This window comes from Monomorium pharaonis, chromosome 7 (genome assembly GCF_013373865.1).
Source record: "Monomorium pharaonis isolate MP-MQ-018 chromosome 7, ASM1337386v2, whole genome shotgun sequence".
NCBI classification, from domain to species: Eukaryota; Metazoa; Arthropoda; class Insecta; order Hymenoptera; family Formicidae; genus Monomorium; species Monomorium pharaonis.
Genome location: NC_050473.1, coordinates 21,432,079 through 21,504,167, shown reverse-complemented (window position 1 = coordinate 21,504,167; position 72,089 = coordinate 21,432,079). Strand labels below are relative to the sequence as shown.

Genomic DNA, 72,089 nt, shown 5'->3' with positions numbered 1-72,089 from the left:
CTTATTACTTACTGATGCAATGCAATTTTCTTACTTCTGTCCACTTCGTTTCCACACAAATAACACTTTTGACAGTTTCGACCCATTTTAATGGTTTATTAAAAGTAATTGTAAACTGAAAACTTTATGAATACAAATAACCCGACGCAATTATGACTTAATCAAAAAGCATATATTTGAAAAAACAAAACAAAACTTCCTCCGCCTAGGCGGCTGCGTTTGCGCAAAACGCACCATCTTCACGTCTATAGAGCGAGAGAGTCAGAGCTCTTCGCGCACGGTCGGCGCTTGTCCCACTCACATTGCTAGCAATATAATAGTATTACATATATGGATGAAAGCGTCTTTGTTTCATCGTAAATGTCCATTATGTTTGACTCTACCAATGTACTGAGTTTAATTAAAATTAGCAGTTTATTCAAAAATTATTTGTAAAAATACTTCTCATACTCACATACTCGGCTTTATTAGAATTTTATTCGAGATTATTGAATTATTCAAAATAAAAAATAAATTCGGATTGAATCAAATGTGATTCGATACAAATTTAAAAAAATCACGTACTTTTAATTTTTTACCTCTTTGCACTCTTTTTCCTTCCTTTAAACTTTCAAATTTCGTTACTTTCTGTTGTCTTAATATTTAAAAAATGTAGTTTAAAAAATTTTAAGTTAATAAGAAAATCTAGTTTTTTAATCTATTTTTATTATCTTAATTGAAGTTTGAAGTAATATATTATAAAACGTTTCAGGTAATAAGGAGCTAAAGACTGATCTACTTCTGTCTGGTTTATCTCTGCGGCAAAAGTGCGTTCAGTTCGAACGATGAATTGACTTTAACGTCGCAGTTTTTATCGCAAGATAGTGACAGTTATCAATGAGTCGATATGCATGGTCATAACGATAAAAGAAGCAGTCTAAATGTTTTATCGTGTTGAAGTAAAAATTTTAAAAATTAATTTATATATTTAAAAATATGTGTGTATATGTGTGTATATGTGTATGTATGTGTGTATTTAAATATATGTGTATTTATGTTACACAAATACTGTGATTTAAACATATCAAGGAAGAAAATGATAATGAATGAAAAGGATCATCGAGAAGAATATCACAGCGATTGATTAATGAGATCGAAAAAAATTGACATATATAATTTTAAAAAGTTTCATAAAAACGAACACACACGCACGCACACATATATGCGTACATTAGCACTCACATACACATACAACGTTGGATTCAAAACGTACTGTCTAAGTAATGAGAATTAATATTCTGCTGTAACAACGAAATGAACTTTTAATCAAATAAGAACATAATAATAAATCACTTAATTAAATAATAAAAACGACTCAGATTCTAATCATCGAAGATGTTTCTGCTGACCTTCACGAACAAGACATATTTGGCATTTCTGCTACTATTACTACTGTACTTTATCGGGATGGATCTGCTACTTTATTTTAGAGTGCAAAATTACGATGTGTATGTTCGCCCACGAACAAACGCTACGCAGACATCGCCGTATCGCTCACTCATCCCCTGCGATTTAAATCCGATTTGCACAGTAACGGTGAAGGCTATGATGCTGGACCATCCAAATCATTACGTTCTCAGTCCTTTAGCATCCTTGATGGATTATCTACTAGACATTAGTCATTCCTGGACTTGGCTGACACCGAACGTCATCAGCGTTTCTCATGTAGTGATAGCCGTTATCGGTGCCCGATACATCACGCAGAATTCTATCTTTCACAGACAAGTGGGTGTCGTTTTGTTTCAAGTCAGAGCTTGGTTGGACAATTTAGACGGACACGTAGCAAGAACAAGGCTTAATATCAAGGGCGAGAGATCCGATGTCGGTTCGATCGGCTTCTTCGTGGATGGCATTTGCGACGGTCTTGGTTGCATCGCTCTCATAGTCGCGGTATTTATCTTTCTGAGGCGTAACACGAACGATTGCATCAACTATGAGCGACAACTTGGTCGAACATTGTTGCCGTCGCCTTATAATGCCATCTCCTCCAATACGTCCTGGAAATTGCCGCTGTATAACATGTTAATAATAGGCCTTCATTTTTCCTTAATAAGTTTTGCTTGGAATCGGTACATATCCTTATATCAAGATCTCCTGGAAATCGACGACAAAGATGTTCCTCTAGTCAACTCACAAAATCTCTACAACAGACAAACCATCATCTTCAGAAGTTTCTCATTTTGGACCATCACCTTCGTCTGGAAGATTCTGAACTTTCATGCAATGATGGATTATCTGCTCTTGGCAATATTTTTGCCTGGAAATCTGCGACATCGCATCTCGGAATATATCAGACTCACGTGGTGGCAATTGCCTGCAGTTCTATTATTGCTTGTATTCATCAGCGAGCTTCACTATGTTAATGCGTACACCTACGTAAAAATGTAAATATCGATGAATTAATACAAAAAATTAATACAAAAGTTGACACCCACAAGTATAGATTTGACGCAAGTTGATAGTAAAGACGTGCAAGGTATACGAATTAAATTAAATCGAATCTTGCTTAGTTTAAGTTGATCCATAGAGACATTTTTATGATTCGAATCTATTAAAAAATAACTATTTTAAATCTAAGAGATTCAGCTCAAATATATTAAATATATTGTACTAGATATAGATAAAATATTAAGATAAACATTAACTATTTTTATAAAATTATATTAAAAATAATTTTAAATAATTATTAAATTAATGAATTTAATATGATATTTTATATCATATTAATTTTCTACATAAAATTTTTTTATCTATATCATTTATATTGAAAAATCTAACGATAATTATGTTATTAATTTAAAGCTGTTTCAATGATTCGATTTAATTTAATATGATTCGATTCAATTTGAATAAAATTAAATCAATTCCATTTGATTCGAACAAAAAGAAAGAATTCAATTCAATCCGGTGTCAAAAAAAATATTCAACCAAGATTTACATATCTTCAGTAATGGTTTTTATGTATAGAGTCTTTGTCTACGATAATTTTGTTTTTGTTACCGTAAATATCTCGCGCTCTTGTATTTTAAGGTAGTTCTATCATATAAGCCTTATATTATAAGGGCATCCATAGAATTTTGTCAAAGGAAGGGGAGGCAGACAAGCATCTCTTCTTGCTCTCTCTGCAGACTTTTTATCGATTGTGTACACCGTCACTTTTCAAAAGCGGAAAGGGAGGAAAACCAAATGCTTTTTCTTGCCTTGTGCTGCGGACATCTGTGCGTCCTATGCTATCATGTATCGGATACGCTTAAAGAAAACGAAAGCCATACTTTAAAATTCTATACAAGTAAAAATTTCCAGATCTAACAATTTGGATTAACTTTTTGAGTAGAAATAATTGACAATTTTACTTTTTAAAATGTTAAAAGAATGTATGATCAGACTTTTTCGAAATCTCAGATATAGAAATTAAATAAATATGTACTTTTTTAGTTCGAAAACCTACGTCTCCTGTCTAATGGTCTATATTTAATTAATTTTCTATTGAAATAGTCTGTAACCGATAGATTTTGAAAACAAATAAATACTAGCTTTTTTAATATATTATTTAAATATATATACAATTTATAAAAAATAAAAATTTTTTTCTGAAATAAAATTTTTTTTAATTTGATGATAGAACTACCTTAATTACAATTTTAATGGTAATTATTCAAAATGCTATTTATAAAAATTTTTTAATTTTTGTTTTTTAGATAATTATTTGTTTAATTATTACACAAAATTATATAAAATTGTACTTATTGTTGAACCCATGTTGAAACGACCTTTAAAATTTTATTTGCAAAAAAGTTATGAAGTGTTAGACAACATTATTGTAAATAAGTTTTTTAATGACAAAATAATTCACTATATCGAACATAAAGAAATAAGAGACTTCGAGTTGAACGTTTTTAAGAAAGTTTTTTCTCCCTGTATCAACTCAATGAGAAATGACTCATCAAAATAATGTCGAATTAATATCGCATCTAATATCAATCAATATTTTTTGCATCAAAAAAATATAAATATGACGTCATTTTACTGTCTGAGAACTAATGAATAAATTATTTCACTTTATTAAGAGAGTATTTCTCGAAAATCTAGTTTTGTTATTTCACAAGTGCGATAGTACGCAAGTGCGAATGAGTGTCATGTGAACGCGTCAATTCGTCATAATGCGTCGTGGTACGCAAATCCAAGTCACGGGCGTAACAATATATACATCATTATATAATCCTCCTTTTCTACAGATTCAATTTCTAAAAAATTTTAATTTTAAGACTAAATTTAAATATTAACGCTTTGGACCCATTAGCTGACAACTTACTATACTATTGCACTTTATACAGTTATTATTTATTATTTATTAGATTAGAATTATTATGCAATGTGTTTGTAGATCATTTAAAATTTAAAATATACCGAAAACTAAATTTAGCAAGAACGCAATACATAAAAGAGGCATTTTCTACATTTTTTGATAACTGTCAAACCTACTTTCCGGAATTAGGTTCATATTATCACGTTTATTTTATGAACCTTTACTACTGTTAAAGAAATAATATAGTTGGCGTATTTTACAAATGTCGTAAAAAATCTATAATATTTTTTTGGTCAAATATACTTTCATTGCTAATGAAATGGAACATTTTCAGCATGTCAATTTTTTGTCATATTCTAATTTTCAATAAAACATTTAACTTTATTACACTTTTTAATTTTACCTAATGTTAACAAAAACGCTTAAAAATACTTCACTATATATGGAATCATATTATCAAGAGGCATGGTAGTGCCTCGCGCCAAGTGTACGTACGCGAGGCACTGCCGTGCCTCTATTTACGCAAGATTTCGTAATTGCCATTTGCACCGTTTGCGAGATTTCGTAGATTATCGGATCTCAATAACGGCTGAATCGATTGATTTCTAAATAAGCTTAATGGATATTATATCAGATGCAATAGCTTGCTTCCGATTTATATAACAAAAGTATTTTTATTTTTCCGCAACGTGACTTATGGGCGAAGATATCGCGATTTAAGGTTTCGCATCAAGAGTAAAATTTTTAAGAAACGTCGTCGTTATCGTCATTATTATCGTCGTCGCCCAGGACAGATAGTGGGGATTTGTACTTTTGCTGTTTGCGCGATAGATGGTTTTGAACGTGACAGGGGCACGAGAATTGACAAAAAGTGCATGTTCGTCCGCGGAAGAACAGAACGAGAAATTACGTGTTTTGATTGGCGATCGAATCCGCCTGTCTTGTATACAACCTATCTTGTATACAACAAATCTACCGCAAGTAGAAAGTACCAACCTTATAAAGCTTAAATGTACAGTAATTTTCTACAGTAATTTTTTTAAAACAACAACTGCCATTTATACGTCAAGTCGGATACTTCTGAGATTATCCTCGTATATATGGGACATTCCACGTCAACTGAGACAGAACTGTGCCCAAAATTTAACAGAAAGAAACGTTTGAGGACTCAAATTAAAAGTATTTTCATGTACTTTCAAATACAATATGACGTTGTTAAAAAAATCAATATGGCGGTCAATACAGCGCTTATATCCCATGAAATGTCAAGCCTCATCCGAAAAATGGCTACGTTCAAAATTTAACGCAACAAAAAGAAACATTTGGAGGCTCAAATTAATAGTATTCTTTTGAATGCAAAATAGCGTTGTTGAAAAATTCAATATGACGGTCAATACGGCATCCATAGACCCCATAAAGTATCAAGCCTCATCCGAAAAATGGCTACGCCCAAAATTTAACATCTCTTAAGAGGATGCTGGATTGCCTCTCAAACTTGATCGGGGTCGATAATGTAGAGTCATTCGTGCATATCATTAATGAGATTTCGTATATATTTCTTTTACAGATTTGGAAATTCTTTTTCTGAATTAAAGTATACGTATCAATCTGTGAATTAGATTTTATATCGAGAACGAAAAAAATTTTTTTCATATTACTTCTCACACAGCACACTTTCCACACAACACACTTTATCCTGAGGATATCCTAAATTGTCCCAGACAGACGAAGGCGATTCCACGGATATCCCAATGAGTAGCACCCGGGATATCTTACAAGAATATCTTAGGATATCGCAAAATATCTTAAGACATCATATTGTTGCGTGCGCCTGAGTCGGGAGGCTTCCCGATGCATCGAAGTTTCGCCGGAGAGCGCGAAGTCGGCTCCTTGATAACGGCTGTTGACGCGTTGTCAAGGAAGAGTTCGAGTCGGGATTTTAAGCTGAACGGACGTATTTGTTTACGCTCCCTTTAATTGTATCTCTCTGAGAATAAAGCACCGTGTTAACGAAATCCCTGGTTCGTTCCTTAATTTACCGCGCGACGCGAGTTTGTGTGTGCGAGTGAGAGTGCGAAGCTACATCGCGAGTGCAACAATTTGGGGGCTCGTCCGGGATCGCGGACGAGCGGAGTCAACGAGCTATAGTTACAAGAAACACGCTTGGGCCTGCTTCTTCTCCTTCGGAGGAAATGTCCCTAACGGGCACGCGTGCAGGAATCGGCGGCTTCGGAGGATCCTTCGCAGACTCAGATTCTCCTGGAACTGCTAATGGAGATGCGCTTGCTGCGGTAGGAGCAAACTCGGAGAGAGGAGGAATTTTCCGCGCAGCAGAGGCAGCGGGATGAGGAGCTGCGAATTCTCCGCTTACAACTACAGCTAAGTCTTTCTAATAATCGAGAAAGCGCTGACGCGGGGGACGCGGGGATAGGCCGCGCGGATTCGACTCGCGTTGTAATTAATAACAGAGACGAGCGTTTCGAGCTTGGCTTTAAATTAAAACCCGACACGTTTGACGGAACGGTTTCGCTTCGTGAATTCCTTTTACAATTCGATTTGGTTGCTCGCGCGAACCGTTGGGATGATTCTTTTAAGGCTATCGCTCTAGTCTCTTGTCTGCGTGGAAAAGCGCGTTCCGTTCTTGAGTCCGTGCAAAATTTTGAAAATTTAGAGTTCGTAGAATTAAAATCTAGATTGGAATTGCGTTTCGGGGAAACACGCTCTTCTCAAAGCTGTTACACGCAGTTCGCAAACCGAAAACAAAGAATTGGAGAAGATTTTGCTTCTCTTGGTGCGGAATTAGAGAGGCTTTCCCAATTCGCTTATCCCGAATGTTCTTACGCGGTGCGTGAGAAGATAGCTTGCGCGCAATTTATTTCGGCATTAACCGATACGAGTATTAAAAGAACATTGCAATTGGAGGGGATTTTTTTTCTTAATGCTGCGATAGAGAGGGCGAAGACTTTAAAAATCATTTTTGGAGAGGGACGGAAAAATTCGAGTTATTTTAAAAGACAAACTTTGAATCTTGAAAAGAAACCTCTACCGGGAGAGGATGCGGGAAAAATTTCACAGAAAAGTGGAGTAGATAAAGGGGAGGGGAAGAAGCATTCTGAATTCAGAAGTTCCAGGGAATGTTAGACCTGTGGAAAGGTCGGTCACTTTCGATCCGAATGCCCGGCGAAAGGGGAAAACCGGGTTTAGTTGAACTTACCGGAGCGAGTTCAACTTTCGTAAAAAGAGCTCCGATTATTAGGCGTATGGAAAATTGTTTTTCTAATTGTGTTAAACAAGAAAAGTTTTCTTACTACGGTAAATTAGAAGGAAAAATATGTTCTTTCAAGATAGATACGGGTTCTGATATTTCTATTGTTAATTATAAATTTGTTAAGAAGAGTAGTAAAAAAATTAAGGAAAAATGTTGTTTTAATGTAAAATATCCTACGGGAGAGAAAGTCCCTATCAGTTTTAAAGTTTTCGTTAAAATTGAGCTAGGGAGTTTTTCTAAAAAAGTTCCGATGTTTGCTGCTAATATAAAAGACAATTGTCTATTGAGAGCAGATTTTCTTGAAATGATTAACTTACAAGGGATTTTTGATTTTGCCTTTGGTCCAAAAAAATTGAATAAAGAAAATTCTCTTTGTTGTTCTCGAATTATTGAATCTGAAGAAAAGAGTCCTCTTTTCTTGAAGGAACTGGTCGAGAAAAATTCACGCAATTTGGATCAGATGGAAAAAGCTGAATTTGCCAATTTTCTGAATGAATTTCAAGACGTATTTTCTGAGAATATTGTAGCGGGGAATTGTATTGTAGGTATGCATGTTATTACTGTGAAAGATTCTCTTCCCATTAAGCAGGTTCCTCGGCGGATTCCTGTTCAAATGCGGGGAGAGGTTAATAAGATTATTGAGGAAATGAGAGCTCAAGGAGTAATTGAGGAATCTCAGAGCCCTTGGATGTCTCCCGCAGTTTTGATTCGGAAAACGGAAGTTTAAGATTTTGCGTGGACTATAGGAAGTTAAATGAGGTTACTGTGAAAGATTCTTATCCTCTCCCCAGAATTGACGACATTCTCGATCAACTTTCAGGTAACATTTGGTTTTCCACTTTAGATTTAAAAAGTGGTTATTGGCAAATAAAAATTCGCTCTGAAGAGAAAACAGCTTTTTAGATCGGAAATGGTCTTGGCAATTTACTGATGCCTTTTGGCTTGTGTAACGCTCCGGCTACTTTTGAACGGGTAATAGAAAAAATTTTACATAGTTTACTTTATAAAATTTGTTTAGTCTATCTCGATGACGTTATTATTTATGGAAAAAGTTTTTCGGAAATGCTTGAAAATTTGGGGAAGGTTTTTACTCGTTTACGCGAAGTTAATTTGAAAGTTAATCCAAAAAAATGTAATTTTCTTGAAAAGAACGTTAAATATTTAGGTCATATTATTTCTAAAACCGGTATTACTACTGATCCTGAGAAGATGATAGCTGCTGTGAAAGAGTGGCCGTTTCCACATAATAAGAAGCAATTAAGGAGTTTTCTCGGATTTTGTTCTTATTACAGGAAATTTGTTAAAGGATTTTCTTCTTTAGCCAAACCTTTATACGCTCTTACGGAAAATCGAGTTCCTTTTGTTTGGGAAAAAAATTGTCTTCTCGCGTTTGAAGAATTGAAACGTAAGTTATCTTCCTTCCCTGTACTTGCCTTTCCTAATGAAGAAGGAGAATTCATTTTAGATACGGATGCTTCTAATTTTGGAATAAGGGCGGTTTTGTCTCAGAAACAAGACGGAGAGGAAAGAGTCATTGCTTATTTCAGCCGTGTTCTCAGCAAAACCGAACGGAATTATTGTGTGACTCGATGCAAGTTGCTAGCTATTGTTGAATCAATAAAATCTTTTCGACATTATATCCTAGGAAAAAAGTTTATAATTCGAACGGACCATGTTTCTTTAAAATGGTTGTTGTCTTTCAGAGATTTAGAAGGACAGTTAGGACGTTGGCTGGAAAAACTTCAGCAATATGAATTTGAGGTTCATCACCGAAAAGGTTTGATTCATAAAAATGCTGACGGACTCTCTAGACGTCTGTGTAAAACGAACGGATATGGCTATTGTTCCAGAGTGGAGGAGAAGAATGCAAGGGAGAAGGAAATTACTATTGCCCGAATTTCTCTTTCTGAAGGCCTTTTAGAGAATTGGCGTAAAGAGCAGAGGGAAGATCCGACCATCTCTATCTTTTGCTCAGCCAAGGAGGCAGGAATGCGTCCAGTACGTTCCGAGTTGGCGGACGGAGACGTTTCTGCCCTTATTTATTGGAGTTACTGGGACGCTTTGAGCTTGAAGAATGGGATTTTGTATAGAAGGTGGACAGCTCCTGATCTTAGATCCAACATTCTTCAACTAATTCTTCCTCGGAAGTTCGTAACACAGGTTTTGAAGGAAGCTTATGACTCTTCGTCGGGGGGGCATTTTGGTGTTAACAAAACTTTAGAGAGAATTCAAAAACGATTTTTCTGGGCAACGTGCAAACAGGATGTAGAGGAATGATGTCAGACCTGTAAAGTCTGCATTTCCAGAAGGGGTCCCTCGGGAAAAGGGAAATCTCCCTTACAGGTGTATAATGTAAGAGCTCCGTTTGTTCGGGTACAAATGGATATCATGGGTCCTTTTTCTTCTTCCAGGAATGGAAATAAATATTTGCTCGTTATTGTTGACTGTTTCACTAAATGGATAGAGGCTTTCCCCCTTAAAAACATAAAGGCAAAGACTGTGGCGGAAATTTTTGTTAGTTAGGTGATCTCCAGGCATGAAGTTTTTTTAGAGGTTCATACAGATCAGGGTAGAAATTTTAAATCTAAACTTTTTACGGAACTTATGTTTCTTCTAGAAAGCAAAAAGACGAGTACTACTGCTCTTCATCCTTAGTCTGACGGTCAGGTAGAGCGTCAACATCAAACGATTATTAATTATCTTGCAAAATTTGTTTCAGAGAATCAAAAAGATTGGGATCGTTGGATTCCCATGTTTCTTCTGGCTTATAGGTCTGCGAAACATGAGACTACTGGTATTTTCTCCTGCGGAGATGTATTTTGCGCGAGATTTAAAATTACCTTTGGATCTTTTTCGAAGGAGTCCTCCGGAATTTAATGAGGATACGCAATTTTCTAAAGATTATGTGGGAGATTTAAGATTAAAATTAAGGGAATTACATGCCGTTGTTAAAAAACGAATGGACATCAAATCTTCTCGTGTGAAAGCTTGGTATGACAGGAAAGCCAGGCTTGTTCTTTTCCAGGAAGGGCAGAAAGTTTGGTTGTGTGATCCTCGAAGAAGTAGGGGAAAAACTCCCAAAGTACAAAACAGTTGGGAAAGTCCTTACTTGGTAATTAAGAAGCTCAGTGATGTCGTGTACTGTATTCAAAAGTCTTCTAGACATAGAAAAAAAGTGGTACATGCTGACAGACTTGCTCTTTTCTCTGAAAGATGTATCGAGGGGACTTGAATTTGTGAAGTCTTTAAATTAGAATTAAGTTTAAAATTACTTTATCAGTTTTTCTGTGTTGAGATATTTCTTGCAGGGAAAAAAGAAAAGGGAACTTGAATCTGGAAAGTCAAGAAAACTTAATTTTGGCGAAGTGTTCTGTTGCTGGGAACTCTACTAGGCGACGAGAATAAGACCTCTCATTTCTTTCTATCCTTACCGGTCTGGCTGGAATAAATTTTAAAAGAAGACTGCTTTGCTCACGGTTTTCTTCCAGTGGTTTTCTGTGGGACGGAGGGCAAATGCCGAAGCGGGGACTTGGGGAGCCTTTCGGGGCGAGAGGGCCACGATGTTACCCCCGCTTGTCTGTTCCTGCAGAATCCAGCAGCATCGCCGGAGGAGAAGAGAAGGGGAAGATGTTTGAGAGAAGAGGAGAAAGGACCTGAATGCTGAAAAGGCGGGGAAGGACCAAAGCTCTAGAGCCCTCAGCAGCAGCTTGGGCTGAGCGGGAGGTTGTCCAAGAAGGACCCGAGCCTGAGAAGAAGTTCCGGGGGAATTCCGTCTTCGGTCTGAAGCCCGACTTGAGGATTGACGGGGCGTCAATCCAGAAGAAGGAGGGTAGTGTTGCGTGCGCCTGAGTCGGGAGGCTTCCCGATGCATCGAAGTTTCGCCGGAGAGCGCGAAGTGTGCACACTAATATGCAATGTGTGACCGTATAGGCGATTCGGTCACACATTGCATATTAGTGATGAATATGATTTGTGGAATAATTTATTAAAAAATCTGTTTTTGCTCTGTTTGTATAAAACATAATAAAAAAAATTTTTAATATCATTTTTTATAATTTTTATAATTATTATTGTTAATATGGCACATTATTTTGATAAGTGTACTTTCTTTATGTTCTGACGTATCAATCTACGCTTCTTAGAGATTTAATTTACGTTTTTGTCACTCTTTCATTACATTATGCTTCACTTTTTTTTTACACTTGAGGTATTATTGTATATGGTATTTATTACTGCGTCCCCTCGGGGTTTGCAGTCTCCTCTTATAAATACAACTCATTGATATGTTTAACATATTACGGTTGGTTAGAAGTAATGTACTCATATCGTTATTATACGTCGCCTGAAAAAAACGTGTTTTAAGATATACTGGTTATTGCAAAGAATAATATCATATGCCTCAGTGGTCGAATGAGCTAGAACGCTCGCACGAAATGAGATCCGGGTTCGAACCCCGGCTGAAGTATTATTGTATATGGTATTTATTACTGCGTCCCCTCGGGGTTTGCAGTCTCTTCTTATAAATACATCTTATTTACATCTAATTATTCGTCAGTATTTATGTTTCATATATACACTTTACAATATAGACTTCATTCTTACAATCGTCAATCTCTTACTATACTATTTCCTCCACTTTCTTCTTGCTTTGTCCCTCCGGCTTCCTCTATGTCCATCCTCCCTTCTCTTCCTACTTCCATGTTTTCTCTAGGATTCCTTCTACTTTTTTTCCTGTATCCGTCTTCTCTCTCTATTCCCTACTACGCGGCCTGGTCATTTGCGACCTTACATTCTTATCTTCCCTTCCCTGCCCTCGTCTCTAACCTACCATTTTTTTATCCTTTCCTCCTTCCTTTCTTCTATTCTCCTCCGTTCTGCTACCTGTTACAAAATAAAATAAAATAAAACAGACTTTATAAACAATAATCAAGTAATACCTGTACCCTGCACCCTCCCTCCATTATTTCTGCCCTTTGCCTCCTCTTTCTACTGTCTGCTTTTCTTATTTCCCTCCCTTATTCCGCCTCCCACTCTTCTCCTTTTTCTTTCTTTTACCTCCCTCCTTCCTTCTTAATCCCAATTTTTCTCTCTTCATCTGCCTCCCTCCCTAACCCAACTCCATCTCCTCTCGTCTATCCATAACCCTCTGTTTGACACTTCCACCTTTTTGCCCTTTGCCCTTTCTCTTCACGGCGTCTCCATAATCCTCCACCTCATTCTTCTCTCCTCCATCGTCAGATCTTCATCAACCTCCACCCCCCCACGTCCCTTTCACTTCTCCCTTTGCCAGCATCTCCTCTCTATCCTCCATTTTTATCCCCGTTATCAATACCCATCTTCCCCCCTCCCCCTTCCTTTCCTCCACCTTACCCAATGCCACTCTCCTTCCCAACACCCGTTATATAATAATGTTGTGAGTGTACGGCATTCACACAAGTAATAGTCGCAATAATGATAAGGGTATCGAGTGACACCTCGCGAGACGACACCGTCCGGCCTTCATACCGGGCGTTGCACTGGCCTTCACGCCGGACATCGCACCGGACAATGTACCCGGGCACCACCCGATTCGCCACCTGAAATCTCCTGATTTGCGGTGGAATGCGCGTAGCTCGCAATTTCTGGCTAAGCTAGTGCACGGACCAAAGGCCCGTGACCACGAGTGATATCCCCTAGCAACAGGCCGAAAAAGGGAGTATATAAACGCCGCGGAAAGAGAACGAGTGGGTTCAGTATTAATTAAGATAGCAAGGAATCCATGTCGCTCTGTGTAACATCGAATTATACTTAAACAATTCAACGACACTCGACCATTTGAGTTAAATACTGGAGAACTGTACACGTTAGAGCAAATACATCTCTTTTATTTACAACTCTCGGCGTTATCTCTATGCAACCTGATCCCAAGGAGTCAACGATCCCATAACGTGCCCTGAGACCAGCGGCACAACAATACCTTCCACAAAGATCCTCCTCTCTTCCTCGTCCTCCCCTTCTACCCCTCCTCACACAACATTCTTCTCTCTTCTCTTCTAGTCCTCTGTCTTTTCCTTTGCGTAGCCCTCTCTCTCTCTTCTAGTCTATTCTTCATCTTCTTCTCCATCTCTTTCCTCCTGGCTGTCCTCTTCTTGCATTCTTCCTTCTTCTTACGCTCCTCCGGCTCTTCTTTCCCCTCCATCCTTCTCCACCCTTCCTCTGCCTCCTTCTGTTTATTCTTCTTCCTCAGAACCTCTCTCTATTCACCTTCCTCTCCTTCTTTTACTGCGTCCCTCTGCCACCTCCTTTCTGTCATCTTTCCATCTTTCTCCTCCTCTTCTCTCCTTCGCTCCTTTCTTTTTCTCTCTTCCTCCCACCTTCTCTCCTCTTCCGCCTCCACTTCTTTCCACCACTCTTCCATCACCTTTTTCGTTACCTTTTTTTCCTCCTCTTTCCTCTTCCTACTCTTCTCCCCTCTTTCTCCACGTCCCCTTTATCTGCCTCCTTTTCCTTACTCCTTCCTTCCTCCTTTCTCTTCTCTCCCTCCTTTGGCTTCTCCTCTTTTCCCTCTCTTCTTTCCTCCTTCATCCTTTCCTCTTCTGTCTCTCTCCATTCGCTTCCCTTGCGCCTGTCCTCGCTCTCCCTCCTGTCTCCTCCTTTCCTCTTCCTCTCCTCACCACCGTTCCTCTTGCTCCTCCGTTCCCTCCTCGCCGTTCTCCTTCCCCATTCTTTCCTCTTTGCCTTTTCTTGCTCCTTCTTTTTCCTCCAGCCATCGCCTCCCTAATCCCACCATCTCCGTCAAGCACTCTCTTATCCCTTTAACTCCTTCCTTATTTCTTTCAGCTCATTGTTTTCCATTCTCTTGTCTTCAGCCACTTTTCTTTTATTACTTTCTTCCCTCTTTTCCTCGCTCCTCTTTTCGTTTTTCTCGGTCTTCTTCATAATCATTATCTATCTCCTCTTGCCATGTATTATTATCCTTACTCTATCTCCCAACTCGATATACACACCGACTCTTATTTTTGCTCTCTCTACTAGTCCTCTTCTTTCTTTTCTCTTATCGATCTATCGATAACTCGATCCAATCGCTCTCTTTTGGTGGACCACGTGCCTTGAGAACTTTTGTGTTCCCAAAACCCGCTACCACCTTCCTTCTTCTCTTCCTACCTCCTTCTCTTTCTTTCACGCCATCTGCTGTCTTCTTGCGTCACCGTCATCCGCCTCTTCTACCAATCTCTGCGCCCGTTACTAGGTCTACCACTTCACCGTTGCCACTGCTGCCACCCGATTCCCTGTCCTTCTTTCTCTCCTCAGTCTCTTCTTCCCCTCCGTCGCGCCTGCGTACTGCCTTTCTGTCTAATCTGTCACATCATCCTATTTCCTGCCTACTCCGATTTTTCCATCCTGTTTCCTGTCTCTTTCATTTCCTCCGCTTAACTCCCTTTAATACCCGAACTTCCTTTTCACTTCTGCTTCTTCCTCATCACACTTTCTTCCTTTCTCTGCCCCTCCTCACTTCACTTTCACCTCGGCTGAGGTATTATTTTTTGCAATAATATAATTTACAGTTTTTCGGGGAAGATGGGAAGGCAAGAATTTAAAATGCTCTCGAGCATCAAAATTTAGCTTATTAACTGTGTCTTAAGTCTGACGAATCTTGTTGGCGCGCAGTTTAAAATGAAGCTAAGAAAATTAAATTTAATAGAAAAGATCACATTCAACACTAAGATCCGATGTTTGACCGTATAGGCAATTTACAACTCATTGATATGTCATTCCACATGCTACTTCGCGCGCGTATGTAAAAATGAGAAAAAAACTGTAAAATTCTATATTTATTTATACAAATATCAGTTAACTATATATGTTTCATCCTTTTGACAATGTCTATTGTAATGATATTGTATAACAAATATGTATGCATAAACAAGAAGTGTTCATGGATCATCACAAAGCGTTAGGATGCGTACGGTTTTCGAAGTCAAGCGTCGGCGATGGTTTATACTTGGATGGATAACCGTTTTTTCGGGTACAGAGATTAAACATGCTTTAACAGGTAGGACTGTGGCTTAGCTGATATATGTGTAGTCTTTTTCCTCTTACAAAAAATTAACGTAGAAATAATTAGAATTTTCTATTCTTTGTTCAATTTTTTTTCAATTCTCAGAAACTTAAAAATACTTCGAAATATTCAAAAATTTTCTAAATTAAAGAAAATTTTTTATTTTTTTAATTTTTTTAAAAAATATTCTAATTTTTATTAAAAAATCGGAACATTTATCAGAAATCCTAAAAAAAATCTTAAAAATTCAGAATAAATTTTTTAACCAGAGTATATCTGAGATGATGTCTCAGAAAATTCCTTGAACATCCTATGGATATTGTTGGAGATATCTACAGGATGTCAAATCGATGGACATTTGTACATCCTTTGGATATCCCATGGATATTTGAAACGGTCCACGGATATCCAAGGATATTGCGATATCCTAAAATGACATCCCAGGGACAACCCTAGGATAAAGTGTGCTATGTGGGTTATTAAAAATACTATGCCGCACCTTTTAAAAACTGTAAAGTGGCTTGCTGATATAAGGAAAGTAACAAAAATATGAATGTACACACAGCTCTGATAAGTTTGCAAAATTACGAGCATTAGCTATGGTGGATTTTCAACAGATTATTCGCTTTCATTGATTTCAAATTCAAGTATAGCAATGAAAATACTATAAAGTGATTCTTTGAAAGCTTTTAATCAACTTTTAATATTTTTTTACCTTTGCAATTTATGTAGTACAGTTTAAAAGTCTATGTGTAAATTTTAATTACAAGCTATCGTCGAGCATCCTTAGTCGCCATCGCCGACCGCTAAGAACAGCGTTGCAAATAGCAATGAATTTTGTTTGCGCTCTCTTCGCCTCGCAACTTGTAGCGGCGCGACTCGCGGCGAGCGACGGCGCGAATATCTCCCCTCACGGCCCTCACGCGTAACAACGATCGTTTTGTTTCCCACCGTGCTCATGTTTCCGTTATAGCCATGGATACATTGGCCATATTTCATTATTTTCCGATAATAATTATAAAAGCTCTACGCGTGGAATTGAAAAATTTTGAGAGCTCTTTGTCTTCAATCTTTTCTGGGCTACATGATGGTATGAATATTATGCGTGGGCTTATTAACACCCTATATAACAGATGAACATAATTAAATGTAGGTGTACTTCTGAAAGCGACAACTCTCCGATTTTGCTGAAATATTATATAAAACTTCTTTCTAGTAAATAAGATTCCCAAATGGATTTTGAGCGACGCGGCCCCCTCGCCCCTTTCAAAGGTAAAACTGTTATTGCTAATTATTTCAGAAAGGGTAAATATTGACAAAAGGGGACTCAGTTTCAATCACCTTGACCTTGACGTGTTGTCAAGGTCATTGTTCTGAGTCAACAACAAATTTCAGCCGTCGGTCGTTATTTATTAAAAAGTTATTGACAAAAAAATTTGTAAGAATTAAAATTTGTACGTAGTGTAACAGTGCAAAACTTGATAATAAAACTTTTATGAATCGAAGAAGATTGTCTCAAAATAAAAATTCACAAATACAGAACGTAAGAAATAAAAACGAGAAAAATTCCCTTACGGAAAAAACACTAAAAATAACACTTAAAAAAATACTCAAGTTGAGTATAATTTGGGACAAGGGGTAAACACTCAATTCAGTGTAAACACTCAACTTAAGTGTTCGCTCTTTAATTTACTTTTAATTAGTGTGTTATTATATACTCTCAACTTAAATGTTCGCCATCTAATTGAGTGTTAATTTTAATGTTAATCCTAAATTTAAGAATAACACTGAAATTAACATTCAATTAGATGGCAAACATCCAAGTTGAAAGTAATACTCAAATTAATACTCAAAGCCAACTGAACACTCTATAGTTGAATGTTCATTTTAGATTTATGTCCGTTTATTCGTTTTATGTCCGTTTCTACCAATGCAGATTAATTTTAATCTCGGTTGAACTTGCTTTTCTTGCTTTTGTTTTTATTTAACATTTTCTAATCCAATGTTTGAGAGTGCACATTCAATATTAAGTGTATACCTTCAGCCGATAGATGTTGAGTGTACATCCCCAACGTTTCAGTGTTCACACTTTATGTTGAAAGTATACACTCATTTATTGAGTGACAATCCAAATGTTGAGAGTATACTTTCAAATATTCAATATTTAAATCCAAACTTAGGTATAAACACTCAATCATTGGGTATACACACTCAATGTTTGAGTATTAACACTCAATCTTTAGTTTAAATACTCAAGATTTGAGCGTATACACCTAAATTTGGGAGTAAACTCCCAAAATCGAGTATTAACATTCAATTTTGAGTGTAAACTCTCAAAATTAAAGTGTTTTTTCCGTAAGGGTTGTAAATATTGCAGAAAGGCAAATATAAATACACACACACACACACACACACACACACACACACACACACACACACACACGGGTAGGAGGTGCAATGGGCGCCTTCGGTCCCCCTCCCGCACCCACCCCGTCTAAGTTGTTAACCTATTGTACATTGTGTGTGTGTGTGTGTGTGTGTGTGTGTGTGTGTGTGTGTGAGTTTGTATGTGTTTAGTATATAACTTTGTTTATAAAGAAGCAATTGTTAATATCTCAATCTCTTATGCGTGTGTACGTTCTGTTTCTCTCTCTCTCTCTCTCTCTCTCTCTCTCTCTCTCTCTCTCTCTCTCTCTCTCTCTCTCTCTCTCTCTCTCTCTCTCTCTCTCTCTCTCTGTACGGTAAATAGCTAGTGGACGTGTTTGTCTGTCGCTCCGTCATTTTTGGCCGTTTTCTGCTGTTCTTTGCCCTCCGGAGCCCTTTCTATTCCAGACACACTGTCAAGGGCGTTATTTACGTAACGCTGGTACATGTGGTACTAGTAAATACCTTCCTGCTTCCTGCATTTCTGCGCATCTTGCGTTTTTCATCGTCGATCTTTCTGGTACCGGCTTGCTGGCGGCCACCGGATCGCTCTCCTGCGCCTGCGTCGCCTGTGCACGCTGTGATCACGCAAGTGAAGCTCGATTGCGCACATAAGCAATTGGACATAGTAGTATTTCCCGATTGGACACAGACCCAATTGGACACGGACCCGATTGGACGCAGACCCGATTGGACACGGACTCGATTGCACACGGACCCGATTGCACAACGACCCGATTGCACACGGACCTGATTGCGCACCGACCGTTTGCACACGGACCCGATTGCACACGGCCCGATTGCACACGACTCGATTGCACACGATACGATTCCGCATCGCAGAATAATTCAGAAACAACCTAGATAGCACAGAAAATTTAGCATAAATTTTTATAAATATTTTACGAAATTATTTTTAAAAAACATTTTTTAAAAGTTATATAATTGTTTTTCATAAATTATTAAGAAATAATATAAAAATTATTATTAACAATATATAAAATATATTTTTAAAATATAATATTTTTTATATTTTTGAATTATAATAACATAAATATTTATTTTTAATATTTTCACAAATATTTATCATAATTTTTTTATACTTGGCAAACTCAAACATAAAATAACGTACAAAGTATTTATTATAATATTTTCCTTTCTTATACATATTTTATAGTCGCAAACCCATGTGGTGCAGAAAATGCTTTGTGCACACACACACACACATGCAAGCACGCACGCACGCACACACACAATGTACAATAGGTTAACAACTTGGACGGGGTAGGTGCGGGAGGGCGGGCCGAAGGCGCTCATTGTACCCTCTCCCCATGTGCGCGTGCGCGCGCGCGCGCGTGTGTGTGTGTGTGTGTGTGTGTGTATTTATATTTGCCTTTCTGCAATATTTACCATTTTTCTCGTTTTTATTTCTTACGTTCTGTATTTGTGAATTTTCATTTTGAGACAATCTTCTTCGATTCATAAAAGTTTTATTATCAAGTTTTGCACTGTTACACTACGTACAAATTTTAATTCTTACAAATTTTTTTTGTCAATAACTTTTTAATAAATAACGACCGACGGCTGAAATTTGTTGTTGACTCAGGACAATGACCTTGTAACCGTTGAATCCTGTGTGCTTATTGGCTACGGATAGCCGCGGGATTCAGGGTCCGGGCGGCGGGCTCGAATAAGTGAGAAGACGGCGTGTTCGGTATAATAATATGTTTATTCCTTATGCTACTATGTACAATGTCTTATGCTACTATTTACACGGGTGTGTTCTCGTCGTGCGAGGTATTCGTGTGTGTGGTGCTGGCGACAGTGTCGCGGCGGATGCCGGTGTATCTGCGTGCGGCGGGATGCCCTGATTGGCTGTGCGGTGTGCGTGCCGATCGGTCGGCGTGTAGTCGGTGATGGCGGCGGATCGCGGCGCTACGATTGGTCGCGGCGGTGCGACGTGCGGCGCGGCGATATGGCCTTAAGGCCCGGCGCTAGCGGCGCGGCGGTGTACGGTGGCCAGCCTGGCTGGCGGCGCAGCGGCGTGTAAGGCGGTGCGGTTGGCGGCGCGGTTCGCTACCCGGTCTCAGCTGATCGGCGCATCAGCTGTTTGGTCGTCGGCGTTGTTGTCACCACGCGTGGTGACAGTCGCGGCACCGGTTTCTCCTCAGTGCGGAGTCCCCAGGACGGAACGACGCGCGACCGCTCAGTGCGCGGCCGAGAGCTCGGGTGCGGAACGTGGCGGTGTGCGGCCCCTCAATACGCGGCCGGGAAGGCACTCACTGCGTGCCCGGTTAGGATCGCTAGGTTAGGTGACGGCGCTCAATATGCGCTCGAGGATGCCTGGTTCAGTTCACCAGGAGGGACGGTCTGCTCAATTCGCAGGCCGGGGAAGCTCTGACTCCGGTCTCGGGTGGAGGGCTTATATACCCTCCACTCGGTGGTGAGGGAAGACGAGAAGAGCGGAGTGAGCCTGCGCGAGGTGGGGGTAACGGCCTTACCTCCGCTCTAGCGGCAGCGGAGGAACGACTCGTTACACCTCCCCCTCGGCAGACCCTGTCCTTATGTACAGAAAAAACTTTATTTTATTTAAGCACCCACGAGCCGTCACGGCGGCGTCGGACGACAATTTTGTGCCCGTGCACGTGATGACGGTACCGTTGTCCCGGGCGGATGCGGTCCCATGGAACCGTTCGGAGGGCGTCCTCTGGGAAGGGTCCCTCCGGGATGATGGCGGCCAGCGGGATCAGCGGTCCGGGTGGCGGCGATGTCGTCGGGGCGGTTGCTGGTGGTGGGGGCCCGGTGAAATACCCCGGTGCTGGCAGCGGAGCTGGCAGTGTCGGCAGCGGAGCTGGCGGTGTCGGCAGCGGTGTTGGCGGCGGCGTCGGTAATATCGTGAGCGGCGGCGGTGCTGGTGCTGTTGTTCCCGGTGGAGACGAGCTGGGCCCCGCGATCGTTAACGACGCAATGTCCGGCATAGGGGTCTGTGCGGACGTTATAGGCCCCTCGCGCGGTGGTCGCCTTGCCGTTGTGGTCGTCGTCATCGTCGAGGTCGGACAGCGTTGATCCGAACGTGGCCAGGAGCGCGGCTTGGCGAGCGGTGGCAACACACGTGTTATATTACAATTACATTGTTGAGTGGGAAATTATAACTAACAGGCACGTTACATGTAACTTTGTGTTTGCTGGGATGATAATTTTCTATTATATTTGTGTAGTAGAATATTCATTATATTTTAGACCTGTTCTAAAATCCGATAAATTTGGATAAAACAGTAATTAATTGTTCTATATGCGGTTTTAGTTTATATATGTGACAAGAAAATTGCTGTCATATTGAATGATATACGGATATCAGTTAAGTGATTGGTGAAGTACAACATTTACCGCATGCGCATGGAAAGTTCATGTTTCCTCTGGGAGACTTGTACTTTCATGCTTTTGTTGTGAGTGAGACAGAATCACTCCAACCATATACTATTATATTAAAATATTAAAATAATTATATTAATAAAGAATCCACTCTCAGAGGAAGTGTCATCTTATCGCGCGAGGTATCAAGTGACACCTCGCACAAGGCTGACCGGCCATCGCACCGGTCAACGCACCGGTCAAGACTCGGAATTTCACCGATCTCAGCTTAGCAACGACCACATTTCCGGTGGAAATGCTAAAATTGCAATTTGGCGATCTGTTGCTAAGCCCGCGAATATTTCCCGCGCGCTGGATGCGCGCGGCCATAATAGTATCGAGGGCCTATTGCCCCTCCAACCGACACTTTCCGCGAACTATATAAACGACTGCCGATTGATAGGCAGGGGGACCAGTTATCAATCATTCACGCTAATACGCGTGTCACGTGTGTGCTTACTACTTCGGGCCATATAGACTTCAGTACGTAAAAACTTAATACTACATAGCAACGAAGCGTCAAACGAGCTATCAAGCTCTCGCCGAGTCTTATCACCACATGTAATTCAACACGGTGCGACATTACCGACGACCGCACGTATTGAGAGCTAATCTGTACAATACAGAATAAACGACGCTTTTTATATAAAGACGAGAGTCTCGTTACTGGTGGACCTGGCCCTCGCAGTACTTCCTCCGCGAGTTCCAACTCCTTGGGCAGACACGATCCCGAAAATATCCTTGTTGCACCGAAGGGTACAACACTTTCATACATTCCGTGATTGTTCCTGACGTGCCTGTGCCTTTTCTATTCATTCTATTTCTGAATTGTCGTATTATATAACTTTTTCTGATATTTCTGATAATAAAAGTGAAGTATTTCAAGTCTGTTTACAAGTTAGAGTGGACAAGTTGCAGTGGAAAGAGAGATTTTATCATAATTTTATTCTCTTACCACGTGTACGTGGTAATCTCAGTATGTAAAAAAAAACCTGCCAAAGAAGAGAGAAATCAAGACTTTGTTTGTGTTTATGATACTGAAGATATTTTATAAATTATATATTTTAACATAAAATATTTTTTGATATTGTGCTATCAGATTATGTACCAGAAGATAAGAAATTATATTTTTGTTTCGTTAAAAACGAATTTTATAAGTTACATATTTTATTTATAAAAAACATTTCATAAGTATTATAAGTTACTACAAGTTACTATAAAATAATATTTTTTGATATTGTAACACATATAAATAATAATCCCAGTGAACATAGTAATATAGCAGCAGTGTAACAGCAATGTAACCGAATATAACAGGTTACGTTACTCTGAAATTACACGTAACTTACATGTAAGTTACAATTTCCGACTCAGCAATATAACATGTTATAATTACATGTTATCTAACCGTTACACAACAGTTACAAAGAAAAATAAAATAAAATAAAAATTTCATTTTTTTGAAATTATATTTTTATCAACAGCACATACTACATTTAGAATAAATTTTTATTAATTAATTAAATTTAAATTATGTAATTTTTTATTTTATTCTTACTTGCCGCTGCTGGGTTTGAACCCGGGACCTTAGGATGATGAACCTTGTACTCTACCTGCTACGCCAATTTGACTCATTGATATGGGTACTTGTTATTGTCTACATTTATATGTTATAAACTGACGCAACTATATTATTTTTTATAAAAGCAATTAAATTTTGCAAAACATATTAAAAATAAATAGCATTAATTTATTTACTTATTAATTTCATTGTTAAATTTATCTTTTTCCATAACCTTAATAATTTGATGGAAATTGCGATCTATTTAGCATTAATCTTTGAAGCGTTCAAATGATTAATTAGATGGTTAACTATATAGATCATAATTCTAAGAAAAATTGAATAGTATACATTTATTATTCTGTTTTTGTTCAGCACATGATGAATTTAGATTTTGTGCATTTTTTGTTTGCAGTAATTGTAGACAAACCGTTATTTTTGAAAACATTATCTTTATAATAATTTTTTTTATTATCAAATAGATCTATCATTCAGGATGTTATAATGTTGTCTGATTTCTGAGTCAACTACGACGCATCGTTCCGTAATAACATTGATACGAACGTGTTACGATTATACAATTTTTGTTGAATAACTGTAATGCTAAAACGATGTATAACAGCTATATCACTTGCGTATAACAAATATTACGTAACAGGTTATTTCCATGTCATATAGCACCTACATATCACAAGAATAACAATGTTAAATTACTTGTAACTTCCATGTTATATTGCCGCTATAAAATGTGTTCACTGGGAATAATATGTTATTTTTAAATGTAATATAAATTTTCAGATCTTTATTTGATAAAAAAGTTTTAATTACATTTTAAATGTTGAAATAATTTTAATTACCTTTTCTTTTAATAAAAAAGATTTTTTTCAAATACATTACATTGCAATATTGTCACAATGTTTTGTTGCAATAATTACAAAAAGCGGACATCTTAATGTTACCGAAATCTTCTAGCAATGTTGCAATAAAATTTTGCAACCAAATTGCAAGATTGCAATAATGTTTCAATGAAATTTTTCTGCAATGTATTTGGAACCTTTCGGTGCTGTATGGGAATGAAACTTTACATAAATCATCTTGAATATTAAAAGTATTTGTATAAAAAGTTTAGATTTATATCATTATTTTTTATTTACATTTTTATTAGGCCAATCTGGCAATTGGCAATGAATTGCATGCAGGCAGAAAAATTCTAGGCCCTGATGGATGTAAGTGTGGATATGTGCTGTCGCTTTCGCTCCGTGCACTAGTGGAATAATAGTATGTAATTTACATTTTATACATTTTGAACGTAAATTACATACGTATTTTACGTATAATGTAGGAAACTTTTTCTACATGCGATTACCTATCCCTGTCTATGATTGATTGCAGAGTTCGATACGCCCGATACGCGCCATATCGCAATACGCGCCAGGGGACCTTATTGGCCTAGAGCTCTTAGGCTGGATTCCCATGGCATGTATTTTCCGCGTAACGCGTATTGCGTAACGAATCATATCGTTCATTCTTTTAGAATGTTCCAACAGAAATGTCAATTGTGTAAATTCATTGGTTACACGATACGCGTTACGCGGAAAATATCAGTCCATGGGACCGCATCCTTATGGACCACCGCACAAACTCTTCCATAAGGGCCACCGCACAAACTCTTCCATAACGCGTTACGTTACGTTAAGTACTCCATACGAACTTAAGTTGTACTTAAAATTTAACTTAAATCAACGCACAAAGAAATCCTTAACGTAAGAACTTAAGAACTTACGTTAAAAGTTTCTTTGTGCGTTGATGTAAGTTTAATTTTAAGTACGAACTTAGATTTATGGAGCACTTAACGTAACGTAACGTGTTACGAAAAAGCTTGTGCGGTGGCTCTAACGCGTTACGTTACGTTAAGTACTCTATACGAACCTAAGTTGTACTTAAAATTTAACTTAAATCAACGCACAAAGAAATCCTTAACGTAAGAACTTACGTTAAGGATTTCTTTGTGCGTTGATTTAAGTTAAATTTTAAGTACAACTTAGGTTCGTATAGAGTACTTAACGTAACGTAACGCGTTATGGAAGAGTTTGTGCGGTGGCCCTATGCTATGCATATGCAAGTTATGCCATTTTGTGTGTGATGGCTCTAAGCTTTATGCCATAAGAAATTGACCAATTATAATTGAATGTGAGAAGAATAATCGAATATAATTGGTTTCCTTATGGCTTAAAGTTTACTACACCTATTGTAGATCCGGCCTTAGGCCAGATCTACAATTGTAGTAAGCCTTAAGCCGTAAGGAATTAACCAATTATATTCGTTTATTCTTCTCACATTCAATTATAATTGGTCAGTTTCTTATGGCATAAGGCTTACTACACCTATTGTAGATTTGGGCTTACATGCTGCCGTCGCTGTCTTCATCTGCCTTGAAGTTTCTGTTCTGGGGCTCGATTCTTGAATTTATTTGCAAGAGAAACGTATTCGCAAATTCTGTTCTTACAGAAAAGTTAAAAATTTATTGGTTATCGTATGATTTTTAACCAATAAACTTGCAATTTTTCTGTTAGAGCGGGTATTTGCGCATACGTTTTCTTGCGAATGAATTCAAGAATCGAGCCCCTGGACGGTCGCGGGATTTCGTCGTCTTTCCCGCACGACTCGTTAATGTTGAGCCCTTTGACACGAGCCCTTGGACACGAGAGAGAAAACAAAAGTGTCGCGCATATCGAGCTTCCCCTCTCCGGGGCGAGGGGGGAGGCGAGCAATCCGACTGTGTTTTTTAGGTTATAGAAACCAGTGGTCGCCAATGTAAACAGCAACTTTGAACGAATTTGCTGTTGTCGTTGCTAATTCTCCTCTCGGATTTGAAATTACTTTAGAGACACGCGGGCCTTATGTACTGGAACAGAACAGTAGGCAACGCCGTACGGGAGGAGATGCCTCTGAGCTCGATAAGTCATACCGCGGGTGTACCCGGCGGTGCCGTTGCGACAGAAAGCGTGAACCCCGGCACGAGCACGCAGATCACGACGACCTGCTGCACCCCACCGCCATCCTATCATAACATCAATCTACCCTTCGGTCATCCCTCTACGTTGACCAACGAACGTGGTGCGCCACCCTCGTACGAGGAGGCGATAGATCCCAACGGTATGAATGTTATGTCTTGGATCTTCGGTATGCGTATGCTATCACGTGCTACACATGTATGCTATAATGATGCATTCTTATCTTGGGCACGTCTTAAATTTTCAACAGTTTCTTTGCAAGCATTACTCAATTTTAATCTCTATGACTCTAAAGATAGTCTTTTTATTTAATGTTTTAATGCTAGATTTGAAGTCAAAATAGATTACACGATTAAAGATGCTGGATACCAAAAAGTGTGAGAAAGGTACAGCATTGAATTTCAAGTGCTAAATAATTTTAATTAGATTAAGTAAAGTGTATCAAAGTTTTATATTTTTTTTGTTATATATATATATACACATATAGAGAATAATATTTTAATTGTTGCCTGTAATTAAGTAACGTCTTACAGTTTTTTACTTTCCAGAAATCACTCCAAATCTCAGCAATTATTCCACATAAGATGAAGTGATATTTTATGATTATTGCAAGTTTCAATATCAAAGAGTGGTCTTAAAATTTTGCCTGTCTGAGAAAAAACTTGCATTGGAAGAAGTATAAAATATTTTATGTCTATAAAAATTATTTTTGGCAAATGCTTTAATGTAATTAATAAGAAACAAGAGTATACAAGCTTAATACTTTTAATTATTTCAATAAAACATTGATACTTTTAATTATTTTATTAATACAAGATTAATACAAGATTTTACTACTCTTTTTTTAAAAAGAGTTTTGTTTTTAGAAATTCACTTTTACTTTGTTCCACATTGATAATCACTTTTATTACCTATGACAATGGAAATTGGAAAAATTAAACTTCTTTTTGTTATCGCTAGTGTTGAAATGTAGTCGTATGATTGCTAGAAATATAGTATTAACGTAAAAATGCATCCTAATACATTTAATATGGTTATTACGTTTATTATTCAATTATATATTATTTGAGAAATTTAATTGTAGAATAGAGAAAAAAGAGAATAGTAAAAACTAGAGTATTTACATTCTTGAGGTAATGGATTAATTCAAAAGTTTATTCAGTTTTTTTAAATATTTTTGCTGATATTTTTTTATCTTGTGTTAATAAAATAATTAAGTTCCAAAGTTTTTTTTCTTTGCTTATGTTTAAATTCTTTTGATACTAAATACTGTTTATATACATAAAGTAATTTTGTTTTCTTAATGTGAGTCTTAAGCAGGAAAATTTAATTATAGAAATTCTTTGAAAATTAAAATATATAAAATATCTGTTGAATAAATAATTGTCAAAATTTGTTGTAATTTCTGAAAAGTGTACACACACACGCACACACGCGCGCTGATTTTTACTTTTTTATTTGTATAGACTGGAACAGTTATTTAATGCTTGAAGTTTGACACTACACTTATTTTAAGCAAATATTACTATTCAGCGTTAACTTTGATCTATTTTGATGATCAAATTCAGCGTTCAAATGACAAAATATCCTATTAACTCTTTAAGGGGCACATTTTTTCTAGTAATTATGTCAGATAGATCCTGTCGCATTTGTATGTTTTAGATGCAAATTTTAAAAATTTAAAATGGTGGATCCAATATGGCAGACGAATATAAAAATTTAAAATTCAAAGATAAAAATATAGCCATTTCTTCACAAATTCGTAATAAAAAAGGTCTTTTTTGGTTTTTTCACTAAAATGCATAGTTTTTGATTTAGAAAATTCCTAGAATTATATTCTTGAAATCATTTTATTTGATATTTTGTAGCCGCCATTTTAAATTTTACATTTTTCAGGTCATTTTCATAATCAGCAACCTAAATAACCATTAAGTACGAAATTCTATACAACTGACTTATAAATGAAGTGAATGAAATGAAATGAATGAATGAATCAATTTTATATGCTGAAAATAGCATTTTTGAAATATATTTTGTTGAATACAAAATAGTAACAATCTACTTTCTGCAACTTAAACTTAAGGGGTTAGTGGCAGTCAGCAGGTAAAAAAACGCACTTTTGCGATTTTTTTGAAGACTTATTTATATTTTTAATTAAAACAATTTTAATGTATTATAAAGTAAGTTTTAAGGAATGTCTACAAAAATTTTCATGCAAAAATATTCATTCGTTTGGGCATAACAGCCCATGGCGTGGACGGCCTTTTAAAAAAGATGGCTTGCGGTGAGCAAGATTTCTCGGGACTGGATTATCTGTAAACAAAAATACGGATGCATTTAGAAAATATATTAATTTGGCGGGTTCCTGATCGAAGAATTTTGGAAAAAATTAATTGGAAACAAAATGATTGACATTGAAAGTAAAAAATTTTTACCCCAAAAAGCGTTTATTTTGACAATTAAAAAAGTATATAAGAAAATAAAAAACCCTTCGATCAGGGACCCCCTAATTACGTAAAAAAGAAGCCTTTAAAATTTCAGAGCTATATTTTGAACCCTTTTTCAGCAATCTTGCTCATCGATTTGAAAGATGCTGTTTTGAGAAAAACACATTTGAAGTTTTAAGTTCTAATTTGATTATGTTAAAAATTTTTTTTTCTTGACTTACACTGAGTCGTTTATTTCAGGGCCGTACGGAGTTCCTTCTGACAGAATCGCTTATAAAATATCAATGCAGATATATACATATACCAGTATTCCTAACAAAAGCAGAGAGCAGCTGCTGCCGATGCACCAGGCTACCTGCTCCGAACAGAGCAATCGTTACAGTTCTATAACTCCGTCCCTTTTAATTAGATTAGCTTGAAACTTTCAGGGAATATTCTTGAAATGTTCTACTATTAGGAAATAGTAAAATTGAAAAATCGATTTTTTCAAAGTTATTGACTGCCTCTAACCCCTTAATATGATTTAGTTTATTATCTCTAGAATTTAATAAAATTATGGTCTGTAAGTCTATTTACATTTAAGAGACTTCTAGAACGAATTTATCGTGAAAAAAGAGCATTTTTTATCATTGTTTGTTTGATAACAATTGCAAAATGTATGATTGATGCAAAACTCGTATAGTAGTGCATAATTCTATTATTAACAAGTATAGAACAGTTTATCTCACGATTATACGATGTAACAGACCTCAGTTATATCGAAAAAACCAAAGAAAATGAGGTGGAAAGTGTACTTCTCCTCACCATTCCTGAGAAAGTTAAGGAGATGTTAAAGAATCTAAAGTCCTCTGTTTTACCGACATTCTTTAAATAAAGTAATTTTTTAATTGCTTTTATAGAATTGCAAAACTCTTACAGAAACAAAGTATGCATGAAAATCTAGAGGAATATGGTTAATATAAAAAATAAAAAAATATTTTATTTTTTTGTACGTAAAGCTGTCATTTGATGACAATATTTGCTTAGTATACAAAATCTACGATATATATGTACAAAATGAAACCGTATTCCTCTAGAGATAACGTATATGAACAATATCAGGCAATTCAAACTAAGATTAAAAGTTAAAAAAAAAAGAATATTTTTATGAAATTTTTATTACTGCAAATTCAGATATAGGGTGGAAAAAGAGCAGTCTGATAAACTTCGTTTATTCTCGGTATAAGATCTTATTAATGATATCCATGACTACGTTATTGACCCCAATCAAGTTAAAAAATTTAACATGGGAATACTAATATGGCACAATATTGGGACTGAAATCATTGATTTATCCACAGAATATTTGATTGAGATATCAGAAAATATTCTGATTAATAATGGGCATCTAGAAGTTTTCAGGACCACGTTTTCAGTGGTTGAAAACCCCTAAACACTTATTTTGAAGCTTGTAAATCGTGTTCTAACATTTTAATCAAATATTCTGTTTATAAATGAGAGAATATAGTCCCAATTTGGCTCTATATTGGTACCGCCACGTTAAATTAAAAAAAAGATGCTAGACGGCATTTAAAAATAGACGTTTACAGCTACAACTTGTTATTGATTATTATATTTAATTATTTAACAAAATATTCCACCTTTTTTATTAATACATTCGCTATCAATAAAATTAAAATGAAACATTGTAAATAAATAACTAGACTTCTTACTGTAAGCGATGGAAAAAATTAGAGGAGTATTAGATAGATTTAAACTTGAAATTTTTATCTACAGTCCAACTTACTGCTATACTACGCTATTCTAACTGATCTTATTTCTATTCTGTCCGTTTATAAGTCCCTTACTGATTAAAACCTTATAGCTTTGTCTTACTGATATGAATTCTTGCGAATCTGAATAATAACTGAAAAGAGTCTCCAGACTCCAAATATCTTACATTACTAAATGATTAGAAACATCCAGTAGATCTATAATACCGAACGTATTAAATAAAAATCCCCCTCTTGATTAAAAAATTCAAATTTTTAGCCATTTTTTGTAGCGAACTTACCTTTGCTTACAACATTTGAATGAATCCTGTAAAAGGACAATTGTTGATTTTTTTATAATGTCCAAATGTTATGTAGCAGTTTGTTCATACAGCACCTATGCGTAAAATATAAGGCACAGTTGTATGTCTACTTTTATCAACATAAATTAACGTTATATATATATATATATATATATATATATATATATACATATATATAGAAAATATGGATTTAATTTGATGACATTTCTTTCTGTCAGATTCTTTTATTTTGTACAAAAACATGATGGTGTATTTTTACATCTGTGATTATATCATCTAAACTGAATGATTTAATTAACTTTAATCTTGGTTTTTTATTGTTCAAATTAGAATACTGTAAATCGAGATTAAAGTTAATCTGCATTGATAGAAATGCATATAACTGCGCTTTACAATTATGTACAACTATGTTTACATTATTGTACAAATACTTAAATATGTTTTTATCTCTATTATTTGCAGCACCACCGCCGTCCTACGATTCCCTGTTTGGTCGTATGAGAGAGGCCCGTAAAATATCCAAAGGCATATTCGACTTTTTAAAGAATATCGTCGTCCTGCTCTTAGGTACAAGTAAGTTGACATACTTGTTAAGCATCGGTAGACGATGATAGATGAAAATATAGGTAATGAACAAAATAAATGTGAACACCTAGGAAATACACTACTTGTTTTATTAATAAGTCATTAGTCTACCTTTTGTCTTTACTAAATTCTATCTATTGTTGAAATAACAATACTTGAGTAGTTATTGATGGAATGTTGTATTATTTTTTCATCAGAACAATTTTTAATTGTTTACGTAAGTAATAGTAAAGGAAAAAATTTGCTTCTTTATTTTCCAAAATTGCTCTATGCTTTTAAAAATTTCATTATTTTTTTCAATTGATGAAAGTGCAAATTTAAATATCACCAAAACATTACGAAGTTATAAAGGATAGAATGAGAAGACTTTCTTCTCCAATATCTCTTGATAACAGAATTAGAAAAGTTCATAGGTGGACAAAACCATGATAAAGTCTAGTGTTTATTTCTAGATTTTATCTAATAGAATAAACTATTAACCACTTCGTCGACAGGCGAAATTTCACTGTTCATGCCCCTGTGGGCAAGAAAAAAAAGTAATTGCAATTCAAAGATACTTTGTATCTAAAAGCTTTCGGGGTCACTGATTACGAATCAGACATCAGAATTTTAAAATTCAAAATGGCGGATCTAATATGGCCGACCGAAAATATTTTAATTTAATTTATTTGGATAAAATTTATAATACAGAGGTTTTTAAATTGCTAAATTTGGGTTTATTTTGGGTCCACCATTTTGAATTTTGGAGTTTTGACTTTGGATTCGTACTCAGCGACCCAAAAAATCTCTAGATACCAGCTTTCATAACAATCGGAAAATTTTGATTATTTTGGGTCCACCATTTTGAATTTTGGAGTTTGGACCTTGGATTCATATTCAGCGACACAAAAAATCTTTGAATATCAATTTTCGTGCAAATTGATCCAGCCAATTAAAAAATAAACGATGTGCGGCATATGGCGTCAATGCCCCGTGGGGCACACATATTTTCCGCGCCATATGGAATCAATGCCGACGAAGTGGTTAAGATAATCTAACTTAAAATATGTAACAAGTAAAATAATGTTTATATAACTTTATACAAAACGCCTATTTTTGTTTTAATTAATAAATTATACTAATTATTATAATTTAACCGTCTGACAGCACACTATCAAAAAGTTACGTTCACTACAAACATGAATGTACGACACCCGGGATACTTTGACGGTTTGTATCTCGGGCAGAAATCGACAAATTTTAATTCATTTTCTTTTATTTCAAAGGAAAATTTCTCATAATTGTGATAATACAGATTAGAAAGTCGTATAAAGTTGTATTAAGTGGAAAAAAATATATTCGATAGACTGACAATAAATCAAGAAATTTTGCATAAAAATTTGCTTTTTTTTTAAATGGCTGCATGTTGTAGAAAAAAAAGAAAAACTGCTTGAAAATATGATAACTGAAGAGTTATATTTTAAGAATTTATTATCAGTTTTTTGATTAATTCCAAGAAGTATTTTTTTTTTAATATGAATATTTGGTATTTTTCCATCTAACGACATTAACTTAAAATCGAAATCATCGAAATATTTGTAAGTAAAACGACAATTGTTTTCATAATTATTATTTATTTAATTCTAATATTTTATAATTTTGTTAAAATGTAACTTCAATTATATTCTGTTACAATGGCTGCAGATTTTTGCTAGGTGATCTTTCTACATCAGTTTATCACATTTTGGGCATTTGAAATTGGTTTTTCTATCTAAATGTGATGGGCAGAAATCGTATCTTTTTTGTTTTACCGTTTTATTATTGGCCAGAAGAAGATTACGAAAATCTTAATCTTCGGGTCTATTGTCACGTCGATCTTTGTCAACTGTTAATTTCCGCTCTGCACAAATTTGTGACGTTTTTCCCACACTGGGTGTATTGCACCCGGAATCGACTTTTTGTTCACCAACTCCTGCAAGCACTAAGCAAGTACGGACCGGATCAAGCACGCATAAGATGGAAGGGACCTCTAACCTTTTTTTCTCCCCATGTTCCATTTCTCCATTATTGCTCGTTCTAAAATGGCGCACGTTTGAAAATTGGTCTGGATATGGCTAACTCAGCGTACAGTCAGAGGGTTAAAGAAAATAAGAAAAAACTGATTAATAGTAATAAATTAATAATTAAATTTTATAATAATAAATCCTTTTTAATTCTAAATAATTTGTGAAAATAATTTTTAAAAAACATGAAAAAATATAAATATTACTAAATTTTATATTGAAAATTTAAATTTTAATAATTAATATTTAAAAAATGAAGATTTCTTTTTTATAAACACGCAAACACATACACACGTCTGCGCGTACACGCACTGGCAGAAATGGTGTCCTTCGGAGTTCAGCGCGACGATCATCCACACATACGAAGCGCCGTATGTGTTACTGGACGCGCGGTGAAGTAGAGATGGGGAGGTTCGACAAAATTGGGAATTGCATTGGTGTTGCATTCTTCACCAACGCCGCACGCTCAAGAAAGATAGAGTTACGATGAGTGAGAAGATGTGATATCAATTCGCCGGTGTCCAATATCTGTTTCACTCGCACTCGATACTAATGACGTCTCTCGCTTGAGTGCGAGTGAAACGGATATTGGACACCGGCAAATCGGTATTACGTCTTCTCACTCATCATAACTCTATTTTTCTTGAGCGTGCGGCGTTGGTGAAGGATGCAACATCGGCGCGATCCCCAAATTTTACATCGGGGGACGCTATTTCTGCCGATGCGTGTACAACACACACACACACACACACACACACACACACACACACACACACACACACACACACACACACACACACACACACACACACACACACACACACACACACACACACACACACACACACACACACACACACACACACACACACACACACACACACACACACACACACACACACACACACACACACACACACACACACACACACACACACACACACACACACACACACACACACACACACACACACACACACACACACACACACACACACACACACACACACACACACACACACACACACACACACACACACACACACACACACACACACACACACACACACACACACACACACACACACACACACACACACACACACACACACACACACACACACACACACATTGTTTTACATTTATTATTTACATTTTATAATAAGAAACTGATTTATTTGTTATGTCAATCTTTATCTGCTATAAATTTTATACATACAGCTTAAATTGAAAGTCTTTTAATTGGCAACATTTTTATTGTTTTCTATATATTGTTGCGCTCACGCACTGTCTCCCACTCGCGACGCAGTTACGCAAAAGAAATAGCCGGCTATTTCGTTTAAACTTGAAACTTTATTCTTTCATAGAGATACACTATAACCGTACACGTCCGCTCGGCTCAAAATCTTAAACTCAACTCTCCCTTGACAACGCGTCAACATCCGTAGTCAAGGGACAACGTTCACGTTCCACGGAGAAATCCCGATGCACCGAACGATCTCCCGACTCGAGCGCAACACTGCTCTCCCTCTTTTGGATTGACGTCCCGTCAATTCGCAAGTCCGGGTTTCTTTATAAGAAAATTTCTCCGATTCTTTCTCAAAGGCTGAAACTCAAAGGTTCTCCGAGGCCTTCTTCCCGCTCAGCCCGAGCTGCTGCTGCGAACTCTTGAGCTTTAGTCCTTTCCCCGGAAACTCTACGCCTATCTTGTGACCGGATTCTTCCTCCTCTGCTCCCAGACACTTTCCTCTTCCTCCTTTTTGTCCTGGGCGCTGCTGCTGAAACTCGAGGAACTTCGGACAAAGGGCGGAAATAGCTTCCCGTGGCCTTGCCGTCCCGAAGGACTCCCCTAGTCCCCGTTTCGCCATTTGCCCTACGTCCCAGGGAAAACTACGGGGAGAAAACCGTAGGCGAAGCAGTCTTCTTTTAAAAATATAGACTTTCAACAGCCAACCCCGTAAAGGCCCAAGAAGATAAACAAGAGGTTCATGCTTCCGCCCAAAAGATCGGTTCCCTCGGTGCATCGGTTCCCTCCATCAGCATCAAAATTTCATCCAAGTCTTGAGTTTTCTTTTTCTCTTGAAATCTACAAGAAATATTTTAACACAAAAAAACTGAAAAATTAAATTTCTTCACTGTGTTCTAATCCTAAGACAAGGTTTCGACTTTTAAAATTAAAAACCCCTAAATACATCTTTTAGAAAAAGGAGCGAGTCTATCAGCATGTACTACTTTCTTTCTTTGTTTAGAAGCTTTTTGGATACAATAAATTACATCACCAAGCTTCTTAATTACAATGTAAGGGCTCTCCCAATTGTTTTGCAATTTGGGAATCTTCCCTTACTTCTTTGAAGATTAAACAACCAAACCTTCTGCCCCTCATGAAAGAAAACAAGTCTAGCTTTCCGATCGTACCAAGCTTTAACGCGAGAAGACTTGATGTTTATACGCTCCCTAACAATAGAATGTAACTTTTTTAATTTTCGTTTTAAATTTCCTACATATCCTATCGGACACTGTGCATCCTCATTAAATCCTTTGGTGGGCTCCCTCGTAAAAGATCCAAGGGCAATTTTAGATCTCGCGCCAAATACATCTCCGCAGGAGAGACTGCAGTAGTTTCATGTCTTAAAGATCTATAAGCGAGAAGAAACATGGGAATCCAACGATCCCAATTCCTTTGATTTTCTGAAACAAATTTTGCAAGGTAATTAATAATTGTTTGATGCTGACGCTCCATTTATCTGTCAGACTGAGGATGGAGAGAGGTAGTTCTTGTCTTCCAGCTCCCTAAAAGAACCACAAGTTCCAAGAAAAGTTTTAACTCGAAATTTCTTCTCTGATCTGTATGAATCTCTAAGGGAACTTCATACCTGGAAATCACCTGACTGACAATTTTTGCTACAGTTTTTGCTCTAATGTTCTTAAGAGGGAAGGCTTTCACCGATTTAGTGAAGCAATCGACGATAACGAGTAAATATTTATTTCCGGCTTTAGAAGAAGGCAAAGGGCCCAAAATATCCATTTGAACTCGAACAAATGGAGTTCCCACATTATGAACTTGTAAGAGAGATCTCCCTTTTTCCGAAGGACCTCTCTTGGAAATGCAGACTTTGACACCACTCCTCAACGTCTTGTTTGCAAGTAGTCCAGAAAAATCACTTCCGGATTCTATCTAGAGTTTTATTGACGCCAAAATGTCCTCCCATTGGAGAGTCATGAGCTTCCTTCAAAATTTGAGTTACTCGCTTACGAGGGACTAAGTTAAAGAACATTGGATTTTAGATCAGGAGCCGTCCACCTTCTATATAAAATTCCATTTTTTAAACTTAGGGCGTTTCAATAATTCCAATAAATTTGAGCCGAAATGTCTCCGTCACCCAACTCCGACCGAGCAGGACGCACTCCTACCTCCTTGGCACGGTAAAAGATAGAAATGGTCGTATCTTCCTTCTGCTTCTTACGCCATTCTTCTAAAAGACTTCCTGAAAAAGAAATTTGAGCAACAGTAATTCCTTTTCTCTTAATGTTTCTTTCCTCTATCCTAGAGCAATAACCACAACCGTTTGATTCGCAAAGACGTCTAGAAAGTCCGTCGGCATTTTTATGAATTAATTCTTTTCGGTGCAGAATCTCGAAGTTATATTGTTGAAGTTTCTCCAGTCAATGTGCCAATTGCCTGTCCAGATCTTTAAAAGATAACAATCACTTTAAAGAAACATAATGTCCGAACTAAAAATGTTTGTCCGAATTAAAAATTTCCTCCCAAGAAGGTAATGTCGGAAAGACTTTAAATATTCTACAATTGCCAACAATTTGCGACGTGTAACACAATAGTTTTGCTTGGTTTTGCTGAGAACTCGACTGAAATAAGCAATAACCCTTTCTTTTCCTTCTTGTTTTTGAGAAAGAACTGCTCCTATCCCAAGAGTAGAAGCATCTGTGTCTAAAATAAATTCCCCTTCCTCTTTTGGAAACGCAAGTATAGAGGAAGAAGATAACTTGTTTTAATTCCTTAAACACAGAAAGACAATTTTCTTCTCAGACAAAAGGAACTTGATTTTCCGTAAGCGCATATAAGGGTTTGGCCAAAGTAGAAAACCCTTTAACAAATTTTCTGTAATATGAGCAAAATCCGAAAAAGCTCCTTAATTGCTTTTTATTATGCGGAACAGGCCATTCCCTTATAGCAGTTATCTTTTTGGGATCAGTAGTAATACCGTGTTCGGAAACAATATGACCTAAATATTTAACATTTTTTTCTAGAAAATTACATTTCTTTGGGTTAACTTTCAAATTGACTTCTCGTAAACGCGAGAAAACTTCTTTTAATTTTTAAGCATCTCAAAAAAATTTTTTCTATATTACACGCTTAAAAGTCGCAGGAGCATTACATAAGCCAAAAGGCATTACCGTAAATTGCCAAAGCCCATTTTCGATGGAAAAAAGCTGTCTTTTTTCTAACCTCAGGGCGAATTTTTATTTGCCAATAATCACTTTTTAAATCTAAGGTTGAAAACCAGATGTTACCTGAGAGCTGATCGAGTATATCATCAATCTTGGGAAGAGGATACGAATCCTTCTCAGTAACCCCATTTAATTTTCTATAGTCTACACAAAATCTTATACTTCCATCTTTTTTCCGGACTAAAACTGCATCCAAGGGCCCTGTGACTCCTCAATTACGCCTTGAGCTCTCATCTCCTCAATAATTTTATTAACCTCCGCGCATTTGAATGGAAATACGCCGAGGAACCTGCTTAATAGGAAGAGAATCTTTCACATTAATAACATGCATACCTATATTACAGTTCTCCGCGACAATGTTTTCAGAGAAAACCTCCCGAAATTCATTTAGGAAATTGGCAAATTCAGCTTTTTCCATCTTATTTATTTAAATGAGACGCAAATTATGAGAATTTTTCTCAACAAGTTTCTTCAAGAAAAGAGGATTCTTTTCTACAGATTCAATTATTCGAGAACAACAAAAAGAATCACTTTTATTTAAAATTTTCTGAACTAAAAGCAGCATCGAAAATTCCCTGTAAATTGACAATTTCAAGAAAATCCGCTCCCAACAAACAATCATCTTTAATATTAGCAACAAACATTGGAACTTTCAAAGAAAATTTCCCCAATTCAATTTTTACAAAAACTCTATAATTTACAGGGACTATCCCTCGTTGGATATTTAAGAACATAAGATTTTTTTTTAACTTTTTACTTTCTTTTTCTACAAACTTACAATTCACAATAGAAACATCGGAACCCGTATCAATCTTGAAGGAACAAGTTTTTCTTTCCAATCTTCCATAATAAATAAATTTTTTTTTTACAGAATTAAAAAAACAATTTCCCATACATTTAATCATCGGAGCATTTCTCGCGGAAGTTGAACTCGCTCCGGGAAGTTCAACTAAACCCGGTTTTCCCCTTTCATTGGGCATTTAGATCGGAAATGTCTGATTTTCCCACAAGTCCAACACTCTTTAGAAACCTTGTTCCCGAAACGTTTCTTTCCTTCCCCACTATCTTCTTTTTTCTTTTCTGTTTTCTCCGAAGCAGCTTTCTTTTCAAAATTAAAATTTTGCTTTTTAAAATAAGAACCTGCTTCTTCGCGTTTCTCCCCAAGGATAATCTTCAAAGTTTTTGCCCTTTCAATCGCAGCATAAAGAGAGGAAATCCCCTCCAACTGCAAAGTTTTTTAAATATTTTCATCTGAAAGGGCCGAAATAAATTGTGCGCAAGCTATCTTCTCGCACACCGCGTAAGAACGTTCAGGGTAAGCGAATTGAGAAAATTTTAAATAAAAGTGATTCTTTTTGTTGTTCTCGAATAATTGAATCTGTAGAAAAGAATCCTCTTTTCTTGAAGAAACTTGTTGAGAAAAATTCTCATAATTTGCGTCTCATTTAAATAAATAAGATGGAAAAAGCTGAATTTGCCAATTTCCTAAATGAATTTCGGGAGGTTTTCTCTGAAAACATTGTCGCGGAGAACTGTAATATAGGTATGCATGTTATTAATGTGAAAGAGTCTCTATAATTTTGCTCCTAGAGTAGCAAAATCTTCCCCGAATTTTTGTTTACGTTTGCAAACTGCGTATAACAACTTTGAGAGGAACGCGTCTTCCCAAAGCGTAATTCTAACCTGGATTTTAATTCCGAGAATTCTAAATTTTTGAGATTCTGAACAGACTCCAAAACAGAACGTGCTTTACCCCGCAGACAAAAAGCGAGAGCGATGGTTTTAAAAGAGTCATTCCAAAGATTCGCACGAGCAACTAAATCAAACTGCAAGAGAAATTCCCATAGCGAAACTGTTCCATCGAAAGTATCGGGCTTTAACTTAAAACCGGGCTCTAAGCGTTCGCCTCTTTCGCCCGCGGAAACGCGAGCCGAATTCGCATGACCCGACTCCGCGTCACCACTTTCACGATTATTGGAAAGACTTACAAGGAAATCTCGCGAACCCGTAAATTCTGATTTTAATGAAACTTGGCATAAATGTAGAGGGGGTGAATACATAAATTTAGAAATTTTTAGTGGTGCCCAAAAACGGTTTGAAGGGGTAAAACTACCCTTCAAAGTTAGACATTTTTGCGTTTTTCGATATATCTCGTAAACAAAATATGAAAAAATGTTTCATACAAAAGTTTTACAGCATAAATATCTCCATTTAACTACGCTATTCATTTTTCGAAAAAAAATTTTTTTTTTTAAATTTATTTTTTAAATAAATAGCATAGTTAAATAAATGTATTTATACTGTAAAACTTTCGTATGAAACATTTTTTAATATTTTGTTTAATTTACGAGATATATCGAAAAACCGCAAAAATCATCTCAACTTTGAAGGGTGGTTTCACCCCTTCAAACTGTTTTTGGACACCAACTAAAAATTTCTAAATTCATGTCTTTACCCCTTCTACATTTATGCTAAGTTTCAGTAAAATCTGAATTTTCGAGTTTGCGAGGTTCCCTTGTTAGCTGTAATTGAGAACTAAGAATCTGTAGTTCCTCGTCCCGCTGTCTCTGTTGTGCGGAGAATTCCTCTTCTCTGCGCAGCCGCTTTTCGCGCAAAGAGCGCATTTCCATAAGCAGTTCCTGAAGAACTTCCATTTGAGCTGCAGCAGGATTGGTTACAGCTGACTCCACGTGCTCGCTTCCTTGTAAAAGGCATTTTCTCCGCGGAAAAAGCCGCAATCAAATCCGAGTGAGACGGGGTCCTCGTAACCATAGCTCGTTTGTGTCGCCAGTCCGTTAAGACCGGACGAGCCTCCAAAAAATGTTGCGCTCACGCACTGTCTTCCACTCGCGACGCAGTTACGCAAAAGAAATAGCCAGCTGTTTCGTTTAAACTTGAAACTTTATTCTCTCGTAGAGATACATTATAACTGTACACGTCCGCTCGGCTCGAAATATCAAGCTCAACTCTCCCTTGACAACGCGTCAACATCCGTAGTCAAGGGACAACGTTCACGTTCCACGGAGAAATCCCGATGCACCGAACAATCTCCCGACTCGGGCGCAACAATATTTTATTTTTGTTATTAATAGTTTTTGATAACTTCTTTCGGAAAATACTAATTTTACCACTTGACATAGATTTTATTTGAAAAATGTAGAATTTTTACTAATCTTGCTTGAAATATATTTTACTACTAGGATTGTATAACGTTGTACACTGTTAAGTAAGACTTATGAATAGCTCTTGCCTTCAAATTCAATGAAATTTACAGCAATTCTAGTTTATTAAGAAACATGTTTACTGTGTAAAGGATTTTTTGTAAAAACAAACAAAAGTAGAGAAATTAACGCGATAAGTTCAAAATTAGTAATTATATAGTATAAAAAAGCCACCTCCGATTGCCTAGACTTTGATATACAATATGTTATCAAGATTTCGACTCTAAGTGACATCCATAAGATATCAGCTGTTTATTATTTATTAAAAAATTATTAACAAAAAATGTTTTATAAATTGAAAGTTGTAAACTATGTAGAACAGAAAAGTAAATCGACCTTGTTTTGGGCCATAAACACAGAGAGGTATGGGGTGGATCTTCTCATGAACAATTAATATCTTTTGGAGATCGTTTAGGATTGTGATCTTGATAACATATGTCAGAATCAAAATAATAATTGGAGATAGCTTTCTTATACTATAAATAATTATCTAATTTTGAACTTTTTTATGCTAATTACACTTTTATTTATTTTTACAAAAAATTCTTTGCATAATTAACATGTCTTTTAAAGACTTACAATTATTGTAAGTTTCATCAAATTTGGAGAGGCTATTCGGAATTTGAACCCACTGTTGTTCATTAATCAAATCCCTTTTTAAATGCAGCTAAGGACAAGAATAACTAAGCAAAACAATTCACTAGGCTATTGAACCATCGTCTTGCTGAAGTTTATAATTCCTGCACTGGCTATTCAAGCATTGCATGATTTTATCTCAACAATAAACTTTATTAAAAACAAACAATGTCAACTTCTTATTAATAAAATAGTAGAGTATTTCCTAAATTGTTACATTATTTTGTTATCCCCTTCATAAGATATTTCATTATCTGTATATAATATGAAACTAGTAAAAATGTGAAATCGGCATTTTACAGTCGGGTGTACCATCATACTCGGAGTGACGATAGTGGTACCAATTTGTATGATGGTAATCGGTGGACTCTACCTTTACGATTGTCCACAGGGTGAATACATTCCCGTATATTTGTTGGTAGGCGGTGGATTTGGAGTATTTAAGCAATTATTAACTTTATCAGCCAGAGTACGACAGCGCCAAGAGGAGAGAGATGAAGAGAGAATCAGGCAATCGCCAACACAGACTCTGATTAACTGTTTTATGCTGGGATGGTTCATTATCGGTAATCATATTATTGTGGATTTTTAATTCTAGTTTATATTTATATTGATTTATGTAATTAACTCTCAAATGCAGCTAGCGGCGTATGACACTTCTGAAATCTTATACTCAATTTTGAATAAGTCATCAAATGAAAATCGAACTTGTCACGTTATCTGTTAAATTAAAATTCTTTGAAAATTATTGGATTATCTTTTGAAAGGTTCAAAAAATATTCAGAAATTTTTTTGACTCCTAATACATCATAGTTTACGTGTAGCAACTGCAAAAATACACGAGGGTGTCTTACATCCCCGGCTTCAACGGGTGGAACTCACTTGGACACGGTTTAAATGGACACGGTGCATTTGCACACGATATTTTTAGACACAATATCTTGCGCACCGTCCATTTACACTGTTAATTTGGACACGGTGCTTTTGGGCACCGTTTATTTACACACCGCTCACTTGCACACCGTTCAATTGAACACGAAAAGAAACGGACACATACCCACACGCGCGCGCACACACCCGGGGAGGTGCAGGGGGGCTTTCAGTCCCCCTCCTGCACCCACCCTGTCGGTAGGATGCCCTTGGCATAGTTATTTTTCACTGTGTCCAAGTGAACGGTGTGCAACTAAACGGTGTGCAAATGAACAGTGTGCAAATGCACCGCTCCCACTTTAATTACATAATTTTTATGAAGTGCTGCATTTGAAGGTTAATAGCACAGATATTTGCAAGAGACCATTTTGCACAAAAAATATATTAACCCTTTGCGTCATGATGGGTCACTGAGCAACCCACCAAGGTTTCTCTAATTTTTAATTGTTTTAACGATTTTTTAACCTTTCAAAGTCAGTTTTTTTTGCTTTCTGATAGTTCGAATATACCACCTTAAGATATGTTTAAAAAATATATATGACCACAACTTTGTATTTATTTACTTGTTATAAATAACTTGTTATAAATACCAAAAATTTACTGTTTCTTTTTAAGAAATTCAATTTCTCTTAGAGGAGAGCGCCAATTTCTACATCTGGGGATTTTTAAGATTGCTGATAATCTGTCATTACATTTTTGAAAATGGCGGATGCAATATGACTGACACAATATTAAAAATTTAACTAATTTTCATAAAACTTAGTATCTAGGGTTTTTTGAAGTGCTGATTAACAATCCGTTATTAGAATTTTAAAATTCAAAATGATGGATCCAATATAGCGGGCATAAAATTAAAAATTTATTTAACTTCCGTGAAACTTAGTATCTAGGAGTTTTGTTATATTGGAACCGCTATTCTGAATTTTGAAAATCTCACAATTCGTAATCAACACTTAGGAACACCCTAGATACTAAGTTTCACAGGATTTGGTTTAATTTTTAATTTTACGTCCGCCATATTTGGATTTACCATTTTAAATTTAAAAAATCTGACATTTAAATTTGTAATCAGCGACTCAAAAGATCTGGATGCAGAATTTTATCGAAATTGATAAGCAAGAAATAGTCGTGGCTCAAAGGGTTAAAATTAAATTGTATCACATTAAACAATTTTCTTACATGAAGAAATGTATAGTTTCGTCGAGAAAAATATATTTTAATCTTAATTTGTATGAAATATGTCTTTTACGAAAACAAAAATCTTAGAGATATAAATAAGAAATAATTGAATCTTAATTATTATTTTTATATTGATTTTAGTTTAATAAGAAAATATAATAGTAACAAAATTAAATTTTGTTTATTAATTCTAGAACAATATACTCATTTTTTAACTTTAAACAGTACATTGGGTTATAAATGTTAGAGAGCTTCTGAGGGAGAGAGTAGCAAACTGATCACGTGATCGCGTGCTTAACGTTTACATCGAATCAGAAGAGACGCGGTTTGCCACTCTCTCCCTCAGAGGCTTTCTAATAAATGTACCCCAGTCCTTCAAAAGCGTTCTGCATTGAACAGATAGACTGAAATGAATATTGTACTATATGAATCTCTTCGTTTTTTTATGACAAAGACGATAGTATAATTCACAATAATATTGATTAACATCAAATACGTTAAAAGTTAATTTAAATAAAATAAAATTGAAAGTCACAATAATGTTTTTTTAATCTATCGTATTTTATTCAATTTTTAATGAATTAAAAAAAAAACAGTTTTGGAACAGTAAAAGACCGAGAACCGGGATAAAATAAAGGATTTATTTTATAGGAATAAAATTAGTTCCGGTCAAATTGGCTGAAACTTAAATATGTGTATGTGTTTTTTGAAACGCGCGCGCAATGCACACGCTAGTATTAGATTAATATATAAATGATTGAATATAACACGCTATGCGTGCATGCATATATGTATATGTTACGTTACGCACACACATATACACACACAGACTCGCTCACACATTATAAATGTATTTTTTTAGTTATTTATATACATAACCCTTGTCAGCTGATGGTTATCGCTTTGTTTTGAAGTTGTTTCGTTGCTGTTTGGTTTTGGTTTTGAAGCTGTCAGGCTGAGAGTTACTGCTTACGTGTGCTTTTAATAAATTGCATTTCTAAACGTAACGAGTTGCTTTATTTCGCGCGCGAGCGAGTGTTCGGAAGTGCGCGAGCGGGTGCAGTGCAAGCGTGTGCGAATGCGCGGCGAAATAAAGCAACTCGTTATGTTTAGGAATGCAATTTATTAAAAGCACACGTAAGTAGTAACTCTCAGCTTGACAGCTTCAAAACCAAAACCAAACAGCAACGAAACAACTTTAAAACGAAGCGACAACCGTCAGCTGACGAGGGCAATCGATATATTGATTTTCCTGCATAAAGCTCGCGTTTACACACGCGAGCTCGCACGTAACGATATATTAACTCATAGTTAATATATGTATAATATTTATTAGAAACAGGCATTTTTATACACCCAATCTTATTGACTTATTTTATCTCTTACACTTTTGATTTTTGGATCCTGTGCTCATAGATTTTTTATTGGTATTATCTAGACTACAATATATTTATATTTTAGCCAATTTGACCAGGGGCAGTTTTACATTTATAAAACGTGCGAAGGCCTTCTGAATGTTTAAAAAGTACTATTACTTTGACAAATAGTAGTTGTAGTGGTATAAAAATTAGAGGGTGGGACCAGACCGGTTTCTAAGGTTTTTTAGATTGAGTCCCAGATGCGCACAGTAATAAACGGACACAGCAGGCTGAATGAAACGGACACAGATCAAACGGACACAGTAACAAATGCGCACATTGCGAAACAGACACAGTAACAAATGCGCACAGTGCAAAACGGACACAGTAACAAGTGCGCACAGTGCGAAACGGACACAGTAACAAATGCGCACAGTCGCAAACCCATGTGCAAAGAACGCTTTGCACACGCGCGCGCACACACACAAACACACACACGGGGGCGCAAGGGGGGCTTCGCCCCCCTTCCCGCACCCACTCCGTCGGTAGAGGTGCCCGAAAAGTCGCAACCCATGTGGTAAGTCCGTTTGTTACTGTGTCCGTTTGGTCTGTACGCATTTGTTACTGTGTTTATTTGGTCTGTGTCTGTTTGTTACTGTGTCTGATTCACTCAGTTGCTGTGTCCGTTTATTACTATACGCATCTGGGACGCTTCCGTTTTTTAGATCAAGGACCATTATCACGCCCCGCTGTGATTTTAGACTTAGATTTTTAATTCTAACTTTTTATCGGAGATTAGGTGTAAAGCGTGGTGTACAATACATAAGTAAGCGTGGAATAAGGCATAAGAATAGAAATGACGATTTTTCCGTAAAATGCTTACAACAGTCTTGTCTAGAATGATAAAGTAAGCGGCCATTTAGCAATGTCGAGGATAGGAAACGAACTAACAAACGGCGCTGTGTAGTCATACTTTGAGCTCTGATTGGCTGAGCGTAAGAGTAAGAATAGAAAATAAAATATAAAATAAATTTACTTTGCGTACGCCGTTACGCCAGCTCTTTTACGCCAGAAGTGACGTTCTTACGCCTGCTTAAACTTACTCTTACTTCTTTCTCCACGTTTACTCCGTGTATCGTAGATCACGCTTCAAGGGTCTTCTAGTCGGAAAAGTTAGACTAGGGTTCCCTCGGGTTCCACGATAAAGCCCGTTTCCAGATCAGATATCTTTTACAGGCAAGAACAAGAGGATGTGCATATTATAGATATAATATATTTAGACCGAGCATTGTGAGAGTAGAGGGAAGGGGCTAGCATGCTTTGGGTCATACTTTTCTCTCTTGTTCGGTTGTATAACCCAAAGCATGCTAGCGTTTTCCCTCTAAATCTTACCCCTACTCCCGCAATGCTCAGTCTAGATATACTATGTCTATGCACATTGTCCTCCCCGCTATGTCTTTACAAGCGATATACATCGTCGTCTGCTATTTTCAATTTGAGCAGATGGGCTTTCAGACGTGACCCGTGAGGAGTCCCATCGCGATTTTAAGCCACTGTCTTCATTTTTGCAAGTTTTATTGCTCTGCTGACCATCGGTTGGCTGGCATCGGAATATATATATATATATATAAATTCAATATGGCAACAAAATGTTGCAAGTTATTCCATTCAGCAAACCTCTTTAATGTAACATTTTTCGTGACCAACTTTTTTTACTCTACACTACCTAGTTGGATCTCTTCATTCTTACTTCATAGACAGAATAAATGCTTAGGCTGTTGCTGATCAAAACTCCTGATGGAAAAGCCAACCGATGGTCAGCAGAGCAATAAAACTTGCAAAAATGAAGACAGTGGCTTAAAATCGCGATGGGATTTCTCACGGATCACGTCTGAAAGCCCATCTGTTCAAACTGGAAATAGCAGACGACGATGTATATCCCTTGTAAAGACTTATGTATCGTGTATATATATATTGTAACCGTGCTCGCGAGCGACGGCCAACTTCGCCTCCGTCCCTGGTCGCGGCCCTTAGCCGCCCGGGTGTCGGGGCGACCTTTTCTAGCAAAGTTTTCTACACAAATATTCGATTGGGCGCCAGGTACGTTAAGCGTACCACTCTGTTTACACCAAATCACAAATTGTCGTTACGTTAATAAGATTACAGAAAAGACGGGCGCTCGTTAGGCGACCGGGGCGTTAGCGGCTCCGATATCCAGCTGCTCAGCTCTAAAATGGCAGAGGGGGAGGTTCGGCGCGGGTGGATGGAATCGGGAAGGCGAGAGAATTATTGAAGCAACATAAATTTAACAATAAAATTAACAAATGTATTTGACAGTAAATAATACAGGATTAGACGGCTCTATGGGGCGGCAATGGTGACCTGCGCGCGTTACAAGCTGATGATTGCTTGACATTACATGTCGCGAATACGGGATAATCAATGAACGGATGATTTGACGTACGCGGGAATTCTCCGACGGGTCTACGCTTTTTATCCGGCGCCGTTGGTGGACGCCAAACTCCCGATGGAATAACAGTGTCACCAAGGGCGATCGGGACGAAGCTCCGAGTCCACGCGACACGCGGTGGGTTTGTGCTCCTCCGCACGTTACAAGATCCCGCAAGTAATATGCGCGATAATTATTCTGAGCTCGCCAACGAAGTAATACAAGACAAGAATATGAAATCAGACGAAAGCGCAATTAACAACGATTCGCGATATCGATGCGATAGATTAAACCAAATTCTTCGAACAATAAATTATAAATGCGCAACAATTCACAGCGTGATTAATAACTCGCGACACAACTATAGGACGAAATTACAGTCGACTCGGCTGCGGATCGGGATACACACGCAACGTAGAATTAGAACACGCCACGAACAGCACGGAACGAACTCACGCGGGCGGGCGCGATCGGGCAAAGCAACGATACACTAATAAATTCGCGACTCTAATCTAATGACCACAAGATCGTAATAAATCCGTAACTCTTTCGTGAGTCGCCCAATCGCGAAATCGGTGGCTTTACAATTTACGACGCTCGTCTCACCAAGCCGGCTCCTTCGTCTCGGTCTCGTCCGGATCGGGAGGTTTCCGGCTCCTGCGTCCTCTTACATGATATCTCAGCTCGGGATCTGGATCGCACGCACAAGACAATACAACGTCCACAGCTTGAGTGCGGGATCCCTGGATCCTGCGGGGGCCGCTCAGCGACACGCCCCACCTTGCCTCCGATACTCCAGGCTCTTATTGGTCGATTTTCTAAAAATCGATTTTCGCGCAGCGCGCGGTGTGCACGTCGTTGCCGGCTGATTGATCCAGGCGCGGTGGTCGATACTGTTGGGTCCCGTGCGCAAGAATTTCTGGCGCTTTCCTCTGGCAGGTTCCTTTCTCCTGGCCGGGCGCCTTCTCCGCCACCGGGACGTTAGTTCCTCCTCGACGAGGGCATTCACTGATGTCCAATTGCCGTGATCTTCGCCGTGACTAGCGCGGGATCGGATTTGTAGGCGCCCCGTCGGAACATCGGCCTCGCGCGCCTTCGCTGGATCTTGAAAGCGTGATTTGGCGGCAGTATCGGAATTCTCGAACGATACGAATTGTAGGCAAGATAAGGGCGGTATTACCTGCAGACCCCCGCTCGAAAAGGGTCTCCGTTATTCCCTCGGTGTCCGCTCACCTGGTGACCTCCGGGAATGTTCTCCATCGAGACGAGACGACAAAAAATTACAAGGAATTCGCTGTAGCCACCGAATTCCGCCGCACTCGCGATGCAGCGCTCGCAAAAATCTTAACGATTAGTACACGGACAACACACGGGACGTCACATACACAAAAACACGAGACAACACGATTTTGCATTCGTCCCTGAGCGGGAGAACGCAGGACCCGCGTGATGTTAACGCGTAAGGGCCACTAAGGCCCTTGTGACGGACAGCAGCCTGCGGCTGTCACGTCACAATATATATATATATATATATATATATACATATACAATTGCGCGCAAAAGTTTCCAGGAGTGACATTTTGTACTCTAATTTATTTTTAAAAAAGACTAATAATTTTTAATTATTATGTGAATACGAGATATAGAAAACAAAATAATATAGTGAAAGAACATTATTTATGTTTGAAAAAATATTTATTGTTATAATTGTTATACTTACCTGTGCAAAAGTTTCCACTTTGTATTATGAGAAAAATTATTAGTTCACATGTTCTAGAACACACTTAAATTATATTTTAGTCTTAATATTTTGTAGCCGTACCCTTTGCAGCGATAACAATGATGTAACATTAACTCAATTAATCAATTAATACCATGTAAAGTGAAATTTTATCCCACTTTTCCTTCAACAATTTGAATAATGTGGCTTTATTTGAATATGTATGCTTTCAAATTTGACGGTTTGGCATTTTCCATAAATATTTTTGTAACGACCTGATTTCCGCGTGGACTAGCTCGTCGGGATACGGAGAGGAAAAGGTCCGAGACAACAGACAGTAATTTAGAATAAAGCAATGGTAAAATATATTTTGCGCAAATTAGATTAGGTACATTATTTACAACGTATATATACAGAAGAAACGTGTGTTCCCGTCAAACAGCTGTTTCGTTTAAAGTCACGTGTGGCGCTTGGTGGTGGTCGCGGGGCTGATGTCCCGGGACGAGGTGCTCGCAGTAGGTAGACACGGGATTAGCGCGGTACGGTGGACGGTGTTTTCGCCGTTCTGGTAACTCGGTGCGGCGGGGTACGCGCGGTGCGGCGGGCGGTTGTGAGTCTTAGAATCGTGTGAGGCGGTGATTCATGGACGGAATACGGATCTAGATCCCGAGAACGCTCGGAAGAGACCAAGAACTCTTGATCCCTTTGGTTTAGGCCATTTTTGCCAGGAACGGAGCGGACCGGTGGCCGAGAACTCTCGGCAAAGGCAGAGAACTCTACCCTTGGTACGCTGACTCTAGGAAAGGAGATAATGCGAACAGAACCTGAGAACGCTCGGCTAAAGCGGAGAACTCTCCACTCTAATTTCTGGTCGCGTTGGGAAGCTTCTTCTTGTCGTGTCAAGCGATGTCTTGGCGAGACCGTCTCAAGAGAAGTGAACCTACACCGAGACGGCTTTTTATACCCGTCCGGGCGGAGGATCGGTGACTCTCGGGAGTTTTTGATTCTCCCCGTGCTCGATCTCTGGCGGTCGGGTGATCGGCGGGAAATCGCGCGGCTTGCGGAGGCGATTTTCGTCTCAACGCAGTGTTAAGTTTTATGACGGGCCGGTGCCTATATCGCGGCCCGGCGAATGTTTGGTCGGGTCATACGCGGTCGCTGGTCGCCGGCGGGCGGGTTCGTTACATTCTATTGGGTGATGGGACTGTCCCGATTGCACACATAAGCGATTGGACACAGTAGTATTTCCCGATTGGACACAGTCGCGATTGGACACGGACTCGATTGGACACAGACCCGATCGGACACGGACTTGATTGGACACAGACCCTAATGGACACAGACCCTAATGGACACGGACCCGATGGGACACGGACCCGATTGCACACGGACCCGATTGCACACCGACCCGATTGCACACGATCCGTTTGCATACGAACCCGATTGCGCACCGACCCGTTTGTACACGGACCCGATTGCACACGATACGATTCTGCATTGCAGATAGTACATGGATTAGCGACTTGGACGGGGTGGGTGCAGGAGGGGGGCGAAGCCGCACATGTGTGTGTGTGTGTGTGTGTGTGTGTGTGTGTGTGTGTGTGTGCGCGCGCGCGCGAACGCGCACAAAGCATTTTCTGCACTACATTTGCGATTATAAAATATGTATAAAAAAAAATATAATAAATATTTTGTATGTATTTTTATGTCTGAGTTCGCTAAGTATAAAAAAATTATGATAAATATTTATGAAAATATTAAAAATAAATATTTATGCTATTAATCCAAAAATATAAAAAATATTTTGAATTTGTATACCATAAATATTTTTCAGTACATTAAAAAAAAATATTTTATATATTGTTAGTAATAATTTTTTTATTATTATTTCTAAATAATTTATGAAAAACGATTATATAACTTTTAAAAATAAATTTGTAAAATATTTATAAAAATTTATGTTAAATTTTCTCTGCTATCTAGGTTGTTTTTGCATTATTTTGCGATGCGGAATCGTATCGTGTGCAATCGGGTCTGTGCGCAATCGGGTCAGTGTGCAATCGGGTCTGTGTCCAATCAGGTCTGTGTCCAATCAAGAAATACTACTTTAATCGCTTATGTGCGCAATCGAGCCTCACTCTGGGTGATTGAGATGGCAAAACTCACATTTGAGTAGAAAACCAGTGTTTTAACAATTTGGATGTCCTTGTAAATATCAGTGTTCATATTTCCGTTAATCTTAATCAGTGAACCGACTCTTTGCGCAGAGAAAATTTCCCAAACCGTCACACTTTTTCAATCATACTTTACAGTAGATATCGAACATTTTTTTGTACCAATAGAACGTCGTACACGTAGTTTATCATCGCTTTCAAAAAGATTAAATTTGGATTCGTCTGAGAAACCTACTTTCTTCCAATCTTTGACTGCTCAATTTAGGTAATCTTTGGCAAATTTTAATCCTGGCCTTCTTATTTTTGTTACTAATTAATGGTTTTTTTAAATATTCATACGGCCAAAAAGTTCCACATTATGTAGTCTTTGTGTCACAGTATTACGACAAACATTAGCTAGGTTTTTATCCTTTAGCTAGCTTATAATTAGCCGCCGCTTGTGATTCGTTAAAAAGTTATTAACAAAAAAATTTTAATAAATACGATACATGATATGTCTGTTTTACTTCAAGTTGCAAACCCATGTGCAGAGAACGCGTGAACAGAGTACAAGAGGAGGTTACAAGAGGAGGGTACAAGATTCGCCTCGCATTAATTTTTATAAAGCATTTATGCGTTTTTTATTTTAATAATGAATTTATTATTTATGGGGATTGGGTTTTCTTTTGTTAAGATTTACCCCTTTTTTTTTATAAGATTTAGATTAGAATAATAATAATTAAGTTTAGAGTAAGATAATAAAAAATTAATAAATTTTCTTTTTTTAAATCACCTAAAAATGCGTGCTTCATAAAAATTAATGCAAGGCTAAGCCCTCTACTTGTGCCCCGCCCACGCGTTCTCTGCACCACATGGGTTGGTAACTTTAAATAAAGCAGAGATATCATGTATTGTGTTTATTAAAATTTTTTTGTTAATAACTTCTTAACTATCACGAGCGGCGGCTAAAATTTCTTGAACATTATTCAGGAGAGTGACCTTGACAACATATGTCAAGGTCAAAGTCATCGGAGCTGGGTCCCTTTGTAAAGGTTTACCGCGTGTGGAGGGGGAATGCGTGTGTGCATGCGTGTGTGAGCCTGTGTCTGTGTCCGTTTCTTTTCGTGTCCAACTGAACGGTGTGCAAGTGAGCGGTGTCAACTGAGTGATGTGCAAATGAACAGTGTCCAAAAGTACCGTGCCCAAATGAACGGTATGTAAATGAACAGTGCGGAAGATATTGTGTCCAAAAATACCGTGTACAAATGCACCATGTCCATTTGAACCGTGTCCAAGTGAATGCCACTCATTATCTTCTGTAAAATTCTTACACAAATTTTAAGCTAAAGCTTATAATAAACCAAATAAATAAATAAATAAATAATAGTTATTATTTTATGACTTCTTGAAAAAAATAATAAAGACAATTGTCTGCTTACGCACTCTCTGCGCGTCAACTCGTTTATATTTTTAAATGTCTATTATTTAACCCGCCAGAAATTAAGCCAGATAACGTTTCTATTACATTTTATATTATTAATTACCAAATTTAGGAAATTTTGAAGTTAATGAAATGATTACACTTGAATGAAAAACAGAAAGAATGCGTTATCTTCATAGTCCTCTCACACATAAACGTGTTGTACTATTTCAAATGACTGCCAGACATTTGTTCCACTAGAAGACTGCCAAACAAGATTTTTTAATATTTTATAATATAATTTGTGGCGCCTATGACCGTTGACAATTGACAGCCGCACATGTTCTGAATTTAGCTTTGTCTGAATTTGACTTCAGACAAATTGAGGAATTTGTTTTCGCCGACAGACGTTGCATAATGAATTTACTCATAATCAAGATGATTCATTAAACTGTATATAAGAAGGGACGATTCAACGTCTCTTCGCTTACTGAGCGAATGTAGTACCGGTTCCTATTCAAGTGAAGTACATCCTGATGTTTGAGCGCTGTACGGAATTCTTCCCTTGGAAGCTTATCCCGATCGACTTCCTTGAACCGAAATATTTCGTCGACGCTTTCACTCAGACGACTCACCAAGAGATATCTACGCAGACAGATCATCGAGAATTATCAGTAGAAGAAGGAGAAGTGAAGAAAGGAGAAGAGGAGAAATATACGGATCAATCCTGGTCAACTTTACAAAACCACACATTTCCTATAGGGAGAGAAAAATATAAAACACCTTTTTATCTGCGCCGAAAGGCGCACTAAATCAATTAAAAATAAATTGTAGAAAATAAAATATTCTTAAAAGACGAAATCCTCAATTACTAATTTTTTGCGAGGCGGCTCTCCTCGTAATTTATTACACAAAAAGTTTCAAAAATAATGATTTAAGTCAAAATACATAATTTTTTTATATGTTTGTTTAAGTACCAGATCCATTTTGAACCGCAGGTAAATTGCCAGACCAACTTTTTTAAGTATTTTATCTTATAAATGATTAACAAAAGAAATTTCAACGACGATAATTTTGCGTTAAAGATGCTATTATTATAAAACGTCCCCGCCAAGTGTTGTTTCACTATCCACATGCCAGACCTGCCATTTACTGATGAGAAAGATGTATGAGAATAGTCCCAGAAGTACCCCACCTGACGTATAGATGGCGGTTGCTGTTAAAAAAAAATTACTATGGTAGAAAGTACCAATTTTATAAAGCTTAAGTGTGAAGTTTGAAGACGCTACGTCATTTAGTATTTGTTTAGCAGCCATCAATAGTGAACGCTCAGTGAATTTGGAAACATGGAAAAAATTGGTCAATCGTTATGTGATATAATACTTTCATTTGAAAGGTCTCAGTCCAATCAATATCAAAGCCGAGCTAGATTCTACTCTGAGGGAGTCTACTCCTTTGTTTACAACAGTAAAATATTGGGTGGCAGAGTTTAAACGAGGTCGTACGAGCTGCCAAGACGAACATCGCAGTGGTCGACCAAATGAGGTGACCACGCCAGAAATGGTGAAGATAATCCATAAAACGGATGATCGTCGACTGAAAGTGCGTGAGCTAACAGACACCGTAGATATTTCAAAAATCTATACATCGCATATTGACTGAAAATTTGGAGATGAAAAAGCTGTGCGCAAGATGGGCTGCGTTTGCTCAGAGTGGAACAAAAACAGCATTATGAGGATGTTTCAATCTTATGTTTGGCGATGTTTCACAATAATAAAGCCGAGTTTTTGCGTCGATTCATAACCATGGATGAAACATAGGTCCATCACTTTACACCTGAGACGAAGGAACAGTCAAAACAATGGATTGCAAGGGGAGAATCGGCTCCAAAGAAGGCGAAGATGGTTTTTACTATAAACAGGGTATCGAAGCTATTGATCATTGCTGGGAAAAGTATATCGAGCTAAAAGGAGACTATGTTGAGAAATAAAGATATTTTTTCCCAAATTTTTTGTGTTCTTTGTTAGGTCGGGTACTTCTAGGATTACCCTCGTATATAAAAGGAAGAATAGGTTTTAAAAGGTGATGAAATGAGTCACTGAAATCTGTCGTTAATTATCGGACTATAATTATTCTTGCTACTTTTAAAAGGTCAGAAAGTGAGCCATTTACCTTATATTAGTTTTAATTTCATATTAATGATTTCCTAATGTGTACAAATCTGTTTCTTACAGGTTCTATGTGGGTATATAAGGAGTACGAACCAAATTATGATCCAGCATTGGGGAAATATTGCAACAAGACATTATATTTATTCGCCTTCTGGCTGATTACGTCAGTTTATATTTGTATGGGCATCATAACGGCCGGCCTGTGTAGCATCTCTGTAGCTAGCATCGCGTTTCAAAGACCGCCATCGGACTTGATGTGAGATAGCGTCATTTAGCCGCTTCGTGTCCATGTCTTCGAAAATGACGTGCATCCAAGATCTTCCGCATTTGACGGAATAGGCAGGATCATATTTATTGAATAAAAAGGGAAATCCTGTTTACTTGCAACATGGATAATAAGCGCGCGCAATTTCGCAATATTGTACGCACTCGGTTTTGCGGAAATATAACCGACACTGTCTCTTGTTTCCCCTTTGACCGAGATATGAACAATAAATACAGTTCGTTCGTGTATAGATATATTAAGACATCGACGACTGGAAGTTGAAGTGTTGAAGAAAGCTTCAATTTGTACATAGATATGGACGTACGTGCCGTACAAAGAAGAGAACTCTCACTTTGATAGCGAAGTGACAGAATACGATGATATTTGTCCTTTGAAACGCAGTCACTTCGCGTGATCGAGCGCAAAAAAATTCGTCCACATTTACGTACCTGAGTTGCTTAAACGACTATTTCGAAGAAAAACTCGTTGGCACATTTAACGCACATTAGGCAATCCCGCGGGTGCGCAATACGTGTCTTAAACTTCAAGGTACGAACAGGGTATAAAAAAGTTACGATTAGTACGAAACTGGATTAACGTAACTCTTTAACTTTGTCGGTTCATATCTCCGAATAAATTTAATCAATTTCAACGCATTTTTTTCAATCGAAAGGAAAAAGATTCGGAACTATAATGGTGTTGATTAAAAAGTTAAAGATATTAAAAGAAAAGAGATTTTTTTTAAAGAATGAGAAAGAAACGAAAAACTTTTGTAAAAATTTGCCTTTTTTAAAAATTGCCTCTATTTATTAGAAAAAAAAGATAATGTAATTAAAATAGTGGTCAATGGAAAGGTGAACTTTAAGAATCTATGGTTAGATTTTTTATTTTGTTTTGTTTTAAAACTATTTATTTGTCGATATGAAAACATAATATTTTCCGATGTCACCGAAATATCGCGTAACGTGAAATACTCACATTTTTTAATATAAATAAATAAAAGTATTTTAATAATTTATTATTAACAATTTCTTTTTTTTCAGTTCTTAGTTTTTCGCGAAGACGCTACGCTACTATTGGTCTCACCAGGCCCATGGCGAGCAAGTCACGATAACGAAAAAATATTAACACAGTTTCTAGGAACGTTCCTAGCAATAATTTTTGCGAGAAGTTTCAAAATTTTGTTAACAATTTGTTATAAACAAATTAACAAATAATTATTTTATACTAAAATAAACCACGCCAATTGATTCATGAAAAACCACAACATAACATGTATAATAACTCGATTTAATATAAAAAAATTTAAACAATTTCTATATGTATAAATGGAGGTATTATATGGACATATTATATATCTTTTCGTCGTGTTGGGCATATTATACATGTTTTCGTCGATTGGCATGGTTTATTTTAGTCTAGAATAATCATTTGTTAATTTGTTTATAACAAATTGTTTGAACATTTTTTTTCAACTAACTTTTTGTTGCAAAAATTATTGCTAGAAATGCTGCCAGAAACTGCGTTAACTTTTTTGATATCGCGACTTGTTTTACCGTGTGATAAAGCGGTTTCATGCACATAAAAATTGTTTATAAATTTTTTGTAATAAATGGAAGTATTTACATGGACATATACGTTTTTGTCTGGTTTTTTGTGTAGAATCGATTGGCTTGATTTATTTTAGTTCAGGATAATTATTTGTTAATTTGTTTATAATAAATTGTTTTTAAAAATTTTTTACAACTAACTTTGTTGCAAAAATCATTGGTACAAACGCTGCCAAGAACTGCGTTAACATTTTTTCGATATTGCGACTTGTTTTGCCATGGGACTTAATAGATTAAAGTAACAAATAACACTATATGTTCACTTATTTTGCACTAAATGATGATATTTTACATTAAACGAAGAAACAGTTAAAATCACTTTTATGCAAAATTTGATTTTATGTAATTCATCAATTTTGTGACGTTCTGTATGAAATGAGTGTAAAATACCCAGGAGAAGAATTGTGGCGCTTCAGTTTTTAAAAATACAGTGGCTCCACCAAGCGGTGGATTAATGCTTGGACTCTTAAGGTCCCTCTCCCCCCGCATTTGGCTCATTCACTCCTCTCCGTTTAAAAACGGTACGCATTTCAAAATTGCTGGGTTCAAAATCGCTAACCTATTAGGGAGCGTCCCAGATGCGCACAGTAACAACGGACACCACCAATTAGATTGCTGGGTTGGTCAGGGTTAAGATGAATTTATAGAATTTGATTGGTGGTGTCCGTTTATTACTGTGCGCATCTGAGACTCACTCATTTCGTACCCTGAGGATTAAACAAGATCGCACAGACGACATTTTTGCGACATACAAACCGGCGCGAAAGTTAGTTTCGACTTTGTCGCGAGATGACGTAAAAAAACGGTAAACAATACATTGAAGTCAGTGTATCTTTTTTAAGCTTCTCGACACAAAGCTGTAAGGTTGGTAAAAGTCTACTTTTTTAAAAATAAAATCTACATACCAGCAAGATGCTATACTGCCGACGAGCAATCCTCTTCACAATATTCTCTCAATCATGAACTCTTTACATGCCAGTAGTAAAAATCGGTATTTTTGGAAAAAGAAGTTTGCAAAAACTGATCTTTTAATAAAAAATTAATAAAAAATGAGGAAATGTCGGTTTAAAAAAAGGCTTTTTCAATTTAAGCTTTGTCCAAGATAAAATTCATGACAGATTGTGGAAATCGAAGCGAATTATTTTTTCTTACAAGATGAATAGTAAATATGAAACAGATTTGCATAAGTATAAATCTGTAATTCTATTAATATTTTTTTTCCATTAGACTAAAAATATGAAATTTAGTAATATTTATATCTTCAAAGCTATTTTCTAAAAAGTATTTATTGTTATTAGATTTTGTTATTATTAGTCTCATTTTTTAAGCCGTGAGGATTGGTATTACGATCTACTATACAGGGAGAAATGCGAGCATCATCCATTTCTTATTAGGAAGATAGGAATCGAGATGAACGTAAAAGTCCACCATAATTTTTAGATATCTCCAATGATAGTCGAAATATAGCACAGTCCACTGTGTCAAGCATTGGCTGCCGACGGTGAAGGGGAGGAGAAGAAGCGCGCCGTTGCTCATGTTTCAATAGAACATAGGGTAATAAAAAATGGGATTTATCGTGTATACACCTTTTTTCTACATACTAGACTTTTCCGGCCAACCTTGCAGTGTTGGAGCTGAGAATGAGAAGTGACAGAAAGTAGAATCGCTTCGACCGGATCAAGGGCTGTGTGTAACATCGCGTTAATCGCGAATCTTTTTAATCTTGTGCCAAGTGGACGCGGAGTCGCCAGACCAAAGTATTTTGCTATCACAATATTGCTTGCGCTAGTGTCAGTGCGTCATGGATTTTACAAATTCGAATTCTGCAAACTTGTCTGAAATTCGTGAGATGAGGGATCCAAATGCGAAACGCGTGACTCGCATTATGCTTAAAACGACAGCGTTAAGAACGCTTTGGTACGACGGTCTAACGTAATTATATGATGTAAATGTTAGTTATGGCATTGTTCTCTCGATAAAACACTTTTTGATCTGTGTTGAGCACTTAATAAACTTTACGTTCTGATAGAAAAATTTTAATGAAATTTTAACGAAAATTTGACAAAGAAATATTAATTATCTATATGCTTTGTTATAAAACTATTTTCTGTGTTTAATGAAAAATAGATTACATTTTAATGAGAATTCAACGAAAACGTAAATTTCGACAAAAAACGTAAGTTTTAACAAAAACAAATTTTAACGAAATTTTAACAAAAAATTACTAATACTATTTAATGAAAAAAGGAAATTTTATTAAAATAAATTTTTGTAGTAAATTTTTTAAATTATAGATATTTGATAATCAATGATATTTTATTGAAATTAATAAATATTCGATAAAATTTTGATAAAATTATTAGTTAAATGTTTCAAAAATGTGTATATAAAATTTAAATATAAAATTCAATAAAATTTTAGTAAAATTTTTCCATCAGCGTGGACTTGACTAGTACACTCCGTTTACCCGTGACTTTAACTTATTGTTAAAAGACTGCAATTTCTCTTAAGCGTCAATTTTATCAATTTATTCACCCTTTCTCCGTCCTTTTACGCCTCTTTAGATCTTTACTCTTTTTTTTTTCATGTCTCTTGACATGATTTCTTACGAAGAAGATAAGACGTGCGCAAAGCAATCAAGTAGAAAAGTATGGACATATAAATATATATGTGTTTATCTCCTTCGAAATGTGTTTTTATCTTAAAAACTGAAAGTGACAGTATTTGCAGGAGCTTGCTGTTTTCAAAAAATCAGTATGGTCCATCGCACAGAGGGTGAAAAAAGTAGTCAAGATTGTTACTATGTATTACTATTTATAATTAAAATTTTATAATAAAATAAATTAAAAATATATGTAAATTGTGTGAAATATATATTATATAATTTCCAATATATATAACAATAAATATTGCTAACAATAAAATTAAGAATTATAATTAAATACAATTTGGCTGCAAATGTTCCAAATGAAATTTGAAAAATCTATTAGATGAGATGCGAAACTATTCTACACATAAAAAGAAAGATCAGGTTGAAATTCCGAGGTATTTTAAGCCTTGTTTCCGAAAGTTAAAGAGTTAAGAATACCTTTAAATTTTTAATGCTTGATTTTTTATATAATAGTTAAATGTTTTCTTTGACAGATTTTTTCAAATTTCAACTCTGTTGCTAGGTAATATTTGATTCTTTATTTTTAATATTTATTTTTATTTCTATATATATTTTTGACGCGCGTATATATGTGTGTGAGATTTATATTTTATATAATTTACATGTATTTTATGACTTACGTATTTCGATTTATTTATTGTTAAATATTAATATTAGTTTTTTGTTTTTTTCCCTCTATACATCGAGTTGTAATATGAAATCTCTGAATTTTTTATTCTATATAATATATAATATTTAATACTGATATTCCTTCCACTTTCGTATAACTATCAACTTTTCTTAACTGAAATTTAGTCTTCCTCCCTCAGTCCTGAAACATAAATATTCTCTGCGCAAAACTAGACTTAAACTATGCTTAGGCGTAGACGTAGATATATGGAATGCAGGCACATGATATGACGCAGTACATATAATTGAAAGGTTTCTTATAAAAACTGGGTAAGTCCAAAAAAATAAATTTTCTGGAAACAAAAAGAAAATTTCAACTTATTTATTATGTAAATATGACAATTTTTTTAAAATGTATAATATATACCAAAAAAGTTGTAGATTTTAATTACTTAATATTTTAATTAATATCTTTAGGATTCTCTTAAAAAAAGAAAAAAATTCGGAATTTGGGTCTTACAAAAATTTTATATTTACAACCTATTTATCCCATAATATTTTGCTTTTTTTATAAAATTAATGCAAAAATTTAAGATATAAGTAATGTTTTTTTTTTTAATTCTCTCAATTGCTTTTAAAACAAAGACATTCTTTTATATTTTTTGTGTATAAATACGATAACTTTTTTCGAATATATAATACAATAAGAACAAAATTTTAAGCTTTAATTATTATTTTTTGAAAACATTAAAAATAATAATTTTTGTCCTTGTTTGATTTCTGCGAGAATTTTATATTTACCTTTATTTATATTTCCCGTTTTCTATTTTGCGATTTTTACCGAAATATAATTGTTCACGCTACTGATGAAAGAATGATTTAGTACCGTAACCCAAATTTAACGGAATAAACTTATTTGATTTTTGTAGAAAATCTTTCAATTGTGCCTGTATCGCGCAATGATTAACAATAAACGAGCTTGCGCTTTCAATTTTGCATTTAACATGTTAAAAAAATATGTATATAAATCCATCGCATTATATATAAACACACACGCGCGTATATGTACATGTTTACATTAATGTCGCAGAGTTCAGACACTACACCAAGTGGAAATAGATTGTAAATAATATGTACGACTGAATGTAGGACTAGCAACACGTGCGAACACGTATCTTTGCATTTATTGTATTATTATAATATAAGCGAAACTAATTTCCGACGATGTAGTAGTATTCCTACGTTTTGCATGGCGAACATGTACACATTCGTTGTAATTTCTTAAATAAAGCGCTTAAAAATACGTCCTTTTATTGCATTTTGCAAGAAGTTAGCATGTCATATATAATCATGCGAAGAGTATATATTATAAACATAATCGCAACAATTGATTGTCTTAGACTCACAAGGAAGAGATTTTCAATTCGGAAATTTAAAAAAATACGTAACTTTTGGTAAAATATATGAAGAATGTCTAAGTTTTTTAGTGTCGAATTTTTATTATTTACCTACAAACATAGAATAAAATCTTATTGAGAAAATGTATTTCTTTTAATGAAATTTATTGATTAGAAAATTTATCAAAACCTTATTTTTAATAATAAAACAAAAAATAGACCAGTTTTCAGTAATTGATTTTATTCATTCATGGCGAATTTGCAACAAGAAAAAAAATATTTTTTACGTATCAGAATATTTTCTATGTGTATGCTAAAGTTCATAAATTTTTTTAATTTCCCAATTTGGAATCTTTTCTTGTTAGAAGTTTTATATATTTTGTCGCAATTAAGGATTGTCGATCCGAGAAGACAAAGTTTCTTTCTGATTGTGTTCCTCGCGGTAGTTATCCTCCGGATATTCGGAATATTCCTTGATCTTTGACCAAACGTTGCCTTTGTTTTTCGTTTTGATCGAGGATTCCGTTAACACCTGTGCAAACGTATTGGATCAAAATTTCTTTATCTCACCAGATACCAGTTATACATGTCAGGGCAATACGCAAAACGACATGAACACGGTTTAGAAAGAAAAATGGCTATCCTGCCCGGATATCGTAATTCTATTAATGATTACGGAAGCCCGTAGTCTGGTAAAACGCTGGAAATAGCGACCAGATATACTTGCGCTAGTCCTCGTTAGTACAAAAGCGGTCGATTAAAATTTATTTTCCCGGAAGAATCGTTTCCGCTTCCGATGACACAGACAGCGTATTAAGGAGATCTCTATTCCTCTCTGGAGAAAAGCGACCGAATATAGATATTACAGACTTGCACGATTCCGTTTTTTAATATTTTCTTTCCGATGTTGTCTATCTCCGAAATGAAGAATAAATACGACTATACGCTTCAAACATCGCGAATTGGAATAAAATAATTCACCCTTAATTGGTGAATTCAGTTGCCGGCTATTTAGGAGATTAGCATTAGCGTGAATCAAAGAATTTTTTTAACTAAAAAAAAGTAGATAGGAGCAATGTTGTGTAGTACTTACAAGGGAACGGACAGAACTGTCCCTCACCGATTTTAATGAGCTTTGGATATGTTGTAGAACATAACAAAATATTAGACCCATATTTTTTTTAGCAGCGTATCTCAACGTTTAGGGGTTGAAACCACCCCTCGAAAATAACGCGTTTTTTTGTTTTTGGCGAATATCTTTGAAGATATAAGGTTTATGAAAAAATGATTTATACAAAAGTTTATGTATTTTATACTTTTTACAATAGTATATTTAAATTTTCCAAAAATTTCAAACTTTTTAATTTATCCACCCCTTTTTTTTATTTTGAAAATTTTGTAAGAACAAAAATTAAAGAGCATTAAAAGCCAAATCCATCCAAATGTAATAATATATGGGTTCCATCATTCTCAATTATTGGCAAAACGAGATGATAATCTCGTGCTATAGGCGCCGCGCTAGAAGTTGCGTTATTTCTTTAGTCGCGTCACATTCAATAACTGTCTCTCCTACGTATATTTTTATATTAAAACATAAAAATTTTAATTACATAGTACTCAACGTATTATACGATATAAAGTATAAATGCATATATATAATAAAAGTAGCATATATATACGTATGTGCGTACGTACATTTTCATTGTTACAAATGCGAATATAGATTAATATAAAGCAAAATATTTTTTTAATATTTAAAACTGCAAATACAATATAACAAAATATATAATACTAAGAGAAAAGTATAAAATATAAACTGCAATAATTATTTGCATAATTATATTATTTACACTATATGCACATAGCACACTCTGATAATAAAGGTAATATAATTATATAATTTAATTTAATGAGTTTGAAAATACATTTACACGAATATATATATATATACACTACTCAAAAAAATTATGGCATCACTAAATTTCGGCCAAAAATTGGCAAAATTTGAAAAAGTATAACTCAGCGAAAAATTATCGTAGGATCATGAACTTTTTTCCAAATTAAAGCCTGAAATCTCTACTTTAAGAAACTATTGTTCAGGTATTGTTTTAGATATAATGCATCCCTACCACTGTAAACCCTTAAAATTTGAGGACATGTTTGACATATTGAAAATTGCCAAGTTTGGCGGACTGCACGGATTTCCTAGAATTTTTCTCGCGGTTTCCACTTGCAGGAAAATAAAGTTTGAACTTTTCCCTACAATTTAAAAAAAAAGTTTCTGCAATTTTTTTCCGCGAAATTACGGCGTTTCAAAGATACCAGTGCATTTTTGACCTACCGCCAGCATTAGCATTATCCGATGTACACCACGGGGAGGTTGCTGATTGGATTTTGCACATTGTGTGTGTGTGTGTGTCTGTGTGCGCGTGTGTACGTGTGTGTGTGGTATGTGGGTCAGCAGAGATAAGGACCCCATGGTTCGTCACTCCCATAGTATTTAACAATTCCAAACCCTCTTTGCTGTGTGTGTGTGTGTGTGTGTGTGTGTGTGTGTGTGTGTGTGTGTGTGTGTGTGTGTGCGTGTGATGTGTGGGTCAGCAGAGATAAGGACCCCATGGTTTGTCACTCCCACGGTATTTAACGACTCCAAACCCTCTCTGCTGTGTGTGTGTGTGTGTGTGTGTGTGTGTGCGTGCGTGCGCGCGCGCGCGCGTATACATGTGTATTGGTGTATGTATTGTAGCACTAAAAAGAAATTTAGAAACTCGTATTACCTCCTCTTTGTGCGATCACTTCTCGCAGCCGCGTGCGCATGTTTATGCATGCTCTAATTTCCTCTGGAGGAATTTCATTCCAAATTCTGATTAGAGCTTCTGATAAATTTTGAAGATTAGTTGGTGGTCGGACCAAACTTCTTAACCTGCGACCCATAATGTTCCAGATATGCTCTATGGGGTTTAAATCTGGACTGACCGCAGAATGTGGTAGCACTTGGATTTCATTTTCTCGTAAAAACTCGCGAGTAACTGCTGCGGTGTGAGGTCTCGCGTTGTCGTGTATAAGGACAAAATTTTTCCCCATTTGTTGGCTCATTGGAACCACATGAGGTCTCAAAACTTCATCAATATAACGCGCTGTCACTCCTGGCGGTGGCATAATGACAAGATCTGTGCGTTGCCTTGACGTTATTCCTCCTCAGACCATTACCGAGCCATTATTAAATGCCTTAACAGGAGCAACGTATGCTCGATCAAAACGTTGTCCACGACGACGCCAGACACGAACAAGTGCATCATTACCAAAGAGACAAAATCGTGACTCGTCGGTAAAGAGTACATTTGCCCATTGTCTTTCTGTCCACTCGATGTGACTTCGTGCGTACTCTAATCGAGCACGTCGATGTGTGATTGTTAAAGAAGGCACATGGACACGACTTCGTGATCTCAAACCCACCTCGTGCAATCGATTCCTCAGTGTTTAGTCACTAATTTGTCGTCCCGGTAAAACTGCATTGCCAATTCGGCAAGCTGTGGTTACCGGGTTTCTCTCTACAAAATGCCTAATAGCACGATCTTCACGTGCAGTTGTCATACGTCTCCGTCCTTGCCCTTCTGCTGGCTCTAATTCTCCCGTTTGTCGGTAGCGAGCCCAAATCCGAGAAACCGCAGATTGATTCACGCCGATTTGTCTTGCGATGTACCTTTCGTACGTCGTCACAAATACCGAGCAGTATGCAATTTGTTTAGAACAACACGATGCAAAGACAAATTGGAAAATGTGTCCTCGGATTTCATTTGGGATCATTCTCGGGATTATTTTCCACTGTCTTTGCATCGTGGAGTCGTTAAATACCATGGGAGTGACGAACCATGGGGTCCTTATCTCTGCTGACCCACACACGCGCGCGCGCACGCACACACACACACACACACACACACAGCAGAGAGGGTTTGGAGTCGTTAAATACCGTGGGAGTGACGAACCATGCGGTCCTTATTTCTGCTGACCCACACACCACAAACACACACACACACACACACAGCAGAGAAGGTTTGGAGTTGTTAAATACCATGTGAGTGACGAACCATGGGATCCTTATCTCTGCTTACCCACACACGCACACACACACACACACACATACACACAGCAGAGAGGGTTTGGAGTCGTTAAATACCGTGGGAGTGACGAACCATGGGGTCCTTATCTCTGCTGACCCACACACCACAAACACACACACAGCAGAGAAGGTTTGGAGTTGTTAAATACCATGTGAGTGACGAACCATGGGATCCTTATCTCTGCTTACCCACACACGCACACACACACACACACACACCACACACACACACACACAGCAGAGAGGGTTTGGAGTCGTTAAATACCGTGGGAGTGACGAACTGTTGCGCCTTGCGGTACAACAAAATATTTTTGCCGTACCTTGCGGTGCGACAAAAGATTTTTTGGGATTCGTTGCTGCCCAAAGAGTTAGAACTCGCGGAAAGAGGCGGTTTTGTAGGCAGGGTCCTCAAATCACTCACTCACTGATTTTAATTTAAACTGATATAAGATTTATTTCTGTTGTTGTACACTGGTTGCGGTCGGCGAAGGTGCCGCGTCGTGTTACAATAGATTAGATACGACGCGCGACTCGGAGTTAACGCGTCGTCTCGTTGCTCGCTTGAGGCTTGCTAGCGGCTAAGTCCCGAACTCTTAATACACTTGTACGGGCCGTACGTATCGGCTTGATTTCCAATTACTGATCCCGCTGGCCGCTGTTCGGCAGCGGCTTAAATAATGTCGCGGGTTTAATTGTTAGTGGGGGCATCGGGCCCTCCGCATATATGGTCATTCCCGCGCGCATCCGGCGCGCGGGAAATATTTGCGAGTTTAGCAACAATTGCCAAAATGCAGGTATGCATTTCCGGTGGCATGATTGTTGCTAAGCTGGCTTTGCTACTTCTTTAAGGTGGCTGGTGCGTTGCCCAGTGCGATGACCGGCCGGCAGCGCACGAGGCATGTGTCACCTGACACCTTGTGATAGCGAGCCTTCCTCGGCGAGCTATCTTATAATTTTAATATTTTATTGCCTTTATTCTATAATATAAATTTATTGGTTGTGAGTGTTTCGCTCACAACAGAACCATGGGGTCCTTATCTCTGCTGACTTACACACACACGCACACACACACACACACACACAGCAGAGAAGGTTTGGAGTTGTTAAATACCGTGGGAGTGACGAACCATGGGGTCCTTATCTCTGCTGACCCACACACCACACACACGCGCACACACACACACACACACACACACACACACACACACACGATGTGCAAAATCCGATCAGCAACCTCCCCGTGGTGTACATCGGATAATGCTAATGCTGGCGGTAGGTCAAAAATGCACTGATATCTTTGAAACGCCGTAACTTCGCGGAAAAAAATTGCAGAAACTTTTTTTTTTAAATTGTAGGGAAAAGTTCAAACTTTATTTCCCTGCAAGTGGAAACCGCGAGAAAAATTTTAGGAAATCCGTGCAGTCCGCCAAACTTAGCAATTTTCAATATGTCAAACATGTTCTCAAATTTTAAGGGTTTACAGTGGTAGAGATGCATTATACCTAAAATTGAACAATAGTTTCTTAAAGTAGAGATTTCAGACTTTAATTTGGAAAAAAGTTCATGATCCTACGATGATTTTTCGCTAAGTTATACTTTTTCAAATTTTGCCAATTTTTGGCCGAAATTTAGTGATGCCATAATTTGTTTGAGTAGTGTATATACATTTTGCAGACGACACGGGCAAATAAGTTTAATATCAGTGTTGATAGACGGGCCGGTTGTTCTCGCGCAGGCGCATCATATGAGGCTTCAGTAAAATATCCATTAGTAATAGGAAGGCGATCTTGGGTCTCCATACAATTTTTTTGCAAATTTATAAAAACATTAACACTTTTTATATATTTAACACGCATGCATATATTTGCATATCGTTTGCATGTATATTTATGTATATATATTTAACATAAATTAAGGAATTAAAAATAATTGCATTTAATAATAAAAATCAATTTAAAAACAAAAAAAAGGTTTGTTCCAAAAAATTTTTGGAATAAAACATTTAAATTGAAATAAAATATTTTATTTGGCGGAACTCATACAGAATACCGACATTGGTCACAAGGCTAAGGGAAAACCGCCAAAAAATCTTATCAGTATTAATCAAATACGATATTTATAAATTATTCTATTTAATACGAGAAAATATACATGCATGTTTAATATATAAAAGGTGTTAACGTTTTTATAAATTTACAAAAAAATTGTATGGGGACTAAAAACCTCCTTCCTAATGAAAAGATCTTCCTTTTAATAAAAATGTACGTACGCACTAACGTATACACACACACACACACACACACACACACACACACACACACCCACACACCCACACCCACACACACACACACACACACACACACACACACACACACACACACACACACACACATGTATTATATTTGCCACTTTTTTTGTAATATTAAAAAACTGTCAAATATGAAAGCAAACTTTTTTTCTATTTCTAAAGGATTTCAGAAATATTGCATTTGCAATTTTATAAAAACATGAAGCAAATACATTTCTGAAATATTTAGGATAAAAAGTTATAATTAAAATGTTAATGAAATATTTCTATACTATTTCCGATCGTTACAATGTTTCACCAATGTTACATGCCGTGTGGGATGCTACTTTTGTTATATATATGCATTTATGCTTTATACCGTGTAATACGTTGAGTATTATGTAATTAAGATTAATCCGTTTCTGTGTTCTAATATAAAAATATACGCAAGAGAGGCAGTGATTGAATGTGACGCGACTAAAGAAATAACGCAACTTCTAGCGCGGCGCCTATAGCATGAGATTATCATCTCGTTTTGCCAATAATTGAGAATAATGGAACCCATATATTATTATATTTGGATGGATTTGACTTTTAATGCTCTTTAATTGTTGTCCTTACAAAATGTTCAAAATTTTGAAAAAAAGGGGTGGGGGTGGGGTAAATTAAAAAGTTTGAAATTTTTGGAGAATCTAAATATACTATTGGAAAGAGTATAAAATACCATAAAACTTTTATATAAATAATTTTTTCATAAAACTTATATTTTCAAAGATATTCGCCAAAAACGAAAAAACGCGTTATTTTCGAGGGGTGGTTTCAACCCCTAAACGTCGAGATACGCCGCTAACAAAAAATATGGGTCTAATATTTTTTCATGTTCGACAACATATCTAAAGCTCATTAAAATCGGTGAGAGACAGTTCTGTCCGTTCCTTTGTTAGATACAAGTATCTAAATACTTGTAACTAGGTACAAATTTATGTACCGAGATACTTTTTTTTTCTGGTACCTATACCTATACAATTTTTAATGTATCGGTACCTATATTTAGATACATTTTAGTTACTTTTTACATAATATTAAATATACATTCAACAAGCGCAAAGCTCGGTAAAAGTGTATTATATTTCATATAAATTTATATAAATTTTTTTATAATTGAATATATGGTACTTCTAACACAATTTTTTTCAATTTGAACAATTGGGCATTACAAGCTATTTAAATTCTCATTGATAGAATGACAGCTTACATCTGTAGGATTATTATTAGCACTCCAGATACCCTGCACAAAACGTCGGATTGTAAAGAATTAAAAAATATTGACATTTTGCAAAAAGCAAAATTCAGAAAATATTAGATCAGATTCAATTAAATATCTTCTGAATTCTGTTTTTTGAAGATTGAATTCATTTCAAATATTCTCGCATTCAAAAAAATTCACTTGACTCTGAACATTTGTCACATTCATTCGCAATAAGAGGCATTCAAATGCAAACCCTTGCATTAAAAAAGATTCACTTTTTCTGCTAATTGTTATTGAATTCAGAAGAATACAAAAGTTCATGGTTCCATTCTCAATATCGCACTAAAAAATATTAACCACGATCTAATCCGAGATTTTTGCGAAGAAAAATTCACTGTAAAATCTCGAATGCAAAACACTTTTTGAATAAGACATGTAGGATTATTTATTGTAATACAGACTAAAGATTGTTGTTCAAAAACCGCTATCATATTGGATTTTATAGACATCTTGTTCAACAAATGTTTTTGGAAGATACTTTTCGATATTGGTTTTACATCGAATAATCTTTCAATTAACATAATGCATAAATGTTAAATTAATTGAATAAAACTAATAGCTTTATAAGTGGTATTTCACTTATGGTCTAACATGTTAAACTTATTTACATATATGGACAGAAAGGGACACTTAATTCAAAAAAATAGTTATTTGAATACTAATAATATAGTTATTTGAATACTAATAATATATTTTATAAAAAATTAATAATATTTATTTCAAAAAATAATATTTTTAAATTATAGAAAATATTGTTTGAAATAAATATTATTGATTTTTTTATGAAATATGTTATTAGTACTATTCAAATAATTATTTATTTGAATCCTTTCTGTCAATGTAGAATATTTAATATAAATTTACATATTAAAATATATAGTATAATACATAAATATTATGTGTGGATATAAGAAATAATAAATGCTTATTTATCCTGAAATTCTATGTTAATTTATTTATAATAGGTATGTTTAAAGGGCTACATACACCTAGAAATTTTGAAAAAATAGATTTTTCGTTTTTCACATATTCGTAAAGTATAAGGTCTTGAGAATATCCCCTGCAAGTTTCAAAGTGATTCCTTGAAAATTGTCGGAGATATAGTGAGAAAGGTCCAAGCACGTTCGACGACGCTGGGGCGCGATAGGCATCTTCTAATCCTTCGCAGCAGGTAGCTTAAGCAAGAATATTACGCCGGCAAGCTAGAATTGAAGTCTTTGAATGCCGCTACATCTGGAGACGGTTCACTGGCCCTGGAGTGGATGACTCCATGTAAGTTTGAAAAAAAATTATCTACGTTTTAACCGAATGTCAAACTTTAAACGTGTTTTTCTCGAAACCATGTTTTCAAAACGCGTGCCAAAAATATCTCGGAATCGGCTGGACCGATTTACTTGAAATTTGGAGGGCTTAATCTACACAAAAAAGGCAGTCTTTATCGTGGCGGTTTTTTTAAGCCCTTTTTTTAAAGTTAAAAAACGACCGATTTTTATCCTAAAAAATCGTTTTTTTCTTTAAACGGCCGCCATTTTGCCAAAAATCGATATTTTAAAAATCGGCCACGATATAGCTAGATAATATCATTCAGTTTAAGAAAATTCTAGGCTGGTCTGTTTCAGATAAATTTTGTACGAGCTGCAATTGGTACCGCGGAGCACCTTTTTTCAACAAGGTCTTGCAACGAGGACAATATCTCCGCCATTTTTAAATATTTTCAGTTCAAATTTATTCTGAAACATGTTCTAAGAATGTATTTTAAAATAAAGAAAACTAGGATTAATTACATACATTACGTTTTTTCAAAGCAAATCGTTATTGTTACTATTTAAAAAGTAACGATTCGTTTCTTTGCTTATTTTTTAAATATTAAAACAAAATCAAATTAAATAAAAAATTTGTTCTAATATTTCTAATGTTTTTTGTTAAAATATTAATAGAAATAATATTTTGTTTCTGTTTTGGAAAGTTACAAAAAATTTAAAAGAAATCAATACAAATGTTACAAGAGGCTAACAAGCCACACTAGATATTTGTGCTATATCCCAGTAAAGAGTAAAAATCGCTTTCTTACAAACTAATTTATATGTTAAATTAATACATGTAACATTATACACTCACGCATAAGAAAAAGAGAGAGAAAGAGAAACATTTAAACGTACGCACGCATAAAAGACTAAAATATTAAAAATCACTTTCTTATTACTCTGTAAATTACATACTAAACACACATACACACACACACACACATTCAGATGCACGTACAAAAGAAAAAGAAAGAGAACTGGCAAATTATTCGGTTTAGCGGCGCCAAGTTTTTGTAGTAAAATATTTGTTCGAGACTAGAACAGTTCCTTTAGAATTTTAACATTTCTTCTTTTTGCTCTGTTTTATCCGCGAGTAGTGGGAGCTGCTGACAGCCATCGAGCTCCTTATAGTTCATTTCTTCGATGCATCTGATCTCAACGCTGTCACTAGCTCCTCCCGCGCGCGTATTTCGTTTTTTCGCATCGTGGTAACTATGCAAATAAACATGCCCAAAAAAGGGCACGTCCAAATCAATGCCCAAATAAGTCTCGAGATCCGTTCCCTTACCGCCCCTTTTTTCGCCTCCGCGATCGTAATTGTCTTAAGACAAAAAATTCATCAGTCTCTTGCAGCCCGCCACCGACATAGATCGTCCCGCAGATCTCTCGCGTCATCCGATCCTAGCTGCGGGGATTCACTTCTTCCATCTCTAATTCGGCAACTTATGTTCATTCATTCCTAAATTCGAATATTTGTGTGAATGTGTGAGTGCGTTACGTTAATGCGCGAGTGGCCGTATCTTTCTCGCGAACGTCTTCTGCCTCGTGCACAAGATCTCCGTCGGATCGCACGCAAGATTTCCGGATTCGCGAGAGCCTCGATC

At 36.4% G+C, this 72,089-nt stretch overlaps 3 protein-coding genes and 1 long non-coding RNA gene across 6 annotated transcripts; 2 read left to right on the top strand and 2 right to left on the bottom strand.

Annotated features, from left to right (window-relative positions):
- Positions 1 to 8,822: 8,822 nt before the first annotated feature.
- On the top strand, positions 8,823 to 11,005 carry LOC118646668. Its single transcript, XM_036290120.1, has 4 exons — positions 8,823 to 9,018; positions 9,259 to 9,878; positions 10,333 to 10,791; positions 10,922 to 11,005. Exons 1-4 carry the CDS (start codon positions 8,823 to 8,825, stop codon positions 11,003 to 11,005), a joined length of 1,359 nt encoding a protein of 452 aa, XP_036146013.1.
- Positions 11,006 to 19,785: 8,780 nt separating this feature from the next.
- Positions 19,786 to 25,574, bottom strand: LOC118646448 (extensin-like). The gene is made up of 2 exons (XM_036289374.1): positions 25,453 to 25,574; positions 19,786 to 21,164 (listed from the first exon to the last, which is right to left on the bottom strand). Exon 2 carries the CDS (start codon positions 21,117 to 21,119, stop codon positions 20,661 to 20,663), a length of 459 nt encoding a protein of 152 aa, XP_036145267.1. The 5' UTR covers positions 21,120 to 21,164; positions 25,453 to 25,574; the 3' UTR covers positions 19,786 to 20,660.
- Positions 25,575 to 25,608: 34 nt separating this feature from the next.
- LOC105830874 lies at positions 25,609 to 55,945 on the top strand. Of its 3 annotated transcripts, none has more exons than XM_012670534.3 (5): positions 25,609 to 25,836; positions 25,933 to 26,203; positions 31,045 to 31,155; positions 41,836 to 42,099; positions 54,977 to 55,945. In XM_012670534.3, the coding sequence occupies exons 2-5, from the start codon at positions 25,948 to 25,950 to the stop codon at positions 55,171 to 55,173; spliced, it is 828 nt and encodes a 275-aa protein (XP_012525988.1). In that variant the 5' UTR covers positions 25,609 to 25,836; positions 25,933 to 25,947; the 3' UTR covers positions 55,174 to 55,945. The 3 variants fall into 3 exon arrangements, with proteins under 3 accessions (XP_012525988.1, XP_012525987.1, XP_012525989.1); XM_012670533.3 differs by having other exon boundaries at positions 25,609 to 25,861; XM_012670535.3 differs by having other exon boundaries at positions 25,610 to 26,203; positions 41,836 to 41,925; positions 41,998 to 42,099.
- Positions 27,246 to 30,710, bottom strand: LOC118646449. Its single transcript, XR_004964026.1, has 2 exons — positions 28,730 to 30,710; positions 27,246 to 28,374 (listed from the first exon to the last, which is right to left on the bottom strand). It is a non-coding gene; the product is annotated as an uncharacterized LOC118646449 (long non-coding RNA).
- Positions 55,946 to 72,089: the final 16,144 nt, after the last annotated feature.

What these genes read in the sequence shown, in the direction of transcription:
- LOC118646668 (XM_036290120.1), top strand. Translation starts at nt 8,823, where the DNA reads ATGATAGCTGCTGTGAAAGAGTGGCCGTTTCCACATAATAAGAAGCAA. An exon ending in CGCGTTTGAAGAATTGAAAC is followed by an intron (nt 9,019 to 9,258) that starts GTAAGTTATCTT and finishes ATTATATCCTAG; the next exon opens with GAAAAAAGTTTATAATTCGA. An exon ending in CTAGACATAGAAAAAAAGTG is followed by an intron (nt 10,792 to 10,921) that starts GTACATGCTGAC and finishes TATTTCTTGCAG; the next exon opens with GGAAAAAAGAAAAGGGAACT.
- LOC118646448 (XM_036289374.1), bottom strand. Translation starts at nt 21,119, where the DNA reads ATGACGACGACCACAACGGCAAGGCGACCACCGCGCGAGGGGCCTATA.
- LOC105830874 (XM_012670534.3), top strand. Translation starts at nt 25,948, where the DNA reads ATGTACTGGAACAGAACAGTAGGCAACGCCGTACGGGAGGAGATGCCT. An exon ending in GGAGGCGATAGATCCCAACG is followed by an intron (nt 26,204 to 31,044) that starts GTATGAATGTTA and finishes TATTATTTGCAG; the next exon opens with CACCACCGCCGTCCTACGAT. An exon ending in GCTGGGATGGTTCATTATCG is followed by an intron (nt 42,100 to 54,976) that starts GTAATCATATTA and finishes TGTTTCTTACAG; the next exon opens with GTTCTATGTGGGTATATAAG.